The following is a 61,472-nucleotide window of genomic DNA, read 5'->3' as shown; positions in this document are numbered from 1 at the left end:
TCACAATTGGAATAAAGTAAACAATGCATACGTGTGGCCATTAACTGATTTTGTATGTTGTGTGCTTGGGTTAACAGCCAGCCAAATCAATCAGCCAAGGGCCATCATGTACGTGAGTGTGTTAGCAGTGGGTATATCTGAAGATTATTTCTCAACTCGGCATGTGGGTAGAGACTAAAAAAAAGATGCCATGGTAGCATGGCAGACCTGGCAAGTGCCACGAACATCATGATATTCTTCCTTTTCTTAATTCCTTTATTTGAAAAATAATTTGCTCTGCGTGTGTAGGAACATAGCAGTCAGGCAAATGACACATTGGCATCTTGATCTATCAAGGGAAATAATTTCTTTACTTTAGAAAATGTGGGTTCGGATTGGTCTGTTGAGTTATGGCTGGCTGATCGGAATAATTTTGCTATTTAAAAAATATAGCAAATAGCATTTCATTATAGATTGGTCTGTTGAGTTACGGCTGGCTGATCGGAATAATTCTCCTATTTAAAAATGTAGCAAATAGCATTTCATTAGAGATGGCTTTGCAGCAAATTGCAAATCGCGCAAACCAAGCCATCGCCGCCTCGTCGCTCTCGCCGGGAGCGACACCGCCTGTCTCTTCTTCGCATTCTTAGCCGGCATCTCCTCCATCCGGATGCCCTGCGGCACGAGCCACTCCGCCACCGGCTGGGACTCGACCTTCGGGAAGTTTAGGTCCGTCTTCGGCCGTTCGGCACGCCACACCGCCACCATAGAAACGAGCAGCCTCATAGGCGGTGGGATACATGCCGAGCCACCAACGCTGCCCGGCGTCGGAGAACTCCAGTCCGAAGTTCCCGGAGGGCTTCGCCCTCATGCCGAAGAAATCGGACTTTCCCTTCAGCGTCTTCTTCGGCACCATCGGGGAGCGGGGCGGCGACGTGCGGCGCGGGGCGGAGGCGGACGAAGCGGGGCGGTGGCGTGCGGCGCGGGGCGGAAGCGGACGGAGCGGGGCGGCGGGCGGACCGGAGAGACAGGCGGACGGAGCAGGGCCGGAGAGGAGGCGGACGGAGCGGGGCCGGGCGGAGGATGGACCGGAGGCGGAGGTGTCCGGAGAGGAGGCGGAGGCGGCCGGAGAGGAGGCGGGCGGGGTCGGGGTGGCCGGAGCGGAGGCGAACGCGATGGGGCAGCGCGGCGGCAGGCGGCGGCCTAGGCAGGGTGGCATCAGTGGCGGGGGTCTGGATCTACGGCAAGGCGAGGCCTTAGAAAGTTAACATGTAACTCTTGCAAACTATTTCAAGAGCCCGTGGCAACGCACGGGCAGTCTACTAGTTTCGTTAGTTTACAGGTGGGCACTGTGCAACCAAGACTACTTACAGGTTAGCACTGTGTAACCATGTTGCCAGCAGCCGGACCACTTGTACCTACTATTTCCTAGCTCGAGGGGGTATGTTTATAGCGTGTACGTATTTACCACTAGAGAGTGATATCAGACTAATACTAGTAAGCCAACTGGACTGATGCAGTTTCCAGTACCTGAATCCAAACAGATGTCGGCAAAACCAGTCGCGGTGCAGAGGAGATAGCGCAGCATACCAGCAAGGTGAAATTTCCGAGGGCAAATGGAAGCAGTGCGTCCCCCATTGAAGCGGTGATCCCCAGAGCAACACTGCCAGAGTTGACAGACAGGAGGCTGGCGAAGACTGGCACCGACCTTGCTGAAGCAAAGACGGCGCAAACCAGGCTCACCTGGGAGCTGCGGGCGTAGCAGCTCAGCTCAGCTCGTAAACCAGCCAAGCTTCAGGCCCGCCGCGCCACCAGGGAGCGGCTCGTCCCGTGCGGAGGGCAGCAGACCTTCGGTCCAACACCTCGAGGGCACCTGGTCCACGGCTCCCAGAACCGAAGATGCCGGGCGTGGCGGAGGCGTAGCAGACACCGAATCGGAAGAAGGGCAATCGGCGCAACGCGGCGCAAGGGGAAGAGTAGCTGCATTCACGAAGGAAGAGCACCGGGTGGCAGCGAGGTTGGAGAAGGACAGACCAACAGTCGAACAGGTGGCGTGCACCTCCGCAGCAGCGATTGCAGAGGCACAGATCGGAGTCGAGGCGGGGCGAGCGGAGTAGCATTTGGCGACGCGAGGGAGAAACGGCCCTGCGGAGGACAGCCGACGACAGCTTATCAGTGTTGAGCATAAGCGGCGGAGAGTGGAGCGATGGCGGATCCGGCGGGGAGGACGGGCGAGGAGGGGGAGGCAGGGAAGACGGCCATGCCGAGGGGCAGTAGGAAGGAAGACGTTGTGGCCGGGGAGGCCGGCAGCGGCAGCACCGGCGGTCTGCTCAGACGAGGCGCGCCATCTAGATCCAGGTCGACGGAATCAATGGTGTGGCAGTGGCATGGTTATTGGAACGGCTTGGGCTCTTTGAAAGCAACGAAATGTGAGGGTGTTCAACAAACCTCATCACCGAAGGACCTCAACGCAGCTAGTGGTGCAAGTGCTTGATGAGATCAAAGACTGGGTGGCGGCAGGCCTAGGTGTTGGTGGTTTAGATCCGTTCGTGAGATAGTGGCCTAGGTTTCTTTTTTGGTGTGGGTGTTTGCCGACATAGATGTTCGCATCTGTTGTGGGTATCTTGTACATATCAACCCTCTATCTTATGGTACACCATTGGCGTACTCTCGAAAAAAACTGTGACAAAAAATATTGTGGCTTTTTTTTATTTGAGGAATGAAAATTGTAAGGTCGTACAGTGCCCATTAGGGTTAGGCGACCCCGAGGCGATCGGGCCGCCGCCGCCATCGAAGCCTGGCCGGGACCTAGTCCCCGCCGGCACTGTTTCCGCGTGCGTCTATCAGATGTACTGCGGACTGGTTGCGGCCTCGTCCGCCTCGCAGTTTCTGGGATCCATGATCCTAGTCAACCATGAATTAGTTCGATCAGATGAAGGTTTCAAAGGGAGTTCATGTCTCGGACGCCCATGGGAGTCCAAACTCCGTTTATACAATCCTAAACCATCCTCAAAGGATTGGGGTGTAGTGGTCGGAGGGCACATAACCAGGGTAAAGGATCCCGTGGAATTTCAGGTCAAATTGAATGACCCGCCTCGATCGCTGGAAGCCAGCAGATCGGAAACAAAGGACGACCACAATACTCGCGATGTTGATGCAGGTTATCAGGAAGGAGCTTGCGCTGGAGGCAGCCCAGGTGATTCCAGAAACCGGTGGGGGCGATTATGGGGCTTCCTCTTTGGACGCTACCCGCCCGAAGCCGGTGGATGGAGAAACCGAGGGCTCCGAGGCGGCGGATCCTGATCAGCTTGTGCTTGCTGCCACGGAGCAGAGGTTGCTGGTGGGAGGGATCCTGAAGAAGGGTGGAATAGACCAAGTGTTGCAGGGACAGTACATGGAGAAGGTACAAATGGAGTTGAACGGGAACAAAATGGAGCGTTCGGTGGACATGGAGGCAACCGGCCTAGGGGCCGCCGGTAAACTGACGGGGCCAATGGTGGCGCCCCGTCAGCAGCAATGAATTTCATAATCTGGAACTGTCGTGGGGCGGGGAACTCTCGAACAGTTCGTGATTTAGTGGCTCTGTGTAGAGCCATCCCCGAGTGTAATATTTCTGTGTGAAACAAGACAATCAAAGGAGAAGATGGCTAGACTTCGTAATCGTCTGGGTATGCGAGGTTTTGAAGGTGTGAGCAGCAATGGAGCTAGTGGTGGACTTGCACTGTTTTTGCTTGAATCAGTTTCAGTGGAGATCAAAGATGCTACTGATAGATGGATAGATGTGCATATCCGACAGGGCGCTAATGACCAGGCGTGGCGTGCCACGTTCGTATATGGAGAGCCGCGAGTTGAGCGACGATACCTTATGTGGGAGGGCCTTTGTCGTTTGCGAGCGACAGATGATCTGCCGTGGTTGGTGGCAGGGGACTTCAATGAAGCGATGTGGAGTTTTGAGCATCAGTCGGCCACTGCTCGAACCGCTAGTCAGATGATGGGTTTTCGTGATGCACTAGAATCATGCGAACTGACCGATCTGGGGTTCTCGGGGTATCCATTCACGTATGACAATAAAAGAAGTGGGCGTGCAAATGTACAGGTCCGGCTTGATCGGGTGGTTGCTGGAAACGCATGGAGAGACATATTTCCGTATGCTGCAGTATGCCACCTAGTATCACCATGCTTGGACCATCTACCACTCCTACTACGGTGTGTTCCAGAAGTAGGGGAGAAGCCGAGGGCTTGTCGTCGCTATGAGGTGATGTGGGAACATGATCCGGCACTATCTGAAATTGTGGCGGAATCTTGGCAGCAGGCAGGTGCAAAACAAGGTCTTGATGGGGTGCAAGAGGCACTCAAAGTGTTGATGAACAAGCTACATCAGTGGAGTAAAAAGAAGTTTGGAAACATCACTAAGGAGCTAGAGAAATCTAGATCCCGCCTAGAGGAGTTACTAAATATGAATGCAGACCGTATGGAGATAAGGAAGGAAACTGATCGCATGAATGAGATGTTGTATAAAGAAGAGATGATGTGGAGGCAGCGGTCGCGCATCGATTGGTTGCGCGAGGGAGATAGAAACACTGAATTCTCCATCGCAAGGCGGTTTGGAGAGCACGCAAAAAAAAATAAAAGGTCTGGTGGATGATCATGGTGTGCGACAGGAGGATCAAAATGTAATGCTTGGTATGGCTGCTGATTATTTCCAGAAACTCTTTGAAGCTGATCAACATGTTGACCCAGAAACTGTAGCAAGTTTACTTGAGCAGGTGATTACAGATGACATGAATACAAAGTTGTGTGAACCGTTTACAGAGAAGGAAATCAGTGACACCCTTTTTCAGATCGGACCTTTAAAGGCACCAGGGCCGGATGGTTTTCCAGCAAGGTTCTTTCAGCGGCATTGGCTATATTTAAAGCAAGACATTATTCAGGCAGTGCAATTATTTTTTGAAACGGGTAACATGCCAGAAGGGGTAAACACCACTACCATTGTTCTGATTCCAAAGGTGGATGAGCCATCAAGAATGACTGAATTCCGGCCTATCAGTTTGTGCAATGTGGTGTATAAGATCATCTCCAAGTGCCTTGTGAACCGGTTGAGACCTCTTCTGGATGATATTATTTCGCCGGAGCAGAGTGCATTTGTTCCGGGTAGATTAATCTCGGATAATGCCTTATTGGCCTTTGAGTGTACTCATTTCATCAAACAAGAAAAAGATCAAGCAAGGAGTTTTTGTGCATATAAGCTTGACCTCTCAAAAAGCATACGATCGGGCTGATTGGAGATTCCTGGAGTGAGTGATGCAAAAGTTGGGCTTTACTCATCGATGGGTGCGATGGATTATGTCGTGTGTCACCTCGGTGAGATATCGTGTGAATTTAAATGGAGCCCTCTCAGATTCATTCGCACCGTCGTGTGGGCTTCGGCAGGGAGATCCTTTATCACCCTTTTTATTCTTATTCATTGCTGACGGTCTTGCTACCATTCTAAAACAGGATGCTAGTAATAACAGAATCAGTCCTATCAAGATATGTCCAAGGGCCCCAGGTATTTCACACCTTATGTTCGCAGATGACACATTACTCTTTTTCCGTGCTAACAAAGAAGAAGCCACCCGGATTAAAGAAGCCCTTAGTAGGTATGAACGTGCCACTGGGCAGTTTGTGAACCCAGCCAAATGCTCGATTCTGTTTGGGCCAAGGTGTGCTGCAAGTGATAGGGACGAGGTGACTCAGGTGTTGGCTGTACAAAACCTTAACTTTGAGGAAAAGTACTTAGGATTACCTACACCAGATGGACGGATGGCAAAAGGGAGATTTCAAAGTCTCTAGGAACAGCTTACGAAGAGAATTCTGCTCTGGGGGTCGCAAATGGCGCAAAGTGGGCGGGAAGTCCTTATCATAGCCGTCGCACAAGGCCTCCCGACATACGTCATGAGTGTCTTCAGGCTACCAGCATCTACATGTGATGATCTAACGAGGATGGCGCGGAATTTTTGGTGGGGACAGGAGAATGGTCGACGGAAAGCTCATTGGAGGTCATGGGAGCACCTGATTAAGCCGAAGGCTCATGGTGGACTTGGCTTAAGGGACTTCCGCCTCTTTAATTAATCAGGCGTTGCTCGCGCGACAGGCATGGCCATTCTCACGGTCCCGGAGAGCTTATGTGCTCGTGTTCTAAAGGCAAAGTATTTTTCCAATGGAAGATTTGAGGACACTGTTTTCTCCGGAGGCGCTTCAGTAACATGGCAAGCAGTCCAACATGGCCTTGAGCTTTTAAAGAAGGGATTAATATGGCGTAACCGAGGTCAACATTTGGCGTGATCGGTGGATACCACGGGCACCATCTTATCAGCCTATTACCGTCCCAGGGAGGTGCAGGCTGAGACGTGTGTCCGAGCTACTTGATGAGAATGGTTCATGGAGAATCGACCTGCTCCGTCGTCATTTTTTACAGGCAGATGTGGAGGAAATTCTTAAGATCCGAGCCTCGCCCCGAGTTGGTGCGGACATCTTGGCTTGGGCGCCAGAGAGAAACGGCGTTTTCTCGGTTCGAAGCGCATACCAGCTTGCTTTGGAGGAGCGTCTTCGTCCAACTTCAGTCGCAGCGAGCAGGGCACCGGACGGGCGACGAGCCGTCTAGGCTTTATTATGGAGGTGCCCTGCTCCCCCAAAGGTACGGACCTTTGCTTGGCGTGTGGCGATGGATTGTCTTCCTACATGGGAAAATAAGATGAAAAGAGGGCTTGAAGTTTCTGACTTGTGCCCTATATGTGCTTCTGAGCGGGAGGATACATTCCACGTTCTTTGCAGGTGCCCCTTGGCGATCCAGTTGTGGAAGGCGATGATGGAGCACTGGCCCATACCAGATGTCACAAGCATCCGAGTGGCTACTCCAGGTCCTAGACGCGGCACCAAAGGAGACGCGTGCCCAGCTGCTCATGACGATATGGCGGTGCTGGCATGTTCGCAATAAACTGGTGCACGGCAAGAAGGCTCCTCTGACCGAGGAATCACGGGGGTTTTTGTTGAGCTACAGCGGCACTTTGGATGGCATCAAACAACACTCTACTGAAGCCATGATTAAAGGGAAGATGCCAGCGCACCCAGCTGGGAGACCTCCGCCGAAACCCAACAATGACAAAATGAGCAGACCACCGGCTAAATGGTGTACTCCGCGGGAAAACTGGGCAAAGCTGAATGTGGATGGATCCTATATGGAGGCCGACGGCACTGCTGAGACAGGTATGGTGCTCCGCGATGCACATGGTGAGATTATCTTCACTGCATGTGGAGCCTTGAACACATGTGCACTAGGGCTTTTGGCGGAGACGCACAGAGATGGCACGACTCAACAGCTCCCGTGCGTCACGCTCCCGTGCGACGCACGCCTCTCATGCGACTTGCGCCTCCGATGCGATTACGTGCCAAATCTCGGCTCGGCGTTGCTGATCTTCCAGCCGGGCTCGATCCGATGGCGAGGGCGGCGCCTGGAGCTTGTCGACGTTGATGGGGTGGTGGTGGATGCGCGAAGCTGGACCGGTGACGATGAGATCACGGTGGGACAAATGGTGGATTTCCCCTGCCATTTGGCACGTATTGCGGTGGCTGACCGGTGGGGCGAGCCTGTGGCGGTTCCCGAGGTGAGTAATGGCGATAAGGGGAGGGGGGAGAGAGGTTATTAAGCCGACGCATTGGCTCTCCGCCACTTCCTCCGCCATTCCTCCCCTCGCAGATCTCATCCAAAACCGCCACCGCGACGCGCCGCCCGCAAAGCTAGGGTTTGATGACGACGCGCCAACAGCAGATGTGGGCGCTCGCTGCCGGCGACGAGGTGCTGATGGGAAGGCTTCAGGAGATCGACCGTTGGTTCCCGACGACGAAGGCCCTCAACGATGCATCCGAGATGGTGAGGGACATGCTCAGGGGAGAAGAAATCCTCTGCTGCTTCCCCAACTACGACCGCCAGCCGGCGATGGGGGTGCTTCTCTGGGCGATGCTGGAGGCGGAGTCCCTGGATCCGGAGCAGAGAGAGAAGTGGAAGGTGTTCCGCTCTCTCCGCTACCGCCTGATTCAGCCGAGGGCGCCGCCGCCGATGCAGCCACAGGCGCCGCCGCAGGCGGTGGTGATGGGGATCCCGGCCCCGGGATCCAGATGGCTCCCAATCGAGATTGAGGAGGACGAGGTGGTGGTGGTAGTGACGCCAAGGCGCAGGGCCAGGGCTCCAGCGACCCCAACAATGCTTCCTCGCCGATCCCCTCGCTTCCCAAGGCGCTCGCCTCGCCTCCTTGCTCTTTCCCGCCGCCAGTAGGGTGCTCGCCGGCCGGGAACCATTTCTGGTTGCTGGCTAGCGAAGGCTCCGAGGCGGAGGGGAGGGGGAATCCTCTGTCTACTCTGCAGGTATGTATCCCAACCCAAAATACTTGGTATCTACTACTTCGATTGGGGTGGATGATACTAAAATTGGGAAGAAAAGGGGGAACAATAGATCCCGTGATGTTATTAAAAAGAAAAAGGGGTTCAAATCCCAGATTGCAGATGACTGCAAGGAAGTGTCTGAGAAGATTGATAATGTGGATCATAGGAATTATGAGAGGGGGATTGGGAGAGAAATTATTGAAAATAATTGCAAAGGAAGTAGGTTTGATGCACATATAGTTTATAATCGTATGAAAAAGGATAAAATTCATCCTATCCCGCCTTGGTTTGAAATAGATGAGGTGGATTTTGGTGATTTAGTAATACAGGAAACTCCCATTGGGGCACCTTGTGCTCCAGCAGAGGAGGAGAAGGGGATAAATAAGGAGGAGGATTGTGTGAGACCCCTGATTATTTTTGGGGGCGCTGTAGGTAAAGATTTAAAAATGGACTGGGATGTGGGCCTGGCATGGTGGGGGCCCGATGGGCTTGATAACAGTCCAGCCCAGGAAAAGGAGGGTGGATTGGCAGGTATAAAAGTGGGGGAGAGAGAAGGGGCAGAGCAATCCCATCATGTAGAGTTTCCCCCTTCTCCTCTCACATCGCCGCCAATAGAAGAAATGGCTGGGAACTTGGGAAGAGGATATGGAGGTCCTAGATTCAACCGTGGAGGTGAAGGAGGTTTTGCCAGAGGAAGATTCAATTACAGTAACAGGGGTGGTGGAAGGAATGGAGGAAGATACACTATGACTGACAGATTCGAAAGTTTGGGAGAGGAAATGGTAGATTTGGTGCTGGAAATGGGGGCGGCAGAGGAGATGGAGATGAAGACAAATTTGCTGCAGAAGAAAGGGGAGAAAATCTGATGTGGCAAGCTAAGACAGGAAAGAAAGAGGCAGTGGAAGACAGGAGTGAGAGAGCAATTGTTGAAGGAGGGGGCTCTGGAATAGAGAAAGGGAAGGAGAAAGATTTGATGACACAGAATGAACAGAGTGCTCAGCATCAGTTATTGACCTCTCTGCTATCTCAGTTAGTGCAAGGGCTGAGAGGAGGAGAGAAAGAGATGATTGAAGGAGCGATTGGAAAATCTGTGGAGTCCAGTCTGACAGAGATGGCATGAGGAGAGAAGAGAAAAATGGAGATCAGATGCAGAAAGCTGACAAGAGAGGTGACCAAAATCCAGTAATGGAATTGAAGAAACAGGGGGGAAGAGGCAATTGGCAGTTGAATTTGGATGAGGGCAGGAAGGGAATGGAGAGAATCAACAAACAAGTTTGTGGTAAATGCAAAGACCCAAGACACTCTACCAGGGAGTGTAGGATAGGACACTATTTGATTTGTGGAAGGGAGAACCATATCACTAGTGAATGCAACTTACTGAAGCAGATGAAACCAGTTCCCAAATATGTTGGATATGCCACCAAAGGGCTGGGGATCCTACTGGTTCAAAGTCACAAAGATGTGCTTGTAGCTGAACACACAAATCCTTTAGGGGTGGTGATTGTTAGAGAAGGGAAAATCAATGAAACTGAGCTCACAAAGGCTATGGGAGAGATGTTTGATTGGGGGTGGCAGTGGAGAGTTAAGGAATTTGGACAAAATGGTTTCATGATGAGATTCCCCAATAAGGCGAAACTGGTAGAACTGGCTAAATTCAATGACTTCAATTTACTTGGGACAGGGGTGGTCATCAAGGTCCAGCCCTGGTCCCTAGATCATCAAGCTATGGGGAAAATGCATACTGTCTGGGTTAAACTGAGCAGGGTGCCTGATTGTTTCAGACACTTTTTGGGCATTTGTGAAGTTTCTGCTGCAGTGGGCCCTGTTTTGGAAGTGGATATGGACACAGTTAATGAAGAAAAAGTAAGGATCAAATGTGGAATCAGAGATGTGGAAAAAACTCCACCTCAAGTGGAGATCACTGCCCCTGATTTACTTATGTTCAGGATTGGGGTGGAAGTGGAGAAGGTGGTGGAAATTGGCTGGTATAAAGAGGATAAGAGGAAAAATGAAAACACACATAATATAGAAGATTGGGAATGAGAAACAGAGAACAGGAAAAGATTTAGGGTGGAAGAATCTGAACACAGAGGCATTTCACTGGGATGTTTATCTCTCAAACAAACTAAGGAAGTAGATGGAAAACTGATCAAAATGAAAAAACAATTAGAAGAAAGTATGATGCAATGGCAAGATGAAATGTTTGCTGAGAGAAGGAAGTGGCAAAAAGAGAGTGACATCATGTTCAACAAAATCAAGACCTTGGAAGAGGACAAAGCTAGGCACAGTGCACTATGGGCTAAAGCTGAACAGAAAATAAAGGATCTTGAGGAAAATCAAAATACAATGCAGAATAAGATCAACCAACAACGAGAAGAGATCCAAAAGTTAATACAAGAGGCTGTTAACAGGTAACACTATGAAATGGAGCTGGCTAACATGGATATGGAAGATTATGAGAAGGAAACCCATCAAAAAAAGGATGAATCTGAATCTGGAAAATACAATGAACCTACTGACTATAATGCCAGTCAGGAATCAATTGGGACCCTGGGTGAGAAAATGGCTGACATACATGGTGCTGAGGCTACAGGAAATGAGGGGGAGGAGAAAGAAGTGGAGATAAAAGAAGTCTCAGGAACAAAGGGAAAGAAGATCAGAAAATAGAAGAGATGGCCAAAATCAGAGCTGAAGAAAGAGATAATTATGGTAAGGAGTCTGTTTCTGAATTTGTTAACCCCTCCCTATTACAAATTAGCTCCATGGTAGGAATTGATTTAGGTTGTTCCATTGATATGATTGAGAAAAATACATATATTATTAATAAAATGGAGAAAGCTAGAAGAGAGATATATTTCCAAAGTATCAAAAGAGAAAAAAGAGATGAGGTGAAAGAATTAGGAGAAGTAGTGGAAGAAGGAGGAGACACACCAGTATACATAAATACTGGAGATGTGGATATTGATGGATTATGCTCAGATCTAGATCATTCTGATGCTGAGATTGAGGAGCAACAATATAAAAATCTTAGAGGAATGTTCTCTGGGAAAAAAGGAGGCAAAAATAGCTCACCAGCATTGAGCTGTGTGAAGCAATCAATTGGGATTGGGGTGTTGAGAAGAAAGAAAGGGAAGAAGACTGATTAGTCTCTAACCCTGGAGTATATAATCTGCTTGGGCAGAAGGGTAATTCTTTGTTGAAATAGATATAAATTCAGAAGTTACTCAAAAATGAGAGGAGTCTTCTGGAATGTGAGAAGCATAGGTCAAGATCACAAAAAAAGGTATATCAGAGAAATGATCATAGATCACAAGTTGGATTTTGTTGGGATTTCTGAAACAATCAAACTAGACTTTACAAAAAATGAGTTGCATAATCTTTGTGGGGGCAAAAATTACCAATGGTGCTGGAATCCACCTAGAGGGATGTCTGGTGGAATCCTAGTTGGCATTAATAAAGAGATGTTTGATGTTGAACATATTGAAAAAGGACAATATTTTTTAAGAGTACTGCCATTTGACAAGAATATTAAAATGCATTGGAATTTAGTCACAGTTTATGGGGATGCACAGAAGGAAGGAAAAGCTAGTTTCCTTGCTGAGTTAGCTAGATTATATCATGGCAATCCTTTGCCCTGTTTGGTTGGAGGGGATTTCAACATCATCAGAAACAATAAGGAAAAAAACAAACCTATGATAAATGAACAATGGTCCTTTACGTTTAATGCTATAACTGAACAAGCTGGATTGAGAGAGTTACCTCTAAATGGGAGACAATACACCTGGGCCAATAATCAGGAGGACCCCCTTATGAGAAGCTTGACAGGGTATTGGTGTGTCCTGCATGGGAAGAGAAATATCCATTGACTATTTTACAAGCCTTTGCTAGGGAAATCTCTGACCATACTCCTTTGTTCTTAGACACAGGGGAGACACACACAATTAGACATACGTTCAGATATGAAAATGCTTGGTTTTTGAGAGAAGGCTTTAAGGAGTTGATTTATAAAACCTGGAATAAAAGATACAGAGGAGATGTGCTGGATAGATGGCAATTAAGAATGAGAGAGTTGAGGAGAAAAGCTAAAGGTTGGAATAAAAACATGGATGCTTGGTACAAGAAAATTAAAATAGAAATTATAAAAAAACTGGATGATATTGATAAGAGAGCTGAGAGAATGGGTCTGACTGCTGCAGATAGAACTGAGCAGAAAGAGCTGAGAATGCAACTTAAAAGAATCATGAAACAAGAAGAAATGAAGTGGATACAGAGATATAAAGACAAAGAGATTAAAGATGGGGATGGAAACACTAGATATTATCATGCAAAAGTGAACGGGAGGAGAAGAAAAAACAGAATAATCTCTTTAGAACAAGAAGAATGGATCATAGAAGGAGACAGTAACCTGATGGAATATATTACCAAATTCTGTAAAAATCTTTTTGGACACCCTGAAGAGTCTAACATATCTTTGAGAGAATTAGAAATGGAAAAAAATAAAAGCACAGGACAAAGAGGAGCTATTGTCCCCCTTTTCCTTAGATGAAATTCACCAAGTAGTTTTTCGTATGAAAAGAAACAAAAGCCCAGGGCCTGATGGATTCCCTGCTGACTTCTATCAAGATTTTTGGGATCTAGTTAAATGGGATCTGAAAGCCTTGGTTGATGGGTTTGCCATGGAGAAAATTAACATTGCCAGGCTTAACTATGGCATTATTACCCTGGATCTGAAACCAACGATGCCAAACAAATTCAAAAGTTTAGGCCTATATGCCTACTAAATGTGAGTTTCAAGATTGTTACAAAAGTTTTGATGAACAGATTGACCAAATGTGTTGCACCTGTGATCTCCAGAACACAAACTGCATTTATCAAAGGGAGATACATTATGGAAGGAGTGGTTATTTTACATGAAGCTCTCAATACTTTTCATAAAGACAAAGAAGATGCTTTAATTTCTAAAGTTGATTTTGAAAAAGCATATGATAAAATTAAGTGGCCCTTTGTTATACAGATGCTAAATCTAAAGGGTTTTCCAGATAAATGGTGTGATTGGGTAATGGAGACTATGAGAGGGGGACATGTAGGAGTCAAGGTCAATGATGAAATTGGCCCTTTCTTTAAAACCTATAAAGGTTTGAGACAGGGAGATGCTATGTCACCATTGCTTTTCGATGTGGCTGCTGATGCCTTAGCTATTTTAATGAATAATGCCTTAGAACTGGATATTGTTAAGGGAGTCCTTAGTAAAAATGATAATAAGGGGGTAAATATGTTGCAATATGCTGATGACACTATCTTTCTGATCAAGGATGAGGAAGAAAGTGTGAGAAACCTCAAATTCATACTAGGGGCTTTTGCATAGATGTCTGGTTTGAAAATAAACTTTCATAAGAGTGAACTAATGTTGTTTGGAAAAGCTAAAGAAAAACAATTGCTTTACCAGGAAATACTGACATGCAAAATGGGAGATTTACCCATCAAATATCTAGGTATGCCTGTATCTGAGAATAGGATCAGGAACATACATTGGAGTTGTGTAACAAATAAAATTGAGAAAATATGTGGGTGTTGGCAAGGGAAATTGCTGGGATCTATTGCTGGCAGGATCACCCTCGTGCAAGCCTGCCTGACTAATATTCCTTTGTTTATGATGTCCTTCTATGTTGTTCCAAAAGGAATCATTAAAAAAGCTGATTTCTTCAGGGCAAGATTGGTTTGGCAAGAAGATGAGAATATTAGAAAATATCATTTAGTTAATTGGAGGGTGCGTTGCCTACCCAAAGAGGTATGGGGGCTAGGGATTCTCAATCTGGAGGTGATGAACATAGCCTTGCTGGCTAAATGGTTTTGGAAAATGGAAACAGAGGAGGGGATGTGGCAAGATGTTCTAAAAGAAAAATATAGGAAAAATGAATGTCTAGCTCTAGTGAAAAAAAACCTGGAGACTCTCAGTTCTGGACTAGTCTATTGAAAATTAAGAATATCTTCTATAAATTTGTTAAGAAAGAGCTTGGAGATGGAAAAAACATTAGATTTTGGGAAGATACTTGGGTGGATGACAAGCCTTTAAAAGAAGCTTATCCTAGAATATATGACATCTGTTTTGATCACAAGATTACTGTATATGAGGCCATCCAAAAAGGATGGAAGGGTTTCAAATTTAGAAGGACGCTACATGGAGAAACTCTGGAGCTGTGGAATTCTTTAAAAAGTAGATGTGAAAAGATTAAAATGAATGGGGAAAAAACATAAGATTAACTGGACACTCACTGTTGATAATAAATTCTCTGTAAGATCTTTATACAAAGAATTGATTACGTTAGGACTGAAATTTCCACGGAAATACCTTTGGAAAATCAAAGTTCCTGCAAAAATAAAAGTCTTCTTATGGTTAGTGAATAAGAAGAGTATTTTGACTAGGGATGTCTTACTCAAAAAAGGGTGAAAAGGGGAGAAAGAATGTGTGTTTTGTGGACAAAATGAATCAATTGATCCTCTACTGTTCACATACTCTGCGGCTTCTTTGCTTTGGAGCTTGGTCAGATGTGTTTGTGGTCTAAAGACCATTCGTTTAAATGTTAAGGATTGTTTTGGAGGATGGATTAGCAAATTTAACAAAGAAGACAAGAAAATGGTGATGATTGGGGTTTCTGCTTTATTTTGGGCAATTTGGAAAAGTAGAAATGCAATTGTATTTGAAAGAAAAAGGATAAATGATCCTTTTCAGATAATCAAACTAATGAGTAGATGGTTGGTTGATTGGTCCATATTGCAGATAAAGGAGCCACCAAGAAAAATGTTGGAGCTGGGGGCAAGAGTGCTAGAACGGGTAGCAAATGAGGTGTACACAGCTGGGCAGGGGTGGCGAATCAATGTGGCGAGGCTCCCTGGATGATCGGCTACGACATCTCCATCTTCTGCTGCTGTTTTTAGTCTTTAGTCTTCTGTGTCTATTAGTTACTAGCTTTTATGTCGATGTCTCTGTTTGGTGTATGGTGGACTTTGTTTGCGCTGGGCCTGGTTGGTTCTCAGAGTCCTGGGTGGATGCGGCCTGTGTTGGCCCTTTTGGTCGGTGGTCAGTTAATTGTCGTGATGATAGTTTGGACCTGTTTTGTACTGTCTTTATCCTGAATTCTGTAAGGTTGGTTTTCTGTAATGAAAATCGGAAGGGGCGAGCCCTTCTTTGATCAAAAAAAAAAAAAGTGCGGAAGCACTAGAGGCAGAACTGGAGGCATGTAGGGAGGGCCTGCACCTTGCGTTCCAATGGACAGACTTGTCCATCATTCTTGAAACTGATAGCCTTGAAGCCAAATCCATGATCACAGGGAGTAGTGTGGATCGTTCAAAGCATGCTATGCTAGTAGCTGAAATCAAGCGTGGGCTCCAGGAAGATAGGGAGGTTGAAGTAACGCATGTGACCCGAGATCAAAATGTAGTTAGTCACTACATGGCTGCTTTTGGTAGGAAGGAAAATCGTACTGCAGTTTGGTTACGGTCGGGGCCGGACGATATACCCCGCCTTTGTAATATGGACAATCCCTTTTTGAGTTAATAAATTCCTTTTTATCCCGCAAAAAATTTTTGTAAGGTCTACATTTTCTTACCATCAAATGCTGTGTAGCTACTCTACCCTTTATTTGTTCATTCATAACCAATTAGCCAAGCTCGATGGTCCGTGGAATCCAAAATTCAAAGTTGCCTCGGTACATCACCGATGAATTCAAAATGTACAGAAATATAGCATACATAGCTAGTTCATTGCCAAAATTCAAATTATTGAACAGGGGCTCTCTTCAGTCTTCACACACACGCACACGGCTAAGCTCATCTCTCTTCATTTTTACATGAATCAGTCATATGCATGAATAGCCGAGTAACAACAATTTACAGAAAAGGTGCAGGATGCAGTAGACAAGTAGAACAAGAGTGCCTCAGTTCAGCTAATGTGTAGGAACACAAGATAAGCTACATATTTTCTTTTGGTGGCACGATACTAATATGTGGTCACTGCAGCACTTTCAGAAGGAGAAAAAAACTTGTTTTACAATGGGCCTCGGGCCTTTTTGGGCCTAGCCCATTCCCAGCCCAGTCCAATGATGACGGATGGATACTATGTTAGAGTAATCCAAACACATGTGTATTAGTTTGGCTAGTACGTAGAGTCATGTTAGGGTTAGCAAAGGTGATCAAGCTTGCCTGTGATTAGTAAAGTCCGGTTAGGTGCGTTGGCTTGTGCTAGTCATGTTAGGAAGGTTGAGTCCGTGTCAGTTTCATGTAGTAGTCCGGCTTGGTGTCTATGTACGAGTACTAGTCATGTACGAGTATTAGTTGGAGTCGGCTTTGTAAACCATCGTTTCTGACCCTGCGTCTATATATACATAGGCAGGGCTAGCTATTGTAACACAGTGAGTCAAGAGAAAACAGAAAAGCAATAAAGAGGGAATTAGAGGGTGTGAGACACACCCTTGGCTATCAGTTTTTTGTGCACGTGCGTTCGTGCTATTCGATGTGATCGATCCTGAGGGCAGAATTCCAACATACTATCGGACCGAGACGAGGCTGCTCATCGGGCACAGGTGTAGCAGCGGATTAGCGACTTCGGGCCCCTCTCTGAGAGGTAACAACTCTACGTCTTGTGCCCTGGGCTTGTGTTTTCTCCTGGGGTAGAAGATTATAGTAGATTGCGAACACTTGTTACAGAGTAGAGGGGCGGCTTATATAGAGCGCACCACCCCATTAAGATTGCATTACTAGGGGGTTTAAGAGGGGAATAACTGCAGGCATTACCGAAAACTGCTGCTGTAACTACACTTGAAGTTTCTAATTAAGCCTCTTGAACGTTGCAGCTCCCACGACGTCCTTCTGTCTCCTGCATCCGAGTGATGCTAGTGAGGCTCACTGGTGGGAAGACGTCCGAGTGATTGGTCATACCCGAGTGGATGACCAGGGGTACCCATCCGAATGCACCTTCGGTCCAAAGACATTCCAATGATGATGTTGGGCCCTAGGTGGGCCTAAGATGTAAGATCCGTGTCCCTACCCCTAGTAGGTGACCCCATCATTTGCCCCCGAATCGGCCGAGGTTTCGTAGGGCGAATTGGATGAATTCTTGATGTAGGCTGAGTGCTTCAGGAGCACTTAGAACCTGTTGCCAAGTGATATCCTATCGTGACCTGAACGAAACCATGGCGGATTCTAGACCAGGAAGTGTCCGACCGATCGGGTTATGTTGACTGCTAGGTGAAACCTGGTGGCATTCGACTGTCTCTCGAAACAGGTCGACCAGAGGTCCGAATGCGGGCATGCCATGAAACTCGAGTGACGCACTCGCCATCCCCGAGGAACGTCAGCATAGTCCGTTCATATTACTTGCCGCTAAAATGGACGTATCTAGCACTGAAAAATCGGAGAGAGTATATGAAAAAATCGTAGCTTTGGGGTTATTTTCTTTTTCCTCGTTTATGCATAACTTTGGTCTTTTATGACTTTGCTATTTGCCGGCTTTTTATGTGTGCATGCGATCATGTTGGCTATGTGCATTTTAGCTATGCAGAGACCGGATGCGTGAAAAGAAGGTGTAAAATACCTCGGTGTTTAGTCTAACTTATCTTCCATTGCCGTGGAAAGGAGGTGTAAAATACCTCGCTACTTCCTTTCAAGCGCTCACCACTTTCCTCGCTGCTTCGTCTTATCTTTACGCGTTTACCACTTTGCTCGCTGCTGCTGCTCCTTCACTCGTTACCTCTGCTGTGTTGCATACATCTCTCTTTCACACTTCCTATTAGTTTCTCCACACCTCTCAGTTCTTGCATTTGCAGTCAGCTAGCTATCTCATCCATCTAAAAAACAAAATCGATCAGAATAATACATGAGCAGTACACTGTTTCACAGACTTAAAATTCATCTTTTTTGCAGAGAGCTACTCAGATGTCCAAATGAGATGAAATTTAGCACATACCTCACGCACTGAAACATCTATCATGCAAAAAAATAAGGATTTTTTTAAATTTTCTAGTATTTTATGAAATTTTACTGTTCATGGCTTGTGTAGATGAGCTCGGGAGCCAAATCGCCCCTCCAATGATGATGATACACTTTTAACTTGTGAGCTATACCAAATAAATTCATGCGGCACGGAAATGGGCGGCACGTCGGCACATAGGATGGTGTTGGAGGGTTGGCAGGAGGGTGGTGCTATGGTAAGGGTGGACGGGCGATGGTCTGAGAAGGCGGCGATAAGTGGCAGAGGGACGACAAGTAGGTGGCAGAGTGCTGGTCCGGCAGCCTGACAGCCGCACAGGAACCGTGGAGGCGCATCCAATTGTCTAGGGTTTCTCACGGCTACGTTGCGGTTTTTAGCAAATGGTGGAGTGGTAACACACATTTGGAGAATGTAGGATAGAGAAATTTAGGTAGTTACTGGAAGCTAAACGGATTGAAATAAATGAAACTATTGAAATCATTCTTTAAAAAAAATGAAACTAGTTGTTTGAAATAATTGAAATCAATATTTCAAAATAATCAAAATAGATTTAGTGAAATTAATGGATTGAAACATCGAAATTTAATTGTGTTTGTAATGTATCCGAGATTAATTTTGTTTTAAAGGTCTGGGCGTCAGAAGTTCAAATATATGAAAAGTTTCAAAAAAGAAAATTCTGTTATATAGATATGAACCTTCTAAAGTTTCAAAAGGAAATGAAAAGTGATGGATTGATATTGGGAGAGAGAGAGTGGAGAAATAATGTGTCCTGTGTGTACTATGTGCAGGAAAAGAGAGGAAAAGGGATGATGCATGCGTCTTGATGAAGAAATACAAACACAAAAATCTAAAGAAGGAATCAAGTACTACACAAGAGTGATTGGGATACTTGATGAGGTGCCGCTCTGTGGTTGGCTGGTAGTTCACCGGCGGCTAGATACCACCACCGCGAGAATTACACCACACGAGCACCTTTCATAGTGACATTCCTGGCTGCTGCTGCTACGTCTTATCTTTAAGCGTTGCTTCCTGGACACTTTCCCCTTCCCTCTCCACACGGTTGCATTGGCCTACTTTTCATAGTGACATTCCTAGCTGCTGCTGCTACCTCTTAGCTAGCTCTCTTATCCATCCATCCACACTCTTTCTCTTTGGTTGACCTCGTGACCCTGCTTAATTTTGCTACCCAAGAACGGATCCAAGGGTGAAATCGACAACGATAAGAGAAGGTGATCTTTCTCTCTCACTCTCTACCCATCTATTATGAATTTATGATTCATGGGTTCATTGATCAGCCAATCTCATTGATATTTCCCGGTTCTATTTCTTAGCAGGGAAAAGAAACAATATGGGGGAAATGGTAGCATCAGCAGTTGTGCAGGAGGCTGTGAGTGGAGCCGTCTCCTTCCTGTTCAGCAGCCGCAGCGGAAAGGCATCCCAGGAGGAACTCATGGAGAGGCTGGAGATGGCGCACATAAAGCTGCATGTTGGGCTCGAGAGGACCAAGATGATGCCCATTACCATCATGCCGTTGCTTCGCCTGAGGAAGAAACTAAAGGATGTCTTCAAGGAGTGCGATGATCTGCTCAGCAAGGTGAGGGATCATCAGCAAGTGGTACCCTCTTTACGTAGAAAGATTATGCACGCTGTGTTGCCATCTTTCATTGTCCCAAGTCAAGATGTGTTGAGCAGCTCTGTGGTTGGAAGATTTGAGCGGTTTGTCGAGGAAGCCGAAAGGTTTGTCAGAGACGTGGAGTCTGGATCTTCACTTTCTCACTACAGGTTTCTCACTTCTTCGATGAGGCATCTTCTTGAAGGCAAGAGTCTCTCCTATCGCAAAGTGCAAGGAAGCAAGGCTTTCTCACTTGGTATATGGACGGCTTTTGTGGAAGAGTATGGCAGACTCGCATTGCTAGGGTTTGATTACAAAGATCACAAGGCGCCACTTAAAAATTGTTACATGCAACTGATTATAAGATTATATGAAAGCACAAACATAGTTGGAATTACCGCAAAATGTTTGCGGTCACTTGGACCACAATTCAAGTCTTTGGTTGAAGATGCAACTGGGGGAACTCACCCAATTACCTACACAAGACGTTTCATATTTCGATTCAATATGGTTCGAAGACATGGCTAAAGTGACTACACATTGGAGTCCAGATCCATTTTGTTGCATAGCTAATGGGCTAAACAAGCCTTGTGCTAGCAATATCATCTCATCGGAGTTAACAGGCAGATTTCCACAAGAAGTTATTTCAGTTGTTTTTCGCTGCAGTTTTTCAGCTTCTGAGTACTGCTCGTGGAGCTCAACTGATGAAGTGAGTATAAACGCCATAAAGGCCTGGCCACCTCTACAGATGGAAGTTTTCTTTGCACCTCATGAATCATTATTCTCGGACGGGAGTAGCTTACAACAAAAGGAGGAGGAAATACAAACAAAGGCAATTGATTATTTCATACGTGAGCCAGGTATGACGGAATACCGTATGCATTGGTTCTCGGCACATGGTGGTGCAGGCTTTCGTGTTTTGAAGCAGATCACCAAAACTAGGAGGGTTTCAAAGAGAAGGCGGTAGAAGTTCAGAGTTGGGAGCAGAGAAAAGGTTCCTTTTTGCTTAACTAGCCTCTATGAGATGGTTTGCTTACGTGGCAGCATTTATCATGGTCTTTTTATGCAGCTACTGTTAGCCACTTGTTTATCCCTGCCCTGTGGCTTGTAGACATGGATGTGCTTGATATTTATCATTTATTAATTGAAGGAGGCACTCATATTTTCTTTGTTAATTAACACGGTTGTGCATGGCTTGCGATTATTCGGAAGTGCATAGCATTAGCAGGCGTTGTTGTGTTGTGTGAAGTATTTCTGTTTGTTTTAACCACCGGTCTGAATTTGTTGGTGGCATCGTCAAAATCTGTTTGTACTTCACACACACAGTCTGCCAGCTCTGCTCTGCTCTTCACGCTGTATATTGCATATCTTCAGACAGAAACATACAACCTCCTATACTACCTCCTATACTGAAGCATTCAGAGAGATACGACAGAATTAGGCTACTGGGACCACGGCTCGGAGTGCCTTGAGGATCTCCTGGGCCAGGACGATGAGGAAGTGGTCCTGCCATGCCGTGCAAGCAGCATGACCGACACCGGGACGCCACCGTGGTGCCCAGTGGGATGCTGACTTGGTATAACCCCGACAGGCCGGCGATGGGCAGCAGGGAGAAGGCCCTTCAAAAGGAACTCGAAGGTCCCACCGAGGATAGACCCGCATATTGAAACGCTTTTGCAAGGTGGATATCATTACATCAACATTACATAATAGTGGGGATACATCCATTACATACAATGTCACATGAATATAACAATACAACATACAAGAACAACATCCAACTACGGATGAATCATAAACAGAAACTCAAACAATATCCATCCTGCTAGCCCAGGCTGCCGACCTGGAACCTATCCCCTGATCTAAGAAGGAGTAGAAAAAGAACTCCAAAACAAGCAAACATCGCTCTCGCGTCATGATCATCGCATAACCTGTACCTGCAACTGTTGTTGTAGTAATCTGTGAGCCACGAGGACTCAGCAATCCCATTACCATGGGTATCAAGACTAGCAAAGGTTAATGGGAAAGGAAGGGGTAAAGTGGTGAGGTTGCAGCAGCGACTAAGCAAATATGGTGGCTAACCAACGCAAATAAGAGCGAGAAGAGAACAAGCGGAACGGTCGTCAACTAGTAATGATCAAGAGGTGATCCTGAACTCCTATTTACGTCAAACATAACCCAAAGACCGTGTTCACTTCCCGGACTCCGCCGAGAAGAGACCATCACGGCCACACACGCGGTTGATGCGTTTTAATTCGGATCTGGTGTCAAGTTATGTACAACCGGACATTAACAAATTCTCATCTGCCACATAACCGCGGGCATGGCTCTCGAAAGTTTATAACCCTGCAAGGGTGTCCCAACTTAGCCCATGATAAGCTCTCGCGATCAACGAAGGATATACCTTCTCCCAGGAAGACCCGATCAGTCTCGGAATCCCGGTTTACAAGACATTTCGACAATGGTAAAACAAGACCAGCAAGACCTCCCGTTGTGCCTACAAATCCCGATAGGAGCTGAACATATCTCGTTCTCAGGGCACACCGGATAAGCCAGACGTCGGGTTGGCATAGAACCTGGTTGCCCAGGGGGCGCCGGACATCGCTTGGTTTGGACCAACACTTAGACAAGCATTGGCCCGGGGGGGCTAAAATAAAGATGCCCCTTGAGTTAATTACTCCCAAGGGAAATGTAGGTGGTGGTGAGGCAAATGGTAAAACCAAGGTTGGGCCTTGCTGGAGGAGTTTTATTCAAAGCGAACTGTCACGGGGGTCCCATAAATCACCCGACCGCGTAAGAAACGCAAAATCCGGGAACATAATACCGGTATGACGGAAACTAGGGCGGCAAGAGTGGAACAAAACACCAGGCATAAGGCCGAGCCTTCCACCCTTTACCAAATATATAGATGCATTAATAAATATAAGAGATATTGTGATATCCCAACATAACTCTGTCCACCATGGAGCAATCTTCATCTTCGCCTGCAACTAGCAACGCTATAAGAGGGGCTGAGCAAAGCGGTAACATAGCCAAGCAATGGTTCGCTAGGAAGGGTGTCAAAGGTTAGAGGTTCATGGCAATTTGGGAGGCTTGAAGAGCAAATGATAGGTAACGCAGCATAGCGATAGAACGAAGCAACTAGCATAGCAATGATAGTAGTGAGATCCTGGGTAGCGGTCATCTTGCCTGAAATCCCGCAAGGAAGAAGAACGAGCCCATGAATAAGATGAAGCCACGAAGACGAACCAAGCGTAGACGAATGAATCCTCACGATCGCAACGAAACGAGAACTATCGAGAAGAAGCACACAACATAGTAAACACACCCCACATAGACAAGACATGATGCACAACAAGCATGATGCATGACAAAGCTACATGAAGCTACTCATGGCAATAGATGATGCAAACAAGAAAAACACATCAAGGCAAGTTTAAATGAGGCCGGAAACAACATATAACAATTCCGGTAAGTCCTCATATGCATATTTCGAAATTGGTCCAGATCTGAATAAACCTTATGATCAAGTTGTTAAACAGCAAGTTAAGATGCATCAAAATGAACTACACGAAATTCTAGTCAAGTTACATATAAAGTTCATTAGATTCGGAGTTACGGCCTAGAAGATATGAGCAAAACAAGTTAAACATGACATTGATGCCAAATGCACCCAAACATCAAGCAAAGACACCAAAACAAGGATGCAACATGGTAATACGAAGCTACATTCAAAATCAAGCAAGTTTCATATAGAGCACACTCAAAACGGAGCAACGGTTCAACACATACACTCTATACAAGTCATAGCAACAATCTGTCCAAAACAGTAACTAGGCATATTGCAAGCACCAAAACAATATGCTACAGCATCCCAACGAAATAACAAAATGCATGGGCATGAAGTAAAGGTAAAGCATAACAAAACATGAACACTGAGCTAACTCCATAAATCACTATATCATGCTCAAAATGACATGGTAAGATTGCAAATAATAACAGTTTCAGACTTTGCAAAAATAACATCAGGTTGCAATGTTCGAGCTATCGAACAACATGCTACAGGAACTTAACATGGCAAACAAAGATATGGCATGAATCTACTAATTACATAGAACAAAAGACTATTACTGATCATGAGACAAAAAGGAACCGAAGATAGGATGACACCCATGTAAACATGGCAAGTTATATTACAGATTCATACATGGCAGGAACAACAATAAGTAGGCATGTTGGTGAGCTTGAACCACTCACCACAGAGCAATACATGGCATGGAAAGGCAACCAACAGTAAGAAGACATGTTAGTGAAGCTAAGCATGGCAAGATCAAGTTCATGGGGTGCATGGATCACTAGCAAAACACATGGTAACAACTGAACTTCATGTTAACAGGCTGGCAGCAATATTATTTAGCAACTTTGGAGCAAGATTACAACAAGCTACAGCAGGATATAAATGCAACCACGGGCATTAATGGATAGATCAAGACATGTATAACAAAACATCCTTAGTGAACATCTCCAGAATAATGCACGAAATATCTAGTAGAAGCATGTTTACATAGCAACAAAATATAACAGAATCTGTCTAGCAAAGCAGCAACAGCAAGTACCCTACTTAGCAAGCTTGATGCACTCAACACACAACTCACAAAAATACATGGATGGCGCCCCTGGAAAGATGGCATATCATATATCAAAACACATGTAGACATCAACCTCATATGATGCACACATCAACCATGGCAAAAATGACAAATGAGCAAGTTATAACAGTTTCAGCAGATTAACATCACATAGCACTCTTACAATGATCATCCAGGCATCAAGATGAGCTCAAATGAACATGATGCAATGGAATGAAATGAATTACTCGTCGAGACGAACAATTTGACATATTACACGCACGAAACGGAGCTATGGATGCAGAGATACAGCATGATGAACATGACATGATAATGTATGAATATACGGGACTTAGCAGATTTGGACCTCGGGGGAAAAATCAACGGTGGCGCGGATTTTGAGGCAGCGACGGAGATGCTTGCCGGAGTTCGTCGGAATGGCCGGAGAAGGGACAGATCCGGGGCGGGGCTGCCGGATCCGGTGACTGGCGGCGAGGGCGGAGGGCCGAGGCGGCACTGGGCGGCGGCGCGCCCTGGCGGCGGGGTTGGCGGCGACGGGCAGCGGGCGCGAGGCGCGGCCATGGCACGCGGCGGCGAGGCCGGGCGACGCGGAGGGAGGCGCTCGCCGGCACGGGGCGGAGCGGGGCCGCGGCGGCGGGCGGCCGGCGCCGGGTGGCGGGGTCGCCGGCGGGCGGAGCCGCGGGCGCGGCGCGCGGGCGCGGCGCCCGGAAGTCTTCCGACAGTGCCACCTCCATCCTTCTACAAATCCACTCGAGCGGAGCAAGAAAATAAATCCACTCCTATTACTGCCTGACAGACTACATGTTTAAAAAATGGGGTGCAACAATGGGATTAAATAAATTTGCAAGTTATGTTTGGACTATTAATAGTGAATGCGCTTACCATGAGGAGAGCAGCTAGCACAGAGTTGAAGGTCATCCAGGGCGGATTCATCCTTGGATGCAATGGCCTCCTGCACTTGCTCTCGAATGCCCGGGCAGAGGTTGGGTTCCCCGTGTTTACCCATTCCGCGTTGTTTTCTTTGAATTCAAACGGCGACATTGTCCTTCGGCGTCGGGCTGGCTGTAGTCGGCGTGCGTGGGCTGGGCTGTGTCGGCGAGGCTTCTGTGCTAGGCGTCATGGAGGCATCATCGCCCGGGCTTGGCGGCGGCGTAGGGGTCGGTGTGGGAGTTGGCGCGGTCGTTGACGGCATCTGGTTCAAGATGAGGCTGCGCTCTGCCAAGTACCACGCCTTGACCTGCTCGTACATCGTCGACATGTCCGCCCCCATCAGGAATGTCAGGTCGGTGTTCCACTTCTTCGCGGCGACGTTGGTCCAGAGTAGGTCGAGCTTGACGGCGCTATTCATCATCAACGCCGACCACCCCGCCTTAGTTCTCTTTCCTATGGGCGGCGTGGCTCTTGGCGTCGGTGATGCACTGCTCGATGGACGCGTGCAGCCGCTCGGTAGCCAGTGCGGCGTCCTTGGCCGCCCTGGCTCGTTTGTTGCCGTCAGGGTGCCCATCCGCCGCGCCCGGCGTGGGCGCGTTGGTCTTGTACGTCTCCTTCGCCTTGGCGAGGATGCGACGGACGTCCGCCTACTTCTCACACTTCTTGATCCGAGAGAACACGTGGAGGTACTTGAACTCTTGGTCAGTGCTGCTATATTGGCGGTACATGGCCAACATCCAAACCATCTGCGCCTAAAAACAAGAGTCGGCGACGCACACGGCGAAAAGGAGCGAGGGCCAGCGTCTGTGCATACCTGGCCTTCAACATTGGCGCCGCTTTCCGGGCGAGCCGCGACCTCCTCGACGATCCCATGCCATTTGTTGCAAGCCATTTGGATGAGCGTCCAATGTTTCGCCATGGCCTTCGAGCCGCGCTGCATGTGGATGGTGGCGAAGTAGAGGTCGACCAACTTACGCTCATCGAACTTGGACTTGATGCGCTCCAGTACGTGTTGGCGCTCTGGTTCGTGCTTGTGATCGGGTCGAGGCAGACGGTCTTCCATGCTTCGGCGAGGCACTCGTCTTCTTTGGACGTCCACTTGACGCGCGGTTCGCCAGTCCTGACCCCCCCTCCCGCCGCCGCTTCTTCTTTTTCCCTTTGCTCGCCGGAACAGGCGCCGGCTCTTCCTCCTCTTCTTCCTCCACCTCCTCCTCCTCGTCGTAGTCGAGCTCATCGTCCATCTCGTCGGCAAGGTCTGTTGTATTATTTTGCACCTGGAACCCAGGGGAATCGGCGGCAACGGCCGAGCCACTCGTGATGATGTCGTCCATGTCGGCCTCGGTCACGTCGGGTTGCTGAAATGTGACGACGAGGCTTAGGAGAAGAGCAGAGCGCCACGGCATAGAGGAGGTGTCGGCGATGCAGCGTAAACCGGCGGCGAGTAGGTGTACGGGGGGTACTGGACGCCGACGAATGCGGGCGAGGCATGCGTTGGCCATGTAGAAAGGTGATGTTGGGGTTGAATCCACCGTGCGCGTCGCCTCCGGCATAGCCAGGCGAGGGAGTGCACCCCCAGGGCTATGGCGACGTCGAGAAGCTAGATAGCGACTCGACGCTCCATGCAACTTTGCGGGCCGCCGGGTGCGTGCATCATCCCTGCGCGAGACGCCTCTCCCTACTCCGCCGCAGCCACCGCCGCCAACACAGCCGCGTCTCGGGCGCTCTTAGCGTTGAGCATGTTCTGCCGGTTGGTGGTGACAGCCTCCCGGCGCAGAACCTCTGCCCTCCAGTCGGCGTTCGTCATGCCCGGCGGTTTGGCCGGCAGCGCCCCTGGCTTCCTCTGCTTTGGCAGTGTGGCATCGGCCACAGCAGCGGCGCGAGGGGCCGAATATTTCTTCGGCGGCATGGCGGGATGGCGGCCGGATGGTGGGGAAAGGGAGGAGAATGGAGGGAGAAGAGGGGCAGGAGGGGGAAAGCCGGGGAACGGCGGGAAAAGGGCCGCCTCTCACCGACAGAGTGGACCCACGCGCCTTTTCGCTTCGGCCGATGCCCGCAGGTGGCCCCCGAGGGCTTGGGTTCGGCTCGGGTTCGCCGGCCGTTGTTTCAGCCCAAACCGGCGACAATCAAGGTCCAGGGGGCGCAACTGGGCCGATTTTACGGCGCCGACGCTAAAAAAAGAGCCCTGAGGGGCATGTTGGGGGCGCGAGTGGAGATGCTCTAACCACACCCCTGTTTTTTTGAAAGATCCAGCTGCTGGCTGGCTTGTATTGATTGATAGCAGGGAGCATGTGGGAATACAAAAGATGAGATAATCATAAGATCAAGGATATAATGAAAAGAAAGAGAAAAGGGCTGTCGACAGGTCACAAAACCTGTGATCAGCATTCAAAAAGAAACTAGCTATCTCATGGAGGTTCCCAGAAAGGGTGCTCCAGAAAGGTTGCTCCTGCTTGTCGCCAAAGCTCAAAAGTTCTTCTGACAACTCCTAGTATGTCATCTGGCTTGGCCACCTTCATTCCAAAAGTGCAATCGTTTCTCTCTTTCCACAGCTCAGAGAGGATCAGTATGAGCATCGTCTTGAGGGCCTTCTTGTACTGTGCTGATTCTCCGTTTGTCATCAGTCTGATGATCTCCATTGGCTTGCTCTGGTTTTGCCATGTTGATGGGTGCAGAGAGCAGCAACCACGACCCTCCGCAGCCTTTGTCCAGACCGCTCTAGAGATCGGGCAGTGCCAGAAGAGGTCATGCGAGGTCTAAGGTTTCTAAAGCACATCTGGCAAAAATATCCATTTGGCCATCCCCTTCGCTGTAAATGATCATTGCACCAGAGCCTGTTCTTGAGCAGCAGCCAAATGAACATCTTCAGACGTGCCGGTGCCCAAGAGTTCCAAACGATGTCTCTGAGTTCAGACTTGATCAGGCCCTGGAACTGCGCTCTGTATGCCGAGCTAGCTGAGTATTTGCCTGATGCCTCATGCTTCCATCTGATTGTGTCAGGTTGTTGATCATCAAGTTGAATGCTCCTGGACTGAATCCATCTCTGCAATCTGATTGCTTCTTCCCATATAGGCTGTGTGTTTCCATGGGCAAGGTCCTGGAGCCAGGTGCTGTTATTTAGCGCCTCCCTGACCGATCTGTTCTTCCTTCTTGAGTGCTTAAACAGTGATGGAAAGGCAGTCTTGAGGTTGCCCGATCCTGTCCAGGAGCAATGCCAAAAGGTGGCCGTTGCTCCGTCGCCGAGAGTCACCATTGTCGAGGCCGAGAAGAGGGCCCTATCTCCGTCGTCGCATGGCAGCTGCATGCCAATCCACGGCCTGTTCGGGCATGTCCAGGACAGCCAAAGCCAGCGCAATCTGAGCGCTCTGCTGAAGCGTGACATGTCCAGGATTCCGAGACCTCCTGTAAAGACGTTAAACTTGCACACACGAAAAGAAGGTTAAGCTCACGGTTCAATTGAATGGATCGTGCATGAATAGTTGGATAAGAGCAAGGCACAGATAACCGTATGGATGATAGAAGTAGGCATCAGCCATTTGGTCCTGTAGCTAAAAGGTGCAGGATGAAGAGAAGTAGTGCAAGGGCACACAGAGCAAGCTACAGATTTCTTTAGCTTTTTATTTGAGAGAATACATTTCTTTATTCAAACCATGCATGATTCCTTACGTTTCGCAATGCGTGATTTTACAGGTGGGCACTGCCTGCTGAAGACTACTATAACCATATCGCCAGCTGCAACACCACTTGGTTTCTTTTGAGCTTAGTTCTTGTTTGCAGGGGGGATTTCAAATGCTATGTTACCTATTTCCAGGGATGCAAAGCAGCGCCTGGATCCGTCCCGCTTCGTATATTCAAAATGAGTAAAATTAATTGTAGCTTTTGTTTGACAGAATTAGTTTATTTTGTACTAGCTGAATGATTTTGCGGGACTATGCGGGATGCCCGCCTGCATCCCTACCTATTTCCCATGTCAAAGGTTAAAAATAGTGTGGGTAAACCAGCCTATTATAGTAAGCCAAATGAACTGAGTCCATTTTCTTGAACCTGAATATAAACGGAGGCGGGGAACACAAACAGAGGTTGTCGAAACCGCCTCGGTCCAGGTGAGAAATGTTGAAGGGCAAACCGAAGCAGCGCGTCCCCCGACAAAGCGGCGATCCGGGGAAGCAGCTCGCGGCACAGCATTGCCGGAGCTCACACGGACATGAAACGGCAGCCAAAGTTGCGCCGCTAGGCTGCCAAGGATGGACGTGGACAATCCAGCCGGATCAGCCGGCCATAGAGAACCGGCTTAAGGCCCGATTCACCACCAGGAAGCGGATTGTCCCGTGTGGAGGACAACAAACCTTGGGTCGAACACCCTGAGGGCACTTGGTCGACAGCTTCCAGAACCGAGGATGTTGGGCGCCGCGGAGGTGGAGCAGATCCCAAATCGGAAGGAGGGCAGTCAGCGCGATGCAGCGCAAGAGCAACACCTGCTACTGACTCAGCTCGGGCGTGGCACCCACCGGTGTCGAGGTTGGAGAAGAGCAGAGCGGACCGCGGTCGAACAGGTGGCGTGCACCTCTACAGCAGCGACAATAGAGGTGAGGCGAGCTAATAAGTAGCGTTTGACGGCCGAGGTAGAACGGCCCACCGACGACAGCTTACCAATGTCGACAGGAAGCGGCAGAGAGAGGACCCGATGGGGTTGTGGATGCGGATGGGGATGACGGGAGAAGAGTAGGTGGGGAGGCGAAGTGGCCATGCCAGAGGAGGAGTAGAAAGTAGGGTGCTGCGTACGGGATGGCAAGCAGCGGTGGCCGGCGGCAGCCCCACCAAGGCGGCGCTGGAGGAGATCAATGGCGTGGCTGGCAAGGAACCACATCCTCTGTTACGGCCTAGCCTACGGCCACTACCGTACCAACCCACACCAGCGATCAAGCCCAAGAGAAGAATGAACAAGCCCGCAAGCCCAGCAAGTGATATGGAGGCCTAGAATGAACGACCTAGCTACTTAAGCTAGCGAGGCACCAGGAAGAGGCAGGAAGAGAGAAGACACTGGCGGCGACGGCTTTCACTCGCGATCCCCTTTCTCCTTGTATCCCATGAACCCTAGACAAATTCCTCCAATTCCTCTGTAATTCAACTGTGATTGTGCCAAGCTATCAAGTGGGATCATAACATTTGGTATCAGCAGCCTTTCCACCTACCACCTCAACCCTGGCCGGTTGATTCCCTTCGATCATCCAAACCCTTCGTGGCAAGAACACAACCATGGAGGAGACCAACAAGGCCCTGGCTGATCTGACGGCGGCGATCAGCGCCATGTCGTCCCAGATCGGCGAGATCCACCCGATCGTCCTCGAGCTCCAGGGGTGGCGACCGGCCGTCGAGCGCTCAGTGGAGGACCTGCGTTTGGAGGTGGGCGAGCTGCGACAGCTGCTCAAGGAGGTGCGGCCAGAAACCGCGCCGGTGCTTGATCCGGCACCAGCGGCGGCTACGGAGCTGGTGCATCCGATTCGCCTCACGGATCTACCTCCAGTCCTTCCGTCGACAGCACTGCCGCTCAAGCCTTCCCCGATCGCGGACGCGCGTCTTCCTCAACCCAGCGAGCGCCTTTTGCCTCTCAGTGGCGATGGCCACGGGCCCGCTAGCCACGGCTGGACTCAAGATCACCGGGGGATGTCGCCGGGGGAACGGACCCCGCGGGCACCTCCAGTCACGGGTATGGCCGATTCCCATCCTTTTGCTGTAGAGAGTTCGTTTATGGGAGAACGTCAGTTCGGATTCAGCCGATTTCCTCCTCCCCCACGTTTTGATTTTCCTCTGTTCGATGGCGATGGTCCACGAGCTTGGCGTCTGAAATGTGAGCGTATTTCAGAGTCTGCACACTTAGTCCTGACACTTGGGTGAGTTGCGCCGCGATGTATTTCATCGATGGGGCACTGTCTTGGTTACAGTCCACCAAGGCGTACCTGATCTATACAGATTCGGGTGAATTTGCAGAGGCAGTTTGTGTACAGTTTGAGAGAGAGGAATTCCAGTCTCTCTTGTGACAATTCAACCATCTACAGTAGAGTAGTTCAGTGACTGAATATGCCGAGAAGTTCACTCAGTTTATGCATAATTTAGTGGCCCATCATGATGTTGGGGAACGTAGTAATTTCAAAAATTTCCTACGCACACGCAAAATCATGGTGATGCATAGCAACGAGAGGGGAGAGTGTGTCCACGTACCCTCGTAGACCGAAAGCGGAAGCGTTAGCACAACGCGGTTGATGTAGTCGTACGTCTTCACGGCCCGACCGATCATGCACCGAAACTACGGCACCTCCGAGTTCTTGCACATGTTCAGCTCGATGACGTCCCCCGTACTCCGATCCAGCAGAGTGTCGAGGGAGAGTTCTGTCAGCACGATGGTGTGGTGACGATCTTGATGTTCTACCGTCGCAGGGCTTCGCCTAAGCACCACTACAATATTATCGAGGAGAACTATGGTGGAGGGGGCACCGCACACGGCTAAGCGATCAAGAGATCAATTATTATGTCTATGGGGTGCCCCCCTGCCCCCGTATATAAAGGAGCAAGGGGAGGAGGCGGCCGGCCAGGTAGAGGCGCGCCAAGGGGGAGTCCTACTCCCACTAGGAGTAGGACTCCTCCTATTTCCTAGTAGGAGTAGAAGAGGGGGAAGGAAAGGGAGAGGAGGAGAAGGAAAGAGGTGGGCTGGCCCCCTTGCCCTAAACCAATTCGGTTTGGGCCTTGGGGGGGGCGCCCCACACTCCCCTTGCTGCCCTCTATTTCCACTAAGGCCCACTAGGCCCATTAAGCCCCCCGGGGGGTTCCGGTAACCCCCAGGTACTCCTGTATAATCCCGATTTCACCCGAAACACTTTCGACATCCAAATATAGGCTTCCAATATATCAATCTTCATGTATCGACCATTTCGAGACTCCTCGTCATGTCCGTGATCACATCCGGGACTCCGAACAACCTTCGGTACATCAAAACTCATAAACTCATAATATAACTGTCATCGAAACCTTAAGCGTGCGGACCCTACGGGTTCGAGAACTATGTAGACATGACCGAGACACGTTTCCGGTCAATAACCAATAGCGGAACCTGGAAGCTCATATTGGCTCTTACATATTCTACGAAGATCTTTATCGATCAAACCGCATAACAACATACGTTGTTCCCTTTGTCATCGGTATGTTACTTGCCCGAGATTCGATCGTCGGTATCTCAATACCTAGTTCAATCTCGTTACCGGCAAGTCCCTTTACTCGTTACGTAATGCATCATCCCGCAACTAACTCATTAGCCACATTGCTTGCAAGGCTTATAGTGATGTGCATTACCGAGAGGGCCTAGAGATACCTCTCCGACAATCGGAGTGACAAATCCTAATCTCGAAATACGCCAACTCAACATGTACCTATGGAGACACCTGTAGAGCTCCTTTATAATCACCCAGTTACGTTGTGACGTTTGGTAGCACACAAAGTGTTCCTCCGGTAAACGGGAGTTGCATAATCTCATAGTCATAGGAACATGTATAAGTCATGAAGAAAGCAATAGCAACATACTAAAAGATCAAGTGCTAAGCTAACGGAATGGGTCAAGTCAATCACATAATTCTTCTAATGATGTGATACCGTTAATCAAATGGCAACTCATGTCTATGGCTAGGAAACACAACCATCTTTGATCAACAAGCTAGTCAAGTAGAGGCATACTAGTGACACTATGTTTGTCTGTGTATTCACACATGTATTATGTTTCCGGTTAATACAAATCTAGCATGAATAATAAACATTTATCATGAAATAAGGAAACAAAAAATAACTTTATTATTGCCTCTAGGGCATATTTCCTTCAGTCTCCCACTTGCACTAGAGTCAATAATCTAGTTCACATTGCTATGTGATTTAACATCAATATTCATATCTGTATATGATTAACACCCATAGTTCACATCGTCATGTGACAACACCCAAAGGTTTTACTAGAGTCAATAATCTAGTTCACATCGCTATGTGATTAACACCCAAAGAGTACTAAGTTGTGATCATATTTTGCTCATGAGAGAAGCTTAGTCAACGGGTCTGTCACATTCAGAGTCGTATGTATTTTACAAATATTCTATGTCTACAATGTTGTGCACGGAGCTACTCTAGCTAATTGCTCCCACTTTCAATATGTATCCAGATTGAGACTTAGAGTCATCTGGATCGGTGTAAAAGCTTGCACCGATGTAACTCTTTACGACAGGCTCTTTTATCACCTCCATAATCGAGAAATATTTCCTTAGTCCTCACTAAGGATATTCTTGACCAATGTCTAGTGATCTACTCCTAGATCACTATTGTACTTCCTTGCCAAATTCAGAGCAAGGTATACAATAGGTCTGATACATAGCATAGCATACTTTATAGAACCTATGACTGAGGCATAGGGAATGACTTTCATTCTCTTTTCTATTTTCTTCCGTGGTCGGGATTTGAGTCTTACTCAATTTCACACCTTTGCAACACAGGCAAGAACTCTTTCTTTGACTGTTCCATTTTGAACTACTTCAAAATCTTGACAAGGTATGTACTTATTGAAAAACTTATCAAGCGTCTTGATCTATCTCAATAGATCTTGATGCTCAATATGTAAGTAGCTTTACTGAGGTCTCTCTTTTAAAGAACTCCTTTCAAATACTCCTTTATGCTTTCCAGAAAAATTCGACATCATTTCTGATCAACAATATGTTACTCACATATATTTATCAGAAAGGCGACAGTGCTCCCACTCACTTTATTGTAAATACAGGCTTCACCGCAAGTCTGTATAAAAGTATATGATTTGATCAACTTATCCAAGTGTATATTCCAACTCTGAGATGCTTGCACCAGTCCATAGATGGATCTCTGGAGCTTGCACATTTTGTTAGCACCTTTAGGATTGACAAAACCTTCTGCTTGCATCATATACAACTCTTCTTTAAGAAAACCATTAAGGAATGCAGTTTTGACATCCATTTGCCAGATTTCATAAAATGTGGCAATTGCTAACATGATTCGGACAGACTTAAGCATCACTACAGTTGAGAAAATCTCATTTTAGTCAACACCTTCAACTTGTCGAAAACCTTTTTTGCGACAAGTCGAGCTTTGTAGATAGTAACACTACTATCGGCGTCTGTCTTCCTCTTGAAGATCCATTTATACAATATGGCTTGCCGATCATCGGGCAACTCCACCAAAGTCCACACTTTGTTCTCATACATGGATCCCATCTCAGATTTCATGGCCTCAAGCCATTTCACGGAATCTGGGCTCATCATTGCTTCCTCATAGTTCGTAGGTTCATCATGGTCTAGTAACATGACTTCCAGAATAGGATTACCGTACCACTCTGGTGCGGACCGTACTCTGGAAGACCTACGAGGTTCTGTAGTAACTTGATCTGAAGTTTCATGATCATCATCATTAGCTTCCTCACTAATTGGTGTAGAAATCACTGGAACTGATTTTAGTGATGAACAATTTTCCAATTCGGGAGAAGGTACAGTTACCTCATCAAGTTCTACTTTTCTCCCACTCACTTCTTTCGAGAGAAACTCCTTCTCTAGAAAGGATCCATTTTTAGCAACGAATATCTTGCCTTCGGATCTGTGATAGAAGGTATACCCAACAGTTTCCTTTGGGTATTCTATGAAGACGCACTTCTCCGATTTGGGTTCGAGCTTATTAGGTTGAAACCTTTTTCACATAAGCATCGTAACTCCAAACTTTAAGAAACGACAGCTTAGGTTTACTGCTAATCCATAGTTCATACGGTGTCGTCTCAACGGATTTAGATGGTGCCCTATTTAAGTGAATGCAGCTATCTCTAATGCATAACCCCAAAACATAGTGGTAAATCGGCAAGATACATCATAGGTCGCATCATATCCAATAAAGTGCGGTTACGACGTTCGGACACACCATTACGTTGTGGTGTTCCATGTGGCGTGAGCTATGAAACCGTTCCACATTGTTTAAAATGAAGGCCATACTCGTAACTCAAATACTCTTCTCTACGATCGGATTGTAGAATCTTTATTTTCTTGTTACGATGATTCTCCACTTCACTCTGGAATTCTTTGAACTTTTCAAAAGTTTCAGACTTGTGCTTCATTAAGTAGATATACGCATATCTGCTCAAATCATCTGTGAAGGTCAGAAAATAACGATACCCGCCACGAGCATCAACACTCATTGGACCGCATACATCGGTATGTATTATTTCCAACAAGTTAGTAGCTCGTTCCATTGTTCCGGAGAACGGAGTTTTAGTCATCTTGCCCAAAAGGCACAGTTCACAAGCATCAAATGATTCATAACCAAGTGATTCGGAAAATCCATCTTTATGGAGTTTCTTCATGCGCTTTACACCGATATGACCTAAACGGCAGTGCCACAAATAAGTTGCACTATCATTATTAACTTTGTATCTTTTGGCATCAACATTATGAATATGTGTATCACTATGATCAAGATTCAATAAACCATCACCATTGGGTGTATGACCATAGAAGGTTTTATTCATGTAAACAGAATAACAATTTATTCTCTATCTTAGATGAATAATCGTATCGCAATAAACATGATATTATCATATTTATGCTCAACGCAAACACCAAATAACATTTATTTAGGTTTAGCACTAATCTCGAAAACATAGGGAGTGTGTGATGATGATCATATCAATCTTGGAACTACTTCCAACACTCATCGTCACTTCCCCTTCAACTAGTCTCTGTTTAATCTGTAAGTCCTGTTTCGAGTTACTAATATTAGCAACCAAACAAGTATCAAATACTCAGGGGCTACTATAAACACTAGTAAGGCATACATTAATAACCTGTATATCAAATATACCCTTGTTCAATTTGCCATCCTTCTTATCCACCAAATATTCAGGGCATTTCCGCTTCCAGTGACCATTTCCTTTGCAATGTAAGCACTTAGTTTCAAGCTTTGGTCTAGCTTTGGGCTTCTTCGCAGGAGTGACAACTTGCTTGTCATTCTACTTGAAGTTCCCTTTCTTTCCCTTTGCCATTCTCTTGAAACTAGTGGTCTTGCCAATCATCAACACTTGATGCTCTTTCTTGATTTCTACCTTCGTCAATTTCAACATCACGAAGAGCCCGGGAATCGTTTTTGTCATCCCTTGCATACTATAGTTCATCATGAAGTTCTACTAACTTGGTAATGGTGACTAGAGAACTCTGTCAATCACTATCTTATCTGGAAGATTAACTCCCACTTGATTTAAGCGATTGTAGTACCCAGACAATCTGAGCACATGCTCACTAGTTGAGCGATTCTCCTCCATCTTTTAGCTATAGAACTTGTTGGAGACTTCATATCTCTCAACTCGGGTATTTGCATGAAATATTAACTTCAATTCCTGGAACATCTCATATGGTCCATGACGTTCAAAACGTCTTTGAAGTCCCGAGTCTAAGCCGTTAGGCATGGTGCACTAAACTATCAAGTAGTTATCATATTGAGCTAGCCAAACGTTCATAACGTCTGCATCTGCCCCTGCAATAGGTCTGTCACCTAGCGGTGCATTAAGGACATAATTCTTCTGTGTAGCAATGAGGATAAACTTCAGATCACGGATCCAATCTGCATCATTGCTACTAACATCTTTCAACACAATTTTCTTTAGGAACATATCAAAATAAACATATGAAAGCAACAACGCGAGCTATTGATCTACAACATAATTTGCAAAATACTACCGGGACTAAGTTCATGATAAATTTAAGTTCAATTAATCATATTACTTAAGAACTCCCACTTAGACAAACATCTCTCTAGTCATCTAAGTGATCACGTGATCCAAATCAACTAAACCATGTTCGATCATCACATGAGATGGAGGAGTTTTCAATGGTGAACACCACTATGTTGATCATATCTACTATATGATTCATGCTCGACCTTTCGGTCTCCGTGTTCCGAGGCCATACCTGTATATGCTAGGCTCGTCAAGTTTAACCTGAGTATTCCGCGTTTGCAACTGTTTTGCACCCGCTGTATTTGAACGTAGATCCTATCACACCCAATCATCACGTGGTGTCTCAGCACGAAGAACTTTCGAAACGGTGCATACTCAGGGAGAACACTTCTTGATAATTAGTGAGAGATCATCTTATAATGCTACCATCAATCAAAGCAAAAATAAGATGCATAAAGGATAAACATCACATGCAATCAATATAAGTGATATGATATGGCCATCATCATCTTGTGCTTGTGATCTCCATCTCCGAAGGACCGTTGTGATCACCATCATCACCGGCGCGACACCTTCATCTCCAACATAGCATCGTTGTCGTTTCACCATCTATTGCTTCTACGACTATCGCTACCGCTTAGTGATAAAGTAAAGAAATTACAGGGCGTTTGCATTTCATACAATAAAGCGACAACCATATGGCTCCTGCCAGTTGCCGATAACTCGGGTACAAAACATGATCATCTCATACAATAAAATATAGCATCACGTCTTGACCATATCACATCACAACATGCCCTGCAAAAACAAGTTAGACGTCCTCTACTTTGTTGTTGCAAATTTTACGTGGCTGCTACGGGCTGAGCAAGAACCGTTCTTACCTACGCATCAGAACCACAGCGATAGTTCGTCAAGTTAGTGTTGTTTTAACCTTCGCAAGGACAAGGCGTAGCCACACTCGATTCGTTTTGTCACTTAAAGATGGACTGCAAGTTAATTCTTTGAAATATAAGGGAGTTTTCGGTAAAATACATAACGAACGAATTGCTGCATTGCTCCATAACTAGAAGAATGCCCGTGCGTTGCAACGGGGCCACATTAACTTTAAGAGTTCAATATTACGACATTGGCGACCTTTTTTACCATCAAATCCTCACACACACACAGACACACACTCTCCCTCCCTCTTCCTCACTCTCTATCCCCCTCTCCCTCTCTCTCTAACACACACACATATCCATCTTATTGGGTACGAGACCATAATCCATCTATTTCACACATACACGCTAGTGCATAACAATATGGATTATGTGTATTATATTTGCCACCAAAACTGAGGGAATTAATTTCATGTAAATCGACCAGCCACAGCTCCAAGAATACGCGGACGAGGTGGCTCGGGTCAGCGTCGGCGCCATCCAGCGCGGGCCACGGGCCCGCTTCCAAGTGCACGTGCAATGCGCGTCTTCACAAATATTATAACCAGATGTGAGAAATCACATGCATAGAAAAGACATTCTGATAGCAATCCAAATACCATACTCAATTGAATACCTAACCTGGACAATACTCTTATTTCTATGCGCCAGAAAAAATGGAATAGCAAAGCTAAGTATGCCTACATACGCTCAGATTATATATAAGAATCTTGGGTGAACAATTGCAACAAAGCACTAAGCAGCGATAAATTTAAATAAAAAATCCATTAACTATGCAGGCAGCAGGCTTGTTACAACATAGAGAGATAGGAAAATGTCACCTCCAGTAATGTAGCGCAAAGGAGTGGAACGAAACATGAATGAGCGGTTGTTTGTTCTTCTCCATGTACATGGATCAGCAGTAGAGGCCAAGTATATAAGTACTTGACCGAACTCCACTCTTCGTGTACGGAGAGCCATGTCACCTTCTCGCCGCTGTAGCATGGGAGGACGGCTGGTTCACGTGACCCTCCAGCTGGGGGATCCATGGTGGCTGACCGTCGAGCTCGAGGCAGAGAAGTTGAGGGCAGTAGTGGCGAGATCCATGCCGGCCAACCGGGTGAAGAGGAGGTCGTCAGGGAGGGACACATCGGCAAGATCCGGTCACCACGCGACCTGAAGAGCAACAGTGATCTCCACAAGCTGTAGGCCGACGACGTGCTCCATCCCCTGCGATGGGGTGACCATGGCGGTGGCCACAGCTCCTCATGCTCGCCTCGATCTCGGCGACACACCCTGAGTGTAGGAGGCAGCAACGACCTCGACGAAATCATGGCCTCCATCCCGGAACGCAATCATGTCGCTCTAAATAAATGGATTCAATCATGTGACTCTAATTACTTCGGATTGTTATGTGCACACTAAGCGGGGTGCAGTTAGGAAAGAAAATATTTTCTAATTAAAGTGATTGAGTGATTTAAGTTAAGGTTAATTAATTTAGATTTAATTTTTAGTGATTGTTAGTAAAGTATGATGCGTCTTTAAAATCTTTTATTTGTTTCCTTAAAATCTATTATTTGTTTCCTAAAGAAATTTGCAATAATGGAAGGTATCGGTTGATTTGGATAAGTTAGTAAATTTAGATCCGTGATTGCGTGCACGTTTGGAAAGTGCTGATTTGCAAGGAAAGAGCTGAGGGGTAAATAAACCGGTGAATAAGAAATCAGCATCAAAAAAAATTTACGATGGTTAACCTACGAAAAAACCTCGGACGAAAGTGGTGGGACGAAAAAAAATCTGGAAGCGAGACTACCAACTGCTCCATTAGGAGTAGAGATAAGAGTCATAATTTTAGTTGTGGTGCTTGAAAGGTGAAGCTAAACCTCGCAATTTTGCATAATGGGCGGAGCATAATTGTTTCAGACTACAAATCAAAAAGTACATAGATGTATTTTATTTAACCATCCACAACTATCAGTTGAGATGCACGTGACAAATAGTTTTATTTTTTGCTCCCAACCGAAAAAATAATGCTCAAAGATGGACTTTTATAGACTGGCATTTTGTCTTCTGTCCTTTCTATAAAGCCGACTCCAATGCGGCAATGACTCATTTCATTCGTTGGTGTTTATTTGGGTCCGTAAGACCAAAAACTACGCCCGACGCGCGACCGCAAAGTCAAACTAGACTTGCATCCATACGGACACGAGACAGACGCTCCATGGTTCCACTCATTTCAGCCTCCGGCCCGCGTGTTGGCAGCCCAACCACCGCCCCCCGGCCGTATTTAAGTGCATGCATCTTGTTCTTCTTCTTCTGCCCCCAGACGGTCGACAAACCCTAGCCATAGCCACCCACCGCCGCTCGCCGACCAAAATGCCGTAAAAGTGGATCCCCGAAAGCCGGGGAAGCACGACCATGAGGCCGGCTCATCCTCCGGGTTCTCAGGACAGAGCCGCAATCGTGGAAAGCTTTGCCATGTTCCCGCCCGCGACAGCGGATCTACGTCCGCATCGAGACGTGTCAGCGCTATTGGGATGAGGCCACCCCGCCGTTCTGGCCAGATGTGCAGCTGTCGGATGGGTGGCACCTCAACCCAGAGAGGGTGCCTGTGCCTTCCGTATTGTCCATGGCCACGCGCGCCTGTTGGAGATAAACCGCCGTTGAGCTCAGTTCCCGCCAGACCTCCTGCATGGCCTGTCGTATGTTGTTAACTCGCCTTACTGGGAAACTTAGTTCCACGACGTGTGGGGCTTGTGCTTCCTCGCTGCTCAGCCCGTGCTCCCCGCACCACCCCCAATGGGCGCGGGTGTCCTTGCCGCCCCAGCCACCATCGCGACCAACCCAGGACAAGGACGAGGAGGGCGAGGACCTCAGAATGGCCATCGAGCAATCCGAGCTCGCCCAGCTCGCCGAATGGGAGGGCCTGGAGGTGTAGCTAGCCTTATCGGCCACAGGCGATGACGTCGTCCCTGAGCCAGGGGAGTGGGAAGTGGACGAGGATTTGGCCGTGCTATTTGAGACGGCGGTGGGTTAATCGTGGTCCTGGATGACCCCGGTGCCCTGCACATTGGAGATAGTGTGGGCGCCAGCTGTGTGGGTGGGCGTGGAAACGTGGTCACCGAAGCAGCAAACCGTGGTGCATGAGCAGCCAGAGCCGGAGCAGGTGCCATCCACCGCACGCGCTAGCGCCACTTGTGCCGTGGTTGTTAATAATGGCGGCGTCGGCCAAGAGGAGATCTAGGATTCTTTTTTTATGTTGAAGTTAAGTTAACGTATTCCTAGGACCTTTGGTAGCAATGTGAAATATTCTAAATTTCAAAATAGTGATTTTTTAGATCACAAAATGTTGAAATGGATCGGCCGTGTTGGGTGCACCTACTGTCTGGCAGACAAAAAGAAATGCTGGTGTCCGACTGGTGACCCAAAAAGATGAAATCTGACAAATAAAGTGTCCGTTAGGGTCTGTGCGTTGGAGCTGGCCTAACGGCAATCAAATCGATAACCACCCAATTGCATATCTTAATTTGGAGTTGGCCCACTTATCACTGCTAAAAAATTTAGTGCATCAAATGCTTGGAATATAAAAATCTGACACTGCTAATGGCTTTTGTTTTAGATTGCAAGATTGCACTATGGCGATGCCGATGTTACAGTGTTCACCATGCACGACCTGGTGCATGATCTAGCAAGATGGGTGATGGGCGAGGAATTTCTTCTCGCTGGTAATGATGGCAACAATGGGGAAAACCGCTGTCACTATGCACTGCTCAATGATGGCAGCAACCTATTGGAGTCACGGAGGATAAGGGCACTCCGTTTTATGGGCTCGGCAGAAATTCATTTTGATGATGTTGCATTTGCCTGTGCTAAATCCCTGCGTGTCTTGGACTTGAGTGAGTGTCCCATTCGTAAATTGACAAATTCAATTGGCCGATTCAAGCAGTTGGTGTATCTTAATGCTCCAAGAGTACACAATGCAGTTATTCCGGATGGTATCACTAGGCTGTCAAAATTACTTTATCTCAGTCTTCGAGAATCTTCTGTATCTGCACTGCCAAAGTCAATCGGAGAAATCGAGGGTCTGATGTATATTGATTTGTCAGGCTGTAAGAGAATCGAAGAACTCCCAGAATCATTTGGGAAGCTAAAAAAATTGGTGCATCTTGATTTGTCAGAATGCTCTGCTTTGGAAAATATATCCAAGTTTATGTGGAGCCTCACGGACCTGAAATATCTTGATTTGTCAGGCTGTCGGGGAATTAAAGAACTGCCAGAATCATTTGGCAAGCTAAAAACGTTGGTGCATCTTGATTTGTCAGAATGCTCTGCTTCAAAAAATATATTGAAGTTTATTTGGAGCCTCACGGACCTGCAATATCTTGGTTTGTCAGGCTGTGGGGGAATTAAAGAACTGCCAGAATCATTTGGGAAGCTAAAAAAATTGGTGCATCTTGATTTGTCAAAATGCTCTGCTTTGGAAAATATATTGAAGTTCATGTGGAGTTTCACGGACCTGCAATATTTGAACTTATCAAGTTGTTATTCTATTGGATCGCTACCAGAATCTCTTGATGGTCTTCCTAGTCTACAATACTTAAATCTGCATGGGTGCCTTCGAGAAGGTGAAAATGACAGTTTGATGGACAGTATCAGTACCCTTTCCAATCTGGAGCATTTGGACTTGTCTTTTAATAAAGGTATTACTGCTCTACCTGAAAGTTTTTGTAACCTGAGAAAGCTGCACACACTGGACCTCTCGTACTGCGAAAACATTCAGAAGATACCAGAAAGTATGGGTAGAATTCATAGTTTGAAGACCCTACATTTGCAGGCCTGCTATCGTCTTCGTGAGGAACCTGTACCTCATCCTAGTACCAGTTTTGTATCATTACCACGTTTTCATGTGCGCGTTAGAGATGGTGAATCGAGCAGCAATCTTATCTGCTTAAAGGACACGAATCCTCCGGAGTTGGATATATTCTGGCTTGAAAATGTGAGGTCCGCAGAAGAGGCTCAGGGTATAAAGTTGATGGATAAAAGCAATCTCAAGGAATTATGGTTGTCGTGGAGTAAAGGTGCTGAGAGGTTTGTGGATGATAAAGTGTTGTTGGAGAAACTAGTGCCACCAAAAAGTTTACACGAGTTGGTGATACTGGGTTATAATAGTGTCAGCTTGCCAACATGGGTCGGCCAACAGAATAGGGTGACACTAACCCGTATGGAACATCTGGAAGAGTTGAGTCTGTCAGACTCCAGTCGCATGTCCTCTAGCTGGAGCATAAATTATTGCCCCAAGTTGAGGATGGGGCCACTTCTTCCTAGAGTAGTTGACAGCTTAGCGATAAGAAGGAGTGATAATGTGCTGTCATCATGGGGAGAGTGTACAATGTCAAGCACCGGTGCTTCCTCCTCCTCTTCTTCCTCTTCTTCTTCTTCTTCAGTAAGAGTATTAACTCCTATAACTACTCTGATAGTTGAATACAGTGAGCTGCCCATGCAGCAGTGGAGACTGCTTCGCCACCTCTCTGTCCTCGATCATTTAGAGATCACGACTTGTCCTGATCTGACCATCTCCCCTGACATCATCCCACATATTTCCTCTGTTAAGCGTCTAGTGATAAACAGATGCAACATCTCATCATTGCCGCATTGGTTCATGGACTTAACCGGTCTCGAGCACCTTCGTATCGATGGTTGTGAAGACATCAGGTCTTTTCCGGAGGGCATACAACAACTCACCAAGCTCCAAACACTTGAGATTTACGGATGCCCTGATTTGAAGAAGTGGAATGAATTGGAGGAAAATAAGATGAAGCTGGCTCACATAAAAGTTAAGGTACTTGTTCTGTCCGGCCATGCTATTTTGTCTATCGATCTTACTTTTTTATGACCGCTCCTTTTCCTTTTCCCAATATAGTATTGAATACATTATGTTTCTATTTCTCTCACAAAATTGAAAGCATGTTCTTCATATGATATATTCCTTACATGAAAAAACGCCTATATTCATATATGTAATGCGGTTTTGGTGTGTTGTGCCGTTGGGGTCACCCGAATCGGCACCCTTCAAGTGCTTTGAGATCCGAACTCCATAATGTAAAAGGCTCTATTTCTCTCATTTACAGCGATTTCGTTGAAGCAAGTACAGAGAGAACTTTCTATATAGGATTGGACCGACATGCACTCAAGAGGAAAACTGATGCTCTTACTTTCCACCATGTCTGGCCGGCTATTGCTTGGTTCTGTTCTCATTGCACTAACCTCTGAGATGCTTGGTCTGCAGCTGCGGTATTTGCCTATTTCGTCTGTAGTAACAAGCATGCAGTTGTTCTGCTGATTTTATCGCATCAACATGCCAGGCCCGCAAGGTATGGTTGTATTACTTTATCATTGGCTTTTTATTGCATCCACATGCCAATCATTGGTGCAGTATCAGAAGAAATCACTGTTTTGACCGTTTGAGTAAACTTTAGCAGGCCACCGCAATCAAAGAAGCATTTGCAGCACTGCACGGCTGAGCAGAAGTACAACTATCCACTAGTTTTCTATCGACTGCCCACACGCTGCTGGTTTGGTGGATGAAGTCCTACGTATGTTACGAATCATCTTCCATTTCACTAGCATATCTATACTTGTACCGAAGGCAAACTATAGTTCAGCCTATATGCAATAAAGTTCAGCACGGGAACTTTTCTTTCGACTTGGCTGTTTTTTTTCTTACACCTAATAATCTTGTGCTACTTTATGGTTTAAGCCCAGCTATAAACTAACCACAAACATATAAAGATGCTAAACTTGCACTGCACATTAAAAAATGTTAAAGTTTAAAACTGAAGGCATGTGCCGATGATATCACATTTCTCTCACACAAATAAGAGAATTACTATTTAAGTCAGTAAATCAGCAGACCATTACTAAGAGAGAAAAAGAAGAATAGTGGTACATTCCAAGGATAATATCGACAACCATGCAGTAACAGAAACAAGATAACTTGTGAAAAGGCAACCAATCAGAAAACAACAGTGATGGCGTACGTTACGTACATGGCGTACCTTCTTTCCAGGTCTGATAGGGGGAGGTGAGGTCTCGCGCTCATGTGCTTGCCGGACTCAGCGTCCTATGTGCGGCAGTGAGGTCCAGGATACAAAGCTTCAGGCGAAGGGCTACTGCTGACCTTGTACACGAGAGGGGCAATATGACAAGTGTTGTTCACAGATAAGCATGACAGAAAGCAATGCCCCTTCCAGTCTTCTTCAGGTTCTTGTACACATCCCCAGCTTGCCTGCCATCAACAAGAAATACCGAGGGATAAAGAATCCTGCAAGGAAGCAATAAGGAAGATGTTATGGAAAAACAAAGATGGATTACTCTGTTATATGATTTGTGAGGTTCTAGATGCTAGAATCATGAATTCCTTTTGTGGGAACCAAGAATCCAAGATGATGAAGAAGCAGGGAGTACTTTAGGCCAGGAAAACCATCAAATGGCTGCAGGAACAATGATCGTCATCGCCGCTCTCGTTAAGATTGGCCTGGTATGCACGGCGGAGACGCCCAAAGATCGTCCAGCAATCCAGGATATTTACACTGAAATCACCACAATCGAAGAAGCATTTTCAGCAGCACAAGGCTGAGCAGAAGTGCAAGTGTCCGTGTCTATGAACTCCCCACACGCTGCTGGTCTTGTGCATGACAACCTACGACTAGTTTCCCGTGTCTAGGGGAAATTCGTGATATGTTGTACGTATTTCCTAGCTCAAGGTTAAAAGTCTGTGCCTAGTTTCCCCTGCCTAGAGGAGATAGGACGACGTACCGCCGAGGAGAAATGTCTGAGGGCGAACCAAAGCAGCGTGTCCCCCGGCGAAGCTGCAATCCCAGGAGGCATGTCATGGTGCATCATTGGGGGAGTTGCAGACATGAAACAAACAGGAAACCGTAGCCGAACTTGCGCCCCGAGGCCGGTAGAGATGGGCACATGCGAAGCTCACGCGGTGGCTGCGCGCGAAGCGAAACAGCTGAAGCTCTGCCGCACCGTCAGGAAGAAGCTCGTCCCACACGGAGGACACCAGACCTTCGGACGAACACGTTGAGGGCACCAGCTCGACAGCTACCAAAAGGGAAGATGGCAGGCGCGGCGTAGGCGGAGCAAAGCCCGAATAGGAAGAAGGGCGCTCGGTGTGAGGCTGCGCAATACCTGACGGAGTCGCAGCACCCGACGCCACCGAGGTCGAGCAGTAGCGACGCCAGAGGCATGGATGGGCGGCCAGGTTGAACGGTTTTCCTCTGTTTGCACCAACCATGCCCCTGTGAAGATGTTGAACTTGCACACAGAAAAAAAAGGCTAAGCTCGTGATTCCACCACATGGATGCTTGAAGTAGGCATCAGGTCTTGTAGTTAAAAGGTGCAGGATGCAGAGAAGTACAGCAAGAGCACTGATTTCCTTAAGTGTTAAGCTCGTGATTCCACCACATGGACAAGCTACGGATTTCCTTGTTATGGACCGCTACGTATTTGATAGAACTATGAATTTCGTTAGTTTACAGGGAGCTTTGCTACACCTACGGACCACATCTTACAGAATTTAAGTTACGGACATGTGTGGTAGTTTTTGGTTGGATAGGAAATCAGAAGCAAGGCCCACAGTTGAATTCAAGGGGAGGAGAGATTGGTTAGTGGCAGGGGTCCGTAAGGTGATTCCGCAACCAGTCCGTAAGTGTAGCTTTTTTGGGTTTACAGGTGGGCACTGTGCAACCAAGACTACTTACAGGTTGGCACTGTGTAACCATTTCCGAGCTCGAGCTCGAGGGGAAAGGTTATAGTGTGTATTTACCACTAGGATGATACCAGACTAATAGTAAGCCAAATTGACTGATGCAGTTTCCAGTACCTGAATCCAAACAGATGTCGGCAAATCCAGTCTCGGTGCAGAGGAGATAGCGCAACATACCGGCGAGGAGAAATTTCCGAGGGCAAATGGAAGCAGTGCGTCCCCCGTCGAAGTGGTGATCCCCAGAGCAACATTGCCAGAGTTGACAAACAGGAGGCTGTCGAAGACTGGCACCGACCTCGCTGAAGCAAGGGAGCTGCGTGAGAAGCAGCCCAGCTAAGCTCGTAAACCAGCCAAGCTTCATGCCCGCTGCGCCACCAGGGAGCGGCTCGTCCCGTGCGGAGGGCAGCAGACCTTCGGTCGAACACCTCGAGGGCACCTAGTCCACGGTTCCAGAACCGAAGGTGCCGGGCTTGGCGGAGGCGTAGCAGACCCCGAATCGGAAGAAGGGCAATGGGCGCGACGCGGCGCAAGCGCAACAGCTGCTGCGTTCACGAAGGAAGAGCACCCGGTGGCAGCGAGGTTGGAGAAGCACGGACCAGCAATCGAACAGGTGGCGTGCACCTCCGCAGCAGAGGCGCAGATCGGAGGCGGGGCGGGGCGAGCGGAGTAGCATTTGGCGGCGCGAGGGAGAAGGGCCCTGCGGAGGACAGCCAACGGCAGCTTATCAGTGTTGAGCGTAAGCGGCAGAGAGTAAAGCCATGACGGACGCTGCTGTCATGCCGAGGAAGGAGGGAGTAGGGAGGCAGGGGAAGCGGCCATGCCGAGGGGCAGTACCTGCTGCCCAGCAACGGCTGCCGGCCGCCCCGGATAGGCGGAGGTCTGGTCCGATGCAGCAAGCCATCCCGGTCGCGGATAATAACTGCGAGTCCCATGCACCGTGCAGATCCGTGGGGAGACGGGAAAGGAGGGGGCAGGGGAGTAGGAACGAGGAACCTTCGGCCGGGGAGGCCGGCAGCGGCGCCGGCGGCAGTCTGCTCAGACGCGGCGAGCCACATCCAGCTCCAGCTCGACGGAATCAATGGTGTGGCAGTGGCACCATGCCCCGACTCACATAGACAATACACATTGTACTCCATTTTCTTATCATCAAATGCTGGCCATTTATTTGTTCATAGCTATTGACAAATGTTTCGTGGAAGCCAAAACTCAGAGTTGCATCAGTACACCACCGATGAATTCAAATTTCAAAATTTACTAGAATATACTCCCTCGATGTAAAAAAAAACGTCTTATATTTTTTATACAAAGAGAGTAGTATAGATCATTACTACATCGTCGGCAAATTCAAATCTACAGAAAATACATATCGTAGCAAGGTACCATGCAGCAATGTCTTGTCTGCCAGTGGCAGACCTAGATCTTAACCACAGGAGGTGCCAATCTTCTCACTCACAACAAACATGTCAGGTATATCCATACAAAAATGCCAGTTTATCATTCTACCCTTATAATACACATAGAATTAAACTAAGAGTACTAGATAAAAAAAGATTTTACATTTTTTGAGGGGGTGCCAAGGCACCCACGGAACCCCCACTGGATCGGTCACCTATGTTTACTGTTTCCACGTGCGCTTCTAGTTTTAAGAAGGATCACCATACCTGCTGTGGTATGTTGCCAACTAACAAGAATAACTGTCAGGACCCCGACTCAATGCCACATAGATCTAGCATGTAACACCTCATATCACTTTGCGGCCTCACGCACGGTATCCCCACGGGCGTCGCCTTACCTTTTCCCGGGACCGTTTGCGCCTTTTGGCACACGTATATGATAGTGTCGCTAGCATCCATATGATAAGGAGCCCGGGCTGACATGGCTAGTCGTAAACCCAAAGTGGCACAAACTTACAGGGACAGGCATCCATGACCCAGCATCGAACGTGTCGGTCATCAGCGAGTGAATCCAGGCTATAGCACTGGGCTAGCAGGACTCCGGTGAACCGGGCTGTAGCGGGCTAACAGGACTCCGGTATTCATCGCGTGACATTTCCCCGAAGGGACACACAGGAACGAAGAAGGACACATGCCGGCCAGCCTAAGTGTTCCGGAGCAGTAGCAAGCTACCATGGCTCAGTGGAAGCACTAGGAGACATTTCCCGGTAAGAGAGGCTACTAAGGATAAACAACTAGATAGTTAGATCCCACACATACCAAGCATTTCAATATCATACACACAATATGCTTGATATGTGCAAATACAACATGGCATCACAACATGACTCTACAACTCAAGTATTTAATTCAATAGGCTCTGAGGAGCGAGATATTACAAACATGGGTCTCATGACCCAACACTCAGAGCATACAAGTCAAAGCACAAGCGGAAGCTTATCATGTCTGAGTACAGACATCTATAAATGAAAATGGCTGAAAAGCCTGACTATCTACCAGATCCTGCCGAGGGCACAAGATCGTAGCTGAGGTAACAAGCTAAACGTCGAAGTCCACATGGAACTACTAGCGAGACTGAAGTCTCTCTGGAAAAACATAAATTAAGCTACGTGAGTACAAATGTACCCAGCAAGACTTACATCAGAACTAACTACATATGCATCATTATCAACAAAGGGGATGGTGGAGTTTAACTGCAGCAAGCCAGCTTTGACTCGGTGGCTATTCTGAACTACGACTGCAAGTAACTCTTTTAAGGTGGCGCACACGAGTCCACATATTCACCATATCAATACTCCACTATGGATCCGCTTGACTCGGTGGCTATTCTGAACTACGACTGCAAGTAACTCTTTTAAGGTGGCGCACACGAGTCCACATATTCACCATATCAATACTCCACTATGGATCCGCTCCCGTCTCCCTACGAGAACGCCATCCATAGCACTCACGCTTATCTTGCGTATTCTAGAGTATCCACTTTCACTTGTCTATGAACTGTACAGGCAACCCAGAAGTCCTTTACCGCGGACACGGCTATTCGAATAGATGATGTTAACCCTGCAGGGGTGTACTTCTTCACACACGCTCTCACCACTTATCGCCGTTTACACGACATGTACTCGGCAACCTTCAAGCGGAAGCCCAGCGAGGGTGTCGGCCACGACCTGACTAACCACACAAGTCTCTCGTCCAGGTTTATCGCCTATTCGGGTTCCATCCGCAAGGAGATCCGGCCGGGGTGTCGCTCACGGCCCCAAACGATGTGAGCAGGTTTCCCAAGCCCACCAACCGGGTGCCACTTGGTACACCGTGCCACTGTGCCTAGTCTGTCCCAAGCTCACCTGTATCGGGTGCCACTTGGTAGACTACTAACACTACCTACAAACACCAGAAACTAGTTGCAACTCCTGGACAGAGATCAAGTTGATTAATAAGTCGAGAGGGGCACTTAAGCATTCCAATGCGTGGTAGTAACTGTTCATGGATCACAAACACAGAACTCAGTTCCTGAGGACGGCTGCAATGAGACAACCCACCATGTACTCCTACATGGCCTCTCACCGCTACCTTTACCAAATCGTGTTCACACACTTAGCTCTCAACAGTAGGACATGTTCACACACCTCTAATTCATCCCCGATGAATCAGGCATGACTCAACTCTAAGCAGTAGCAGGCATGACAAACAAGCATGAATGAGTAGGCACATCAGGGCTCAAACAACTCCTACTCATGCTAGTGGGTTTCATCTATTTACTGTGGAATGACAGGTCATGCAAAGGATAAAAGGGTTCAACTACCGCAGCATGTAACAGTTGAATCGTTGTTGTCCTAATGCAGTAAAAGAGAGCAGGAGCGAGAGAGTGGGATTGTATCAGAATGAACAAGGGGGTTTTGCTTGCCTGGCACTTCTAAAGATAATATAGGTCTTCATCGGTGTCATCGATCTCATCGTCGAAACACGTCTATCGAGAGGGTACAACCACCGGCAACAGAGAAGGAACACAATCAATGCAATGCACAATATGATGCATGATCATGACATGGCAATATGTTGTGGTTTGAGCTAATGCAACTAGCAGCCAGTTAAATGGAGTTGATTTGAATCAAAGATTCAAATTCAAACTCCATATGTGATGGTTTAAATGCCCTTAATATGATTTGTCCTAAACAGCATCTATAAGTTGTTCTAACATGCATGAAAATGATACAGATGGATAGGTTGGATTTTTCTGATCATTTTTCATATATATAAATTATTTCATTTGGAGCTACGGTTGAATTTCTATGGTTTTTAGAAGTTTATACTATTTTCTGGAATTTCCTAAAAAGAATAAATCCAGAAAATGATTTATGGCGTCAGCACTACGTCACTGTGACGTCAGCAGGTCAACAGGCCGGTCCAAGTCAAACCTGACGTGTGGGGTCCACACGTCAGTGACACAGCTAATTAACAGGGGTTATTGCTAATCTAATTAAAAGATTAGGGCTCCGGGGCCCACTGTCAGTGTCATTAGTTTAACTAACTAAATTAATATTAGATTAACTCCTAATCTAGGTTTGACAAGGGGCTGGACCCACATGGTCAAATGGGTCAAACCCACCGGCGACATGACGCCGGCGAGGCCCGAGACGGCGGCGCGGTTCGGAAACGCAGCACCGGCGACTAAACGAGCGGCGGTTTGGCTTGGCAAGAAGCTGGAGCTCATCCGCATCCAACGGAGCGATCAGCTCGCGCTGGAGTGGACCGTAACAACGGCGGCGATGGCAAGCGCGGCAGCCGGAGCTTGGACAAGCTCGGCAACGATGCTGCGGTGCGCAGGAGGACTAGAGGATGGTGGTGTTGGGTTCCTGGGAACATGCTGAGCACGTAGCAGTGCCCGTACGGGAGGGTGGCTAGCCTATTCGCCGGCGACGACGAGCGCGGTGGCGATGAGCTCTCGGCCACGACGGGGCTATGGCCTAGAGGGCGGGCGCGACCAGGGGAGAAGGAGGAGACGACGCGGGTGCTCACAGCGTGTCCGATGGCGTCGTCGGCGAGGTCGGGGGCGGTCGGGTTGCTGCGAATCGATGACGACGACTGTCGGTGCAGAGGGCGAAGACAATGGCGATGGCGGCGCTGCGGGGCGCTCATGCGTCCTGTAGCTCGGTGGAGAGGACGAGGAAGATGCGGCGGAGCTTCTGGGCTGCTCGAGGGGGCGAGGGAGAGGCGATGGCCGCGGTGGTGCTCGTCGGTGGCGGCGGGCGCATTCGGTGAGATGGGGAAACGGCGAGGGAGAGAGCAGGGGGAGGAATGAGAGGCCGGGTCGATCGGTACGGCACCGAGGAGGAAGACCCGCGGCGTTGCGCTGTCCCGGGGAGCACGGCCGTGCGCGCGGTCGGGCACGCGCTCGGCGTCTGACTGGCGCGGTGGAGATGACGACTGGCAGTTGGGCTAGTGGGCCGCACTGCTGGGCTGGGTAAGTGGCCAGGTATCCTCTCTCTCTCTCTTAATTGTTTTGTTTTTCTATTATTCTGTAACTTCAGGGCTTTATTAAAAATAGTTAGACACCTTCAAAAATCCTGAAAATAATCATAGGCTCTGTTTAGATTAATTCCAACAGCCCACAATTATTTCCAGAATTATTTGAGCATTTAAAATATTTACTAGCATTTAAATGCCCAAATGCAAAGTACATATGATTTAATTCAGTGACCAAATATGTCATGGAAAAATGTGCAACACCTCTGGTTATGGTTTCTAGCATTTTCCAAAAATGATGAACATTTTTGAAAGCCATTTGGATTTACTAAAAATATTTTTAGGTTGAACCTATTTGAATTCCATTTGGTACTAGGGTTTGGACATCCCCATTTCAGATTTAAATGAAATTTTAAACATGATGCAGCAACAAGCTAGTCCAAGTGCATAGCAAGGCTAGGGACGTGACAACTCACCCCCACTAAACAAGAATCTCGCCCCGAGATTCAAGACGTGAGGTAAGAGGAAAGGGGGGTCACAAAACTATCACAATCTTCATGATCCATTTGCCCTTCTCGAGGATGTTGATTCATTGCATCATCTTGGTCTCAACGACTTGCTTTGACAAGTTCATCCAATATGACAATTAGAAGAAAGGGGAACTCTATAGAGTTGATCTTCTCGAAGATTGAGCAACTCACTATCAACTTACTGAACAAGACATAGCAACATCTCTAGAGTTGAGACACTAAGCACACATCTAGAGGGATGGAGTGGAACAGATGACGAGGGTTCACTAGGTAGACAACAATTCCACACTTAGAGAGATGGTGGATGGTGTCAAGGTGGCGAGGAAATAATTTCCATGATTCCTTAACGGGACACCCTAGAAGAGCTGACTTGTAGAGTTATTTCCTTAAGTGGCAAAAGAATTACTTTTGATACATAGATCATTGGAACTCTTCATACCAGCTTAAGGCAATCACAATCGATCGTTAGAGGGAGCTCGGGAGAATGGCATACTCAAACTAGGATGGATGATGTGGACTACCTTGTTGAAAACAACACAAGGAATGATTTTAGTAACTGGGGAGAAGCTCAACAGTAGAGAGTGAGTCCACTATTTCAAAAGTTATAGCCTAACCGAGGAAACTGAGAGCAATCCCAGCTAGTGCCGATGATAACACCTAGCGCTTGTGCGTGCTCTCAAGAACTTGAGCATTTCCATATTCATCAAAGTTTTACCAATATCCTTGTCAAGGATCCTGGCAACACAACATACTACCATGATGAATAATGATGGATGATGCAGATGCAAAGGAAGATAACACCTTCTCAGATTTCACCTTAGCGAGGCCAAGGAAACAAAATCTGGAAGATCGACCGAGAGACATTTAGCACTCCGCTTCTAATGTTCTCCTTGATGTGCTAGCGTAACCCATTTATTGAAATGGTTTGGTAACTAGGTCATCAAGTAAAAGGTCGGACTTCGGGAGCACAAGAATCTGAAGGAAATATGCCCTAGAGGCAATAATAAATTTATTATTTATTTCCTCATATCATGATAAATGTTTATTATTCATGCTAGAATTGTATTAACTGGAAACATGATACATGTGTGAATACATAGACAAACATATAGTCACGAGTATGCCTCTACTTGACTAGCTCATTAATCAAAGATGGTTATGTTTCCTGACCATAGACATGTGTTGTCATTTGATTAATGGGATCACATCATTAGGAGAATGATGTGATTGACATGACCCATTCCGTTAGCCTAGCACTTGATCGTTTAGTATACTGCTATTGCTTTCTTCATGACTTATACAAAGTTCCTGCAACTATGAGATTGTGCAACTCTCGTTTACCGGAAGAACACTTTGTGTGCTACCAAACGTCACAACGTAACTGGGTGATTATAAAGGTGCTCTATAGGTGTTTCCGAAGGTACATGTTGAGTTGGCATAATTCGAGATTAGGATTTGTCACTCCGATTGTCGGAGAGGTATCTCTGGGCCCTCTCGGTAATACTCATCACCTAAGCCTTTCAAGCATGTAACTAATAAGTCAGTTATGAGATGATGTATTATGCAACCAGTAAAGAGACTTGCCGGTAACGAGATTGAACTAGGTATTGGATACCGACGATCAAATCTCGGGCAAGTAACATACCGATGACAAAGGGAACAACGTATGTTGTTATGCAGTTTGACCGATAAAGATCTTCGTAGAATATGTAGGAACCAATATGGGCATCTAGGTCCCGCTATTGGTTATTGACCGAGAATGGTTTTAGGTCATGTGTACATAGTTCTCGAACCCGTAGGGTCCGCACGCTTAATGTTTTGATGACAGTTTTATTATGAGTTTATAAGTTTTGATGTACCGAAGTTTGTTCGGAGTCCCGGATGTGATCACGGGCATGACGAGGAGTCTCGGAATGGTCGAGACATAAAGATTGATATATTGGAAGCCTATGTTTGGACATTGGAATGGTTCCAGGTGAAATCGACATTTTACCGGAGTACCGGGAGGTTACCGGGACCGCCCGGGGGGTTAATGGGCCTACATGGGCCAAGAGGGAGAAGAGGGAAGGAGCCAGGAGGGGGCCGCGCGCCCCTCCCCCTCCTAGTCCGAATAGGACAAGGGAAGGGGGGCGGCGCCCCCCCCCCCCCCATTCCTTCCCCTCTTCCTCCTCTTTCCCCTTTCTCTCCTACTCTTACTTGGAAAAGGGGAGTCCTACTCCCGGTGGGAGTAGGACTCCCCCCTTGGCGCGCTCCCTAGGCCGGCGGCCTCCTCCCCCCTGGCTCCTTTATATACGGGGGCGGGGGGCACCCCATAGACACACAAGTTGATCTACGGATCGGTCCTTAGCCGTGTGCGGTGCCCCCTTCCACCATATTCCACCTCGGTCATATCGTCGCAGAGTTTAGGCGAAGCCCTGTGCCGGTAGAACATCATCATAGTCACCACGCCGTCGTGCTGACGGAACTCATCTCCGGAGCTCGGCTGGATCGGAGACCGGAGATCGTCATCGAGCTGAACGTGTGCTGAACTCGGAGGCTCCGTACGTTCGGTGCTAGGATCGGTCGGATCGTGAAGACGTACGACTACATCAACCGCGTTGTGATAACGCTTCCACTTACGGTCTACGAGGGTACGTGGACATAAACTCTCCCCTCTCGTTGCTATGCCATCACCATGATCTTGCGTGTGCGTAGGATTTTTTTTGAAATTACTACGTTCCCCAACAGTGGCATCCAAGCCTAGGTTTTATGCGTTGATGTTATATGCACGAGTAGAACACAAGTGAGTTGTGGGCGATACAAGTCATACTGCTTACCAACATGTCATACTTTCGTTCGGCGGTATTGTGAGATGAAGCGGCCCGGACCGACATTACGCGTACGCTTACACGAGACTGGTTTCACCGTTACGAGCACTCGTGCTTAAAGGTGGCTGGCGGGTGTCTGTCTCTCTCACTTTACCTGAATCGAGTGTGGCTACGCCCGGTCCTTGCGAAGGTTAAAACAGCACCAACTTGACGAACTATCGTTGTGGTTTTGATGCGTAGGTAAGAACGGTTCTTGCTAAGCCCGTAGCAGCCACGTAAAATTTGCAACAACAAAGTAGAGGACGTCTAACTTGTTTTTGCAGGGCATGTTGTGATGTGATATGGTCAAGACGTGATGCTATATTTTATTGTATGAGATGATCATGTTTTGTAACCGAAGTTATCGGCAACTGGCAGGAGCCATATGGTTGTCGCTTTATTGTATGAAATGCAAACGCCCTATAATTGCTTTACTTTATCACTAAGCGGTAGCGATAGTCGTAGAAGCAATAGATGGCATAAACGACAACGATGCTACGATGGAGATCAAGGTGTCGCACCGGTGACGATGGTGATCACGACGGTGCTTCGGAGATGGATATCACAAGCACAAGATGATGATGGCCATATCATATCACTTATATTGATTGCATGTGATGTTTATCCTTTATGCATCTTATCTTGCTTTGATTGACGGTAGCATTTTAAGATGATCTCTCACTAAAATTATCAAGTAGTGTTCTCCCTGAGTATGCACCGTTGCCAAAGTTCGTCGTGCCGAGACACCACGTGATGATCGGGTGTGATAAGCTCTACGTCCATCTACAACGGGTGCAAGCCAGTTTTGCACACGCAGAATACTCAGGTTAAACTTGACGAGCCTAGCATATGCAGATATGGCCTCGGAACACGGAGACCGAAAGGTCGAGCGTGAATCATATAGTAGATATGATCAACATAGTGATGGTCACCATTGAAAACTACTCCATCTCACGTGATGATCGGTTATGGTTTAGTTGATTTGGATCACGTGATCACTTAGATGACCAGAGAGATATCTGTCTAAGTGGGAGTTCTTAAGTAATATGATTAAATGAACTTAAATTTATCATGAACTTAGTACCTGATATTATTTTGCTTGTCTATGTTTGTTTGTAGATAGATGGCTCGTGCTGTTGTTCCATTGAATTTTAATGCGTTCCTTGAGAAAGCAAAGTTGAAAGATGATGGTAGCAATTACACGGACTGGGTCCGTAACCTGAGGATTATCCTCATTGCTGCATAGAAGAGTTACGTCCTGGAAGCACCGCTGGGTGACAGGCCTGCTGCTGATGCAACTGACGACGTTAAGAACGTATGGCAGAGCAAAGCTGATGACTACTCTATAGTTCAGTGTGCCATGCTTTACGGCTTAGAATCGGGTCTTCAACGACGTTTTGAACGTCATGGAGCATATGAGATGTTCCAGGAGTTGAAGTTAATATTTCAAGCAAATGCCCGGATTGAGAGATATGAAGTCTCCAATAAGTTCTATAGCTACAAGATGGAGGAGAATAGTTCTGTCAGTGAACACATACTCAGAATGTCTGGGTATAATAATCACTTGATTCAACTGGGAGTTAATCTTCCTGATGATAGTGTCATTGACAGAATTCTCCAATCACTGCCACCAAGCTACAAGAGCTTCGTGATGAACTATAATATGCAAGGGATGAACAAGACTATTCCCGAGCTCTTCGCAATGCTGAAAGTCGCGGAGGTAGAAATCAAGAAGGAGCATCAAGTGTTGATGGTCAACAAGACCACTAGTTTCAAGAAAAAGGTCAAAAGGGAAGAAGAAGGGGAACTTCAAGAAGAACGGCAAGCAAGTTGCTGCTCAAGAGAAGAAACCCAAGTCTGGACCTAAGCCTGAAACTGAGTGCTTCTACTGCAAGCAGACTGGTCACTGGAAGCGGAACTGCCCCAAGTATTTGGCGGATAAGAAGGATGGCAAAGTGAACAAAGGTATATGTGATATACATGTTATTGATGTGTACCTAACTAGAGCTCGTAGTAGCACCTGGGTATTTGATACTGGTTCTGTTGCTAATATTTGCAACTCGAAACAGGGACTACGGAATAAGCGAGCACTGGCCAAGGACGAGGTGACGATGCGCGTGGGAAACGGTTCCAAAGTCGATGTGATCGCGGTCGGCACGCTACCTCTACATCTACCTTCGGGATTAGTTTTAGACCTGAATAATTGTTATTTGGTGCCTGCGTTGAGCATGAACATTATATCTGGATCTTGTTTGATGCGAGACGGTTATTCATTTAAATCAGAGAATAATGGTTGTTCTATTTATATGAGTAATATCTTTTATGGTCATGCACCCTTGAAGAGTGGTCTATTTTTATTGAATCTCGATAGTAGTGATACATATTCATAATGTTGAAGCCAAAAGACGCAGAGTTGATAATGATAGTGCAACTTATTTGTGGCACTGCCGTTTAGCTCATATCGGTGTAAAACGCATGAAGAAACTCCATACTGATGGACTTCTGGAATCACTTGATTATGAATCACTTGGTACTTGCGAACCGTGCCTCATGGGCAAGATGACTAAAACACCGTTCTCCGGAACTATGGAGAGAGCAACAGATTTGTTGGAAATCATACATACAGATATATGTGGACCGATGAATGTTGAGGCTCGTGGCGGATATCGTTATTTTCTCACCTTCACAGATGATTTGAGCAGATATGGGTATATCTACTTAATGAAACACAAGTCTGAAACATTTGAAAAGTTCAAAGAATTTCAGAGTGAAGTAGAAAATCATCGTAACAAGAAAATAAAGTTTCTACGATCTGATCGTGGAGGAGAATATTTGAGTTATGAGTTTGGTTTACATTTGAAACAATGCGGAATAGTTTCGCAACTCACGCCACCTGGAACACCACAACGAAATGGTGTGTCCGAACGTCGTAATCGTACTTTACTTGATATGGTGCGATCTATGATGTCTCTTACCGATTTACCGCTATCGTTTTGGGGTTATGCTTTAGAGACGGCCGCATTCACGTTAAATAGGGCACCATCAAAATCCTTTAAGACGACGCCTTATGAACTGTTGTTTGGCAAGAAACCAAAGTTGTCGTTTCTTAAAGTTTGGGGTAGTGATGCTTATGTGAAGAAACTTCAACCAGATAAGCTCGAACCCAAATCGGAGAAATGTGTCTTCATAGGATACCCAAAAGAGACTGTTGGGTACACCTTCTATCACAGATCCGAAGGCAAAACATTCGTTGCTAAGAATGGATCCTTTTTAGAGAAGGAGTTTCTCTCGAAAGAAGTGACTGGGAGGAAAGTAGAACTTGATGAGATAACTGTATCTACTCCCTTATTGGAAGGTAGTTCATCACGAGAACCGGTTCCTGTGACGACTACACCAATTAGTGAGGAAGCTAATGATACTGATCATGAAACTTCAAATCAAGTTTCTGCAGAACCTCGTAGGTCCACCAGAGTAAGATCCGCACAAGAGTGGTACGGTAATCCTATTCTGGAAGTCATGTTACTTGACCAAGATGAACCTACGAACTATGAGGAAGCGATGATGAGCCCAGATTCCGCAAAATGGCTAGAGGCTATGAAATCTGAGATGGGATCCATGTATGAAAACAAAGTATGGACTTTGGTTGACTTGCCCGATGATCGGCAAGCCATTGAGAATAAATGGATCTTTAAGAAGAAGACTGATGCTGATGGTAATGTTACTGTCTATAAAGCTCGACTTGTTGCGAAAGGTTTTCGACAAGTTCAAGGGGTTGACTACGATGAGACTTTCTCACCCGTAGCGATGCTTAAGTCTGTCCGAATCATGTTGGCTATTGCTGCATTTCATGATTATGAAATTTGGCAAATGGATGTCAAGACTGCATTCTTGAATGGATTTCTAGAAGAAGAGTTGTATATGATGCAGCCGGAAGGTTTTGTTGATCCAAAAGGTGCTGACAAAGTGTGCAAGCTCCAACGTTCCATTTATGGACTGGTGCAAGCATCTCGGAGTTGGAATAAACACTTTGATAGTGTGATCAAAGCATATGGTTTTATACAGACTTTTGGAGAAGCCTGTATTTACAAGAAAGTGAGTGGGAGCTCTGTAGCATTTCTAGTTTTATATGTTGATGACATATTATTAATTGGAAATGATATAGAATTTCTGGATAGCATAAAGGGATACTTGAATAAAAGTTTTTCAATGAAAGACCTCGGTGAAGCTGCTTACATATTGGGCATCAAGATCTATAGAGATAGATCAAGACGCTTAATAGGACTTTCACAAAGCACATACCTTGACAAAATTTTGAAAAAGTTCAAAATGGATCAGGCAAATAAAGGATTCTTGCCTGTGCTACAAGGTGTGAAGTTGAGTCAAACTCAATGCCCGACCACAGCAGAAGATAGAGAGAAAATGAAAAATGTTCCCTATGCTTCAGCTATAGGCTCTATCATGTATGCAATGCTGTGTACCAGACCTGACGTATGCTTAGCAATAAGCTTGGCAGGGAGGTACCAAAGTAATCCAGGAGTGGATCACTGGACAGCGGTCAAGAACATCCTAAAATACCAGAAAAGGACTAAGGGTATGTTTCTTGTATATGGAGGTGACAAAGAGCTAGTCGTAAATGGTTACGTCGATGCAAGCTTTGACACTGATTCGGACGATTCTAAATCGCAAACCGGATACGTGTTTATATTAAACGGTGGAGCTGTAAGTTGGTGCAGTTCTAAACAAAGCGTCGTGGCGGGATCTACATGTGAAGCGGAGTACATAGCTGCTTCTAAAGCAACAAATGAAGGAGTCTGGATGAAGGATTTCATTTCCGATCTAGGTGTCATACCTAGTGCATCGGGACCAATGAAGATCTTCTGTGACAATACTGGTGCAATTGCCTTGGCAAAGGAATCCAGATTTCACAAGAGGACCAAGCACATCAAGAGACGCTTCAATTCCATTTGGGACCAAGTCCAAGTGGGAGACATAGAGATTTGCAAGATACATAGGGATCTGAATGTTGCAGACCCATTGACTAAGCCTCTCTCACGAGCAAAACATGACCAGCACCAAGACTCCATGGGTGTTAGAATCATTACTATGTAATCTAGATTATTGACTCTAGTGCAAGTGGGAGACTGAAGGAAATATGCCCTAGAGGCAATAATAAAGTTATTATTTATTTCCTCATATCGTGATAAATGTTTATTATTCATGCTAGAATTGTATTAACCGGAAACATGATACATGTGTGAATACATAGACAAACATATAGTCACTAGTATGCCTCTACTTGACTAGCTCATTAATCAAAGATGGTTGTGCTTCCTAACCATAGACATGTGTTGTCATTTGATTAGTGGGATCACATCATTAGTAGAATGATGTGATTGACATGACCCATTCCGTTAGCCTAGCACTTGATCGTTTAGTATACTGCTATTGCTTTCTTCATGACTTATACAAAGTTCCTACAACTATGAGATTGTGCAACTCCTGTTTACCGGAAGAACACTTTGTGTGCTACCAAACTTCACAATGTAACTGGGTGATTATAAAGGTGCTCTACAGGTGTTTCTGAAGGTACATGTTGAGTTGGCATAATTCGAGATTAGGATTTGTCACTCCGATTGTCGGAGAGGTATCTCT

At 46.8% G+C, this 61,472-nt stretch overlaps 1 protein-coding gene and 1 pseudogene across 2 annotated transcripts; both read left to right on the top strand.

Moving 5' to 3' along the window:
* The first annotated feature begins 19,370 nt into the window (after window positions 1-19,370).
* LOC123042967 (uncharacterized) lies at window positions 19,371-21,169 on the top strand. 2 transcript variants are annotated; one of them, XM_044465304.1, is made up of 2 exons: window positions 19,371-19,611; window positions 19,714-21,169. In XM_044465304.1, the coding sequence occupies exon 2, from the start codon at window positions 19,731-19,733 to the stop codon at window positions 20,520-20,522; it is 792 nt and encodes a 263-aa protein (XP_044321239.1). In that variant the 5' UTR covers window positions 19,371-19,611; window positions 19,714-19,730; the 3' UTR covers window positions 20,523-21,169. The 2 variants fall into 2 exon arrangements, with proteins under 2 accessions (XP_044321239.1, XP_044321238.1); XM_044465303.1 differs by having other exon boundaries at window positions 19,377-19,611; window positions 19,717-21,169.
* Window positions 21,170-41,985: 20,816 nt separating this feature from the next.
* Window positions 41,986-44,943, top strand: LOC123042966 (disease resistance protein RUN1-like; annotated as a pseudogene).
* Window positions 44,944-61,472: the final 16,529 nt, after the last annotated feature.

Source organism: Triticum aestivum, chromosome 2B (genome assembly GCF_018294505.1).
Source record: "Triticum aestivum cultivar Chinese Spring chromosome 2B, IWGSC CS RefSeq v2.1, whole genome shotgun sequence".
Classification (NCBI taxonomy): domain Eukaryota; kingdom Viridiplantae; phylum Streptophyta; class Magnoliopsida; order Poales; family Poaceae; genus Triticum; species Triticum aestivum.
The sequence above is the reverse complement of the archived record's forward strand: the minus strand, read 5'-3'. Positions and strand labels throughout refer to the sequence as shown.

Bases quoted from the DNA above. Each gene is read 5' to 3' on its own strand.
- LOC123042967 (XM_044465304.1), top strand. From the start codon at position 19,731: ATGGGGGAAATGGTAGCATCAGCAGTTGTGCAGGAGGCTGTGAGTGGA.